At 51.8% G+C, this 58,468-nt stretch overlaps 26 protein-coding genes across 29 annotated transcripts in view; 15 read left to right on the forward strand and 11 right to left on the reverse strand.

Moving 5' to 3' along the window:
• Positions 1–575: 575 nt before the first annotated feature.
• Positions 576–2,006, forward strand: PV05_10682 (uncharacterized protein; the record flags this gene model as incomplete). Its single annotated transcript, XM_013454088.1, has 3 exons — positions 576–896; positions 954–1,340; positions 1,395–2,006. 3 exons carry the CDS (start codon positions 576–578, stop codon positions 2,004–2,006), a joined length of 1,320 nt encoding a protein of 439 aa, XP_013309542.1.
• Positions 1,456–4,265, reverse strand: PV05_10683 (uncharacterized protein). The gene is made up of 2 exons (XM_013454089.1): positions 4,128–4,265; positions 1,456–4,081 (listed from the first exon to the last, which is right to left on the reverse strand). Exons 1-2 carry the CDS (start codon positions 4,176–4,178, stop codon positions 2,642–2,644), a joined length of 1,491 nt encoding a protein of 496 aa, XP_013309543.1. The 5' UTR covers positions 4,179–4,265; the 3' UTR covers positions 1,456–2,641.
• A 155-nt stretch (positions 4,266–4,420) lies between these two features.
• On the forward strand, positions 4,421–6,189 carry PV05_10684 (uncharacterized protein). Its single transcript, XM_013454090.1, has one exon. The coding sequence runs from the start codon at positions 4,463–4,465 to the stop codon at positions 6,047–6,049; it is 1,587 nt and encodes a 528-aa protein (XP_013309544.1). The 5' UTR covers positions 4,421–4,462; the 3' UTR covers positions 6,050–6,189.
• A 375-nt stretch (positions 6,190–6,564) lies between these two features.
• On the forward strand, positions 6,565–9,231 carry PV05_10685 (uncharacterized protein; the record flags this gene model as incomplete). The annotated part of the gene is made up of 5 exons (XM_013454091.1): positions 6,565–6,574; positions 6,624–6,747; positions 6,797–6,985; positions 7,031–9,083; positions 9,136–9,231. 5 exons carry the CDS (start codon positions 6,565–6,567, stop codon positions 9,229–9,231), a joined length of 2,472 nt encoding a protein of 823 aa, XP_013309545.1.
• Positions 9,232–9,866: 635 nt separating this feature from the next.
• On the forward strand, positions 9,867–11,491 carry PV05_10686 (uncharacterized protein; the record flags this gene model as incomplete). Its single annotated transcript, XM_013454092.1, has 2 exons — positions 9,867–10,790; positions 10,862–11,491. 2 exons carry the CDS (start codon positions 9,867–9,869, stop codon positions 11,489–11,491), a joined length of 1,554 nt encoding a protein of 517 aa, XP_013309546.1.
• Positions 11,450–13,135, reverse strand: PV05_10687 (uncharacterized protein). Its single transcript, XM_013454093.1, has 2 exons — positions 12,622–13,135; positions 11,450–12,574 (listed from the first exon to the last, which is right to left on the reverse strand). The coding sequence occupies exons 1-2, from the start codon at positions 13,096–13,098 to the stop codon at positions 11,555–11,557; spliced, it is 1,497 nt and encodes a 498-aa protein (XP_013309547.1). The 5' UTR covers positions 13,099–13,135; the 3' UTR covers positions 11,450–11,554.
• On the reverse strand, positions 13,115–15,954 carry PV05_10688 (uncharacterized protein). The gene is made up of 3 exons (XM_013454094.1): positions 15,486–15,954; positions 14,409–15,438; positions 13,115–14,357 (listed from the first exon to the last, which is right to left on the reverse strand). The coding sequence occupies exons 1-3, from the start codon at positions 15,644–15,646 to the stop codon at positions 14,229–14,231; spliced, it is 1,320 nt and encodes a 439-aa protein (XP_013309548.1). The 5' UTR covers positions 15,647–15,954; the 3' UTR covers positions 13,115–14,228.
• A 59-nt stretch (positions 15,955–16,013) lies between these two features.
• On the reverse strand, positions 16,014–17,128 carry PV05_10689 (uncharacterized protein). Its single transcript, XM_013454095.1, has 2 exons — positions 16,814–17,128; positions 16,014–16,759 (listed from the first exon to the last, which is right to left on the reverse strand). The coding sequence occupies exons 1-2, from the start codon at positions 16,814–16,816 to the stop codon at positions 16,424–16,426; spliced, it is 339 nt and encodes a 112-aa protein (XP_013309549.1). The 5' UTR covers positions 16,817–17,128; the 3' UTR covers positions 16,014–16,423.
• Positions 17,129–17,322: 194 nt separating this feature from the next.
• PV05_10690 (pantothenate kinase) lies at positions 17,323–19,691 on the reverse strand. The gene is made up of 3 exons (XM_013454096.1): positions 19,205–19,691; positions 18,874–19,156; positions 17,323–18,822 (listed from the first exon to the last, which is right to left on the reverse strand). Exons 1-3 carry the CDS (start codon positions 19,457–19,459, stop codon positions 18,035–18,037), a joined length of 1,326 nt encoding a protein of 441 aa, XP_013309550.1. The 5' UTR covers positions 19,460–19,691; the 3' UTR covers positions 17,323–18,034.
• Positions 19,692–20,217: 526 nt separating this feature from the next.
• Positions 20,218–20,869, reverse strand: PV05_10691 (uncharacterized protein; the record flags this gene model as incomplete). The annotated part of the gene is made up of 3 exons (XM_013454097.1): positions 20,218–20,478; positions 20,552–20,613; positions 20,668–20,869. 3 exons carry the CDS (start codon positions 20,867–20,869, stop codon positions 20,218–20,220), a joined length of 525 nt encoding a protein of 174 aa, XP_013309551.1.
• Positions 20,870–21,698: 829 nt separating this feature from the next.
• On the forward strand, positions 21,699–22,888 carry PV05_10692 (uncharacterized protein). The gene has a single exon (XM_013454098.1). It carries the CDS (start codon positions 21,915–21,917, stop codon positions 22,710–22,712), a length of 798 nt encoding a protein of 265 aa, XP_013309552.1. The 5' UTR covers positions 21,699–21,914; the 3' UTR covers positions 22,713–22,888.
• A 73-nt stretch (positions 22,889–22,961) lies between these two features.
• Positions 22,962–23,511, forward strand: PV05_10693 (uncharacterized protein). The gene is made up of 2 exons (XM_013454099.1): positions 22,962–23,269; positions 23,329–23,511. The coding sequence occupies exon 1, from the start codon at positions 23,080–23,082 to the stop codon at positions 23,263–23,265; it is 186 nt and encodes a 61-aa protein (XP_013309553.1). The 5' UTR covers positions 22,962–23,079; the 3' UTR covers positions 23,266–23,269; positions 23,329–23,511.
• Positions 23,512–23,615: 104 nt separating this feature from the next.
• Positions 23,616–25,306, forward strand: PV05_10694 (uncharacterized protein). The gene has a single exon (XM_013454100.1). The coding sequence runs from the start codon at positions 23,702–23,704 to the stop codon at positions 24,464–24,466; it is 765 nt and encodes a 254-aa protein (XP_013309554.1). The 5' UTR covers positions 23,616–23,701; the 3' UTR covers positions 24,467–25,306.
• Positions 25,307–25,931: 625 nt separating this feature from the next.
• On the forward strand, positions 25,932–27,334 carry PV05_10695 (uncharacterized protein). Its single transcript, XM_013454101.1, has one exon. It carries the CDS (start codon positions 26,203–26,205, stop codon positions 27,154–27,156), a length of 954 nt encoding a protein of 317 aa, XP_013309555.1. The 5' UTR covers positions 25,932–26,202; the 3' UTR covers positions 27,157–27,334.
• A 123-nt stretch (positions 27,335–27,457) lies between these two features.
• PV05_10696 (uncharacterized protein) lies at positions 27,458–29,801 on the forward strand. Its single transcript, XM_013454102.1, has 2 exons — positions 27,458–27,852; positions 27,902–29,801. The coding sequence occupies exons 1-2, from the start codon at positions 27,716–27,718 to the stop codon at positions 29,388–29,390; spliced, it is 1,626 nt and encodes a 541-aa protein (XP_013309556.1). The 5' UTR covers positions 27,458–27,715; the 3' UTR covers positions 29,391–29,801.
• Positions 29,792–32,820, reverse strand: PV05_10697 (uncharacterized protein). The gene has a single exon (XM_013454103.1). It carries the CDS (start codon positions 32,374–32,376, stop codon positions 30,160–30,162), a length of 2,217 nt encoding a protein of 738 aa, XP_013309557.1. The 5' UTR covers positions 32,377–32,820; the 3' UTR covers positions 29,792–30,159.
• Positions 32,821–34,635: 1,815 nt separating this feature from the next.
• Positions 34,636–39,217, reverse strand: PV05_10698. 2 transcript variants are annotated; one of them, XM_013454104.1, is made up of 7 exons: positions 38,884–39,217; positions 38,574–38,760; positions 37,352–38,526; positions 35,585–37,297; positions 35,433–35,534; positions 35,364–35,381; positions 34,636–35,310 (listed from the first exon to the last, which is right to left on the reverse strand). In XM_013454104.1, exons 1-7 carry the CDS (start codon positions 38,909–38,911, stop codon positions 35,159–35,161), a joined length of 3,375 nt encoding a protein of 1,124 aa, XP_013309558.1. In that variant the 5' UTR covers positions 38,912–39,217; the 3' UTR covers positions 34,636–35,158. The 2 variants fall into 2 exon arrangements, with proteins under 2 accessions (XP_013309558.1, XP_013309559.1); XM_013454105.1 differs by having other exon boundaries at positions 35,585–38,526.
• Positions 39,218–39,538: 321 nt separating this feature from the next.
• PV05_10699 (uncharacterized protein) lies at positions 39,539–42,206 on the reverse strand. Its single transcript, XM_013454106.1, has 5 exons — positions 42,108–42,206; positions 41,942–42,056; positions 41,733–41,891; positions 41,178–41,677; positions 39,539–41,126 (listed from the first exon to the last, which is right to left on the reverse strand). Exons 1-5 carry the CDS (start codon positions 42,128–42,130, stop codon positions 39,902–39,904), a joined length of 2,022 nt encoding a protein of 673 aa, XP_013309560.1. The 5' UTR covers positions 42,131–42,206; the 3' UTR covers positions 39,539–39,901.
• A 344-nt stretch (positions 42,207–42,550) lies between these two features.
• Positions 42,551–45,480, reverse strand: PV05_10700 (uncharacterized protein). Its single transcript, XM_013454107.1, has 3 exons — positions 44,875–45,480; positions 44,427–44,810; positions 42,551–44,350 (listed from the first exon to the last, which is right to left on the reverse strand). Exons 1-3 carry the CDS (start codon positions 45,454–45,456, stop codon positions 42,656–42,658), a joined length of 2,661 nt encoding a protein of 886 aa, XP_013309561.1. The 5' UTR covers positions 45,457–45,480; the 3' UTR covers positions 42,551–42,655.
• Positions 45,481–45,697: 217 nt separating this feature from the next.
• Positions 45,698–46,836, forward strand: PV05_10701 (uncharacterized protein). Its single transcript, XM_013454108.1, has 2 exons — positions 45,698–45,896; positions 45,948–46,836. Exons 1-2 carry the CDS (start codon positions 45,867–45,869, stop codon positions 46,764–46,766), a joined length of 849 nt encoding a protein of 282 aa, XP_013309562.1. The 5' UTR covers positions 45,698–45,866; the 3' UTR covers positions 46,767–46,836.
• Positions 46,837–47,215: 379 nt separating this feature from the next.
• PV05_10702 (uncharacterized protein) lies at positions 47,216–48,739 on the forward strand. The gene has a single exon (XM_013454109.1). It carries the CDS (start codon positions 47,269–47,271, stop codon positions 48,634–48,636), a length of 1,368 nt encoding a protein of 455 aa, XP_013309563.1. The 5' UTR covers positions 47,216–47,268; the 3' UTR covers positions 48,637–48,739.
• A 424-nt stretch (positions 48,740–49,163) lies between these two features.
• Positions 49,164–50,386, forward strand: PV05_10703. Of its 2 annotated transcripts, XM_013454110.1 has the most exons (3): positions 49,164–49,228; positions 49,297–49,682; positions 49,744–50,386. In XM_013454110.1, exons 2-3 carry the CDS (start codon positions 49,629–49,631, stop codon positions 50,020–50,022), a joined length of 333 nt encoding a protein of 110 aa, XP_013309564.1. In that variant the 5' UTR covers positions 49,164–49,228; positions 49,297–49,628; the 3' UTR covers positions 50,023–50,386. The 2 variants fall into 2 exon arrangements, with proteins under 2 accessions (XP_013309564.1, XP_013309565.1); XM_013454111.1 differs by having other exon boundaries at positions 49,164–49,682.
• PV05_10704 lies at positions 50,116–52,116 on the reverse strand. 2 transcript variants are annotated; one of them, XM_013454112.1, is made up of 3 exons: positions 51,902–52,116; positions 50,623–51,842; positions 50,116–50,569 (listed from the first exon to the last, which is right to left on the reverse strand). In XM_013454112.1, the coding sequence occupies exons 2-3, from the start codon at positions 51,506–51,508 to the stop codon at positions 50,223–50,225; spliced, it is 1,233 nt and encodes a 410-aa protein (XP_013309566.1). In that variant the 5' UTR covers positions 51,509–51,842; positions 51,902–52,116; the 3' UTR covers positions 50,116–50,222. The 2 variants fall into 2 exon arrangements, with proteins under 2 accessions (XP_013309566.1, XP_013309567.1); XM_013454113.1 differs by having other exon boundaries at positions 50,623–52,116.
• A 150-nt stretch (positions 52,117–52,266) lies between these two features.
• PV05_10705 (uncharacterized protein) lies at positions 52,267–54,164 on the forward strand. Its single transcript, XM_013454114.1, has 4 exons — positions 52,267–52,649; positions 52,698–53,476; positions 53,527–53,578; positions 53,628–54,164. The coding sequence occupies exons 1-4, from the start codon at positions 52,513–52,515 to the stop codon at positions 53,728–53,730; spliced, it is 1,071 nt and encodes a 356-aa protein (XP_013309568.1). The 5' UTR covers positions 52,267–52,512; the 3' UTR covers positions 53,731–54,164.
• Positions 54,165–54,610: 446 nt separating this feature from the next.
• PV05_10706 (uncharacterized protein) lies at positions 54,611–56,678 on the forward strand. The gene is made up of 2 exons (XM_013454115.1): positions 54,611–55,303; positions 55,355–56,678. The coding sequence occupies exons 1-2, from the start codon at positions 54,907–54,909 to the stop codon at positions 56,053–56,055; spliced, it is 1,098 nt and encodes a 365-aa protein (XP_013309569.1). The 5' UTR covers positions 54,611–54,906; the 3' UTR covers positions 56,056–56,678.
• Positions 56,679–57,090: 412 nt separating this feature from the next.
• PV05_10707 (uncharacterized protein) overlaps positions 57,091–58,468 on the forward strand; it is a 2,705-nt gene continuing 1,327 nt past the window's right edge. The window contains exon 1 of the mRNA XM_013454116.1: positions 57,091–58,462. Within this exon, the coding sequence (XP_013309570.1) occupies positions 57,779–58,462 (684 nt within the window). The 5' untranslated portion in view covers positions 57,091–57,778. The remainder of the gene's footprint in view (positions 58,463–58,468) is intronic.

Here is a 58,468-nt window from a genome sequence, read left to right on the forward strand (position 1 = left end):
AACCCTAACCCTAACCCTAACCCTAACCCTAACCCTAACCCTAACCCTAACCCTAACCCTAACCCTAACCCTAACCCTAACCCTAAACGTTGCGTAGCAATTTTGCGTTGAAAAAGATCCTGTGCGATAGCATTCGTGAAGGTTAGCGAGTGACGACTACTTCGCAACGAGTTTGACGGACACAGTCACCGCAGAAGTTGGACGTCAGTTGAAGAAGCTCAATATTCTCATATCTATCCGAGGTCTTGCCGGACCGAAGATGTGGGCGGGCTTCTCCGCCTGGACAATTTGTAAACATCCATCCCTAACCCCCGGGTTCAATCAGGACCAAGCTGGATGTTTTATTGCTACAGCCGATTAACGGCCTAGCAATGACAAACAATCTCAATAGGCCTCAGTACAGCAAATTCGCATCCATAGGCTTTTATCATCTGAAAGGAGCCATCTGAACCCCAATATCGTCGCCTGATTGCTTCCGTGCTGAACACTCAACCTAAGAATATTTCTCCAGGACAACGAGCTTGAAGACATCCGACCCTTGAATTAAATTTGACCTCTATCGGAGCATCGCCAACATGGGTTCGATTGAGAAATACACCGACTTCAGGAGCGAGTCCGTAGGTGGCTTACCGTTCTTCACTCCCAAACAGACATTACCAGTCGGGACGGCCATTTTGAAACCTGAGAAAGGCATCACGGTGGACACCGTCAGTCCTGCTTTTAGGCCGTTAACAATCCGGGGATTGACGTTTCAAAATCGCATATGGGTGGCTCCGATGTGCATGTACAGTTGCGAAGACGGCATGTTCAGCGACTTCCATGTTGCCCATTATGGGCAGTGGGCAATGAGGGGTGCCGCTCTCATCACACTGGAGGCCACTGCTGTGACAGAGCAAGTACGGTTCCCCATGGAGACTTTGAAGCCTTCCCCGGAATTTGCTGACAGTCCACAGGGGAAGAATACACCGCAGGACGCCGGGCTGTGGAAGGATGAGCAGATTGCGCCATTGAGGAGGATTGTCAACCTCATACACTCCCAGTCCCAGAAGGCCGGGATTCAACTGCAACATGCCGGTCGGAAGTCTGGCATATGTCCTCCATGGTTAGGTCTAAAGCTTGTGCCAGCTGAATTCGGTGGTTACGCCCAGCGTGTTCAAGCCCCAACTGCTGAGCCATGGAACGAGAACTATGCAACACCTGGAGCCATGACCGAAGAGGAAATATGGGACACCATCGAGGCTTATGGCGCAGCAGCAAAAAGGGCGGTTCAGGCCGGTATTGATGTCATTGCGGTTCATGGTGCTCATGGTTATCTCATTCACTCGTTTGCTTCCCCAGCTGTAAGTCTATGGTACCCATGGACTACCCGGATCGATGTTGACGTTCCGTTCTAGAGCAACAAGAGGACGGACAAATGGGGTGGAAGCTTCGAGAACCGCACTCGTCTCGGTGTTGAGATCGTCCGCGCCATCAGAAGGAACATCCCGCCCACGATGCCGTTATTCTGGAAAATATCCGCAATTGACTGGCTCCCTCCTGGAGAGGGCTGGGAGCTGGAGGATACTTTGCGCTATGCGCCTATTCTGGCCAAAGAAGGCGTCGACCTAGTTGATACTTCCAGCGGCGGCACTGACAGGAGACAGAAAGTCCAGCTGGGTCAACAATATCAGGTTCCCTTTGCACAGGCTATCAAGTCGCTGTGCATTCCGAACTTGTTTGTGGCGGCTGTCGGTTGGATCAGGGATGGAGCCACGGTTGGGGACATCCTCGGCAACGCGAAAGCTGATGTGGTCCATGTCGCCCGCGAGTTCCTTCGGGACCCCAACTTCGTTCAGAAGGTGGCTCTAGCAACAGGTACTGAAGTATCTTGGGTCGATCAGTACCACAGAGCGCCAATGAACGGGAAATACGTGGAGTCAACGACGAGTATTACGACCGAACGAAAGGCCGACGACGACGTTACCAAGTCGCATGACAATCAAGCGGGTAACAAAACCATCAAGTAGACAGTCCTGGTGAAAACGTTTTGAACTTTTGACCATGGCTGCCTTGCTTGAACATTGGTCCACGGACAAGAAGAGTATGGTGTTGGTCGGCATAAGGCACAACAACAATGTGGACTCCGGTGCTCGTCATAGCTGAGTCACAATTCGTACAATGTAGAAAAGAGCCATGTGGGCATGCAGTGATGACCATAGGCTTCTGGCAGTGGTGACCATAGGCTTCTGGCAGTGATGACCATGGGCTTCTGGCAGTGATAACAACCGTGGCAAACTTTGCACGCCACCGTGGAGGTTTTTCATTTAGCCTGTGGATCCAGCACAACGTCTTGGGAACCGCCCGGAGCAGACACTTCGATTTGAAACTCCGGAGTGCAAGCAGTATTAGACACTAGCAAACTGGCATTGTCGAGTAATTTCAAATGCCTTGGAGCTGATGGAGTCGACAGATACACAGTACCTCCGTGACCAGTCATCGTCCTCATATTTTGCGGTGGACTGTGGTCTGTAAACATAGTTTGGACTTGGTGATCCATTCCGCCTGTGGTTGACGAACCAGAGCCGTTGTGTTTGTTTGTTGATATAGCAAAGGTCTGTATGTCTGTATTCATGGGCAGTTGCGGAAAACGTCTACTGCACCATCAAAGCCGCTTCCAATGACTGGTGTCAGACGCTGCAAGCACTCCATATCCAGACATCTTGCCAAGTCTGGCAAGCAAGGCTCTAAACCATGATGCCCGCTTGCCACTGACATTCTCGAGGCTTGAGGCGAGTGATAATGGCCAGATTGTCAACGACGCAAAGTAAGGCCTTATCGTTTCTTGCGATGTGGGGATAATGATCGGAGACGACGATCCGCTTTGTTCAACTTTTGCGAATCTTTCCAGGCTGTAGGGCAGACTACGGGCAAAGTCTTCAGCCACATCTTCAACGCAAGATAAGCAGTCCGCACGCTCGCGCTCCGCAGCCTCTTCAAACCTCAAGTGCCTAGCCCCAAGAATCCTTATTCTAGTACTGAGTGAAAGCATTCTGGTCGAGTAGTACTGGTTCCAAACTGCCGCATGTGCAAGACTTGAGTAGCTGTAGACTGTGGGCGAGAAGAAGTCGCAGGACGGAAACTCATCCAGCTCTGCAATCGTATACCGCTGGTACAACCATGTGCTCGGAAAATGCAAGACCCAATGTTCCAACGCTTTGTCGATATTTTGCGCCTCTCGCGCAAGTTGTGCCGCTGCCGAACTGCTGGAAGCGTTTTCGTCCCTGAGCAACGCAAAGATCTGATGACGCAGGTTGACCAGTCGAACGATTATGCGATCGTATTCAAGCTCCAGGCCACGCTCACCAAAAATACTACCGTCCGAGATCCATTCAGGCAAGGCCAACTTTCTCAGAAGCGCAGACTTGATCATGCCGCGTCGTGTATACTTCATGATCTCAGTGGCAGGCTGATCGAAGCTCAGGCGGTCCTTCCACATCCTGAGAATGGATAGTGCACCATCGTGGTGCCGAAAACTTCGCGCATTGTTTCCCTGCGGATCGGCCTGTGTTGGTTCGTATACTGCATCTTCGTATCGACTCATGAAGAATATTGTGAGGAGACAAATGTCCGTGTTATGCACGACCAAAGAAGGCATAGAGATTCGTGCAAGTTGCAAAAGCCGGTGATAGGTCAAGGAGGCTTGCAGAGCAGCTGGTGGGTATTTCTGAGTCCGGGCGAAGATCGCCAGCGCCATGCAAGATACGGCGAGTTCGATGATCGGGCTGTCAATTTTCGAAACCCATGCAGTGAGATAGTCTTCCGAGATGGCTTTCAGGACCTTTGGCGTGCTTTTCGGCGCTTTCAAATAATGATGCATATAGTAGAGGATGGCCTGGGTCTTCAACTCCACCAGGTTGTCCGACATAGAAAGATCAAGACCGACAGCCGCTGGTTCCTTCAAGGACGAGCGAGGCCCTCTGGGACGCTTTCGCAGTCCGCTCGCATAAGAATTTTCATCATGGACTGCGGCCAGCGCTGTCATGCCATGACATAGCCTCCTAGACTTGAGGCATCTCTGGCATGTTGGCCGCGTTTCATCACACTGTGAGGGTTAACCTCTAAAGGCCCGAAAGTAAAGGTATGCCCACCTTAATCCGGCGGAACTTGCAGGTCTGACATCCTGCACTGGGAAAAGGCATGGAATTAGCGATTAGCTTCTGGACTCGAAGGTAGCACCCGAGTGATATTTTTCAGGCAGCAATTGCGCTTCAGAGCCATCATTCACCTTTGAGAGATGAGGTGGGAAGTTGGGCTTGCTAGAGAGAGGTGTTGTCAAGGAAAACAGTGTTTCTAACGGCGTTAAGCCCATGCCACCGCTTAATTCCGGAACACGTAATTTGACGAAATTTTGGCCGGTGACATCTTGTCCTCGCGATCCTCTGCAAAACTATGTCGACAAGTTTCCGACTTGCAACTCCACGGTATGGCGCCTTCCAGGATACATGGTACCGAGAACGAATATCTTAGGTCGTCCTCTGGAGATGAGTCTTCTATCGGCGATCAGGAATTCACAAATCCCGCACCGAAGCGCAGGCGCATTTCACGCGACAGCGACAGCGATGACGACGTCCTACAGACTGCCGTTCAGCCAACACGAATATCTCGAGTCAATAATCCAACATCTAGAATCGACCAACCCTCGTTACCGCCGAGTCGTTCGATCCCTACTACTTCCTCTACCTTTCAAGGCTTAAATGTGGCACCATGGCTTGTTCATTCTCTGGCTGCGATGGCTATCCAGCATCCTACCGACATTCAAAGAGCATGCATACCGGAAATACTGAAAGGAAGAGACTGTATAGGAGGATCAAGGACCGGTACCGGAAAGACGATCGCATTCGCAGTTCCGATATTGCAAAAGTGGGCTGAAGATCCGTTCGGCATATACGCTGTGGTCCTCACCCCGACTCGAGAACTCGCGCTACAAATCTACGAACAACTCCAGGCCCTAGGAGCACCGCAGGGCCTCAAGACCGTGCTAGTCACCGGCGGCAGTGACATGAGGCCTCAGGCGGTGGCTCTTGCCAAACGTCCTCACGTCGTTGTTGCGACACCTGGTCGATTGGCCCATCACATCCTGACTTCCGGCAAAGAAACTGTCATCGGACTCAAGCGCGCCAAAGCTGTTGTGCTTGATGAAGCCGACAGACTCCTTGCTCCTGGATCTGGGTCGATGTTGCCGGATCTCAACACCTGCCTGTCCGCCCTGCCACCATCGACATCTCGACTTACCCTCCTCTTCACGGCCACAGTTACCCCAGAAGTCCGTGCCTTGAAAGAATTGCCGCGACCGAACGATCGCCCTCCTGTCTTTGTCTCGGAAATCACAGACCTCTCCGACTTCTCGGTGGCGTCAAGCCTGCTACCGTCCAGCCTCCAGCAGACTTACCTACAAATCCCCATGGCTCAGAAGGACGCGTTTCTACACGTTCTGCTCTCAGTACCTTCTTTCACAAGAGCACCAGAACCCAGTATCATCGTCTTCGTCAATCGCACAACCATCGCTGACGTCTTGCACCGCACATTGCTACAACTCGACCACCCTGTTACCGCATTGCACTCGGAGCTGCCGCAAAGTCAACGAAATCGCAATCTTTCGGATTTTCGTGCCCAGAAAGCTCGCATCCTCATTGCGACGGACGTTGCATCACGAGGTCTCGACATCCCAGACGTCAATTTTGTCATCAATTACGATGTCCCTCGAAATCCGACAGATTACGTGCATCGGGTCGGACGTACCGCGAGAGCGGGCAGAAAAGGCACTAGCATTACCTTTGTCGGCCAGCGGGATGTGGCTGTTGTCCTGGCGATCGAAGAGTATGTGGGAGGCAAAATGATCGAGTGGACAGAGGAAGATGTCAACATTGAGTCGAGAGTGATCCGAGGCAGGACATTGAAGGACGTCGCCGAGGCGAAAATGGAGGCATTGCGAGGCTTGGAGGCTGGCAAAGATGTCAATGGCTGGAGAAGGAAGATCAAGAAGGACAGGAAACGTGTGTTGCAGGTCTGATTTGTTTCTGCAGCTACAGGATGTGAGCGAGATGACTTGTCGATTGCGGGAATTCCCATATGGCTTGACTTCGTGAATTGGAATACCATAAACTGGCAGAGACCGACTACGTACCATGTTCCCGCCCTCGGAGATATGCATAGATGTTGCTCCTCGAATGCTACGATGAGTACATAGAGAAGTGGTCTATTCCTTGTGTAGAGTACGATGCCCATTGGGTTGCGGATGACAGTGTTGAATTGCTGACTTAGCATGATGCCCTCCGATTGGCCACAGGAGGGGACACCTCCTGCGCGCCGCATTCATTCAAGTGTGGTCTGGCCGCCGTGTCTTCACAATTACTGCAATCCCTGAACCTCTCAAAATCTTTCAATTGGACTCTCATTCGATGGTCGCATGCCGTTGATGGCATTGAGGAGCCTCAAAATTGATCCCATTGGCCCTTGAATTCCCTGCGATCCCTATGAGTGACTGAAATATCAACGTGGCCCGCTCTCCCGGGTCAGCGCAGCAACATGACTTCCCGTGAGCAATAACACATGAAAAGCACTTTCAGCTGCTGACCATGCATCAGTCAAACAATTCATTCGCAATGTGCGAGCCTCCAAAACTATCGCCGACGAGAGAGCGGTTGTCCAAAAGGAAAGTGCCGCCATAAGAGCCAGTTTTCGTGAAGAGAGTCATGATTCGAACACCAGGTCATTACTCCAGCTATACTCTTACAGGGCGGGATCTGACAGAGAACAGGAGGAACAATGTCGCGAAGCTCCTATACCTTTTCACACTCGGTGAACGGACACATTTTGGCCAAATCGAATGTCTCAAACTGCTCGCTTCGCCTATATTCGCCGACAAGCGGCTGGGTTATCTTGGGACTATGTTGTTGCTGGACGAAAACCAAGAAGTACTCACGTTGGTAACGAACTCACTCAAGAAGTAAGCAGCCTCGTCTTGACACCCAACATTTCTGACTGGCAATAGTGACCTGAATCATTCCAATCAATACGTTGTAGGCCTCGCTCTCTGCACCCTTGGCAACATCGCTTCCATCGAGATGTCTCGAGACCTATTTCCGGAGATCGAGACCCTTATATCGACAGCAAATCCCTACATCCGTCGGAAAGCCGCTCTTTGCGCAATGAAAATATGTCGGAAAGTGCCAGACCTACAAGAACATTTCCTAGAAAAAGCAAAACTCCTGCTGCAGGACAGGAATCACGGAGTCTTGTTGTGCGGTATCACCTTGATCACCAGCATGTGTGAGGCGGACGAGGCAGAAGGAGGCGAAGAGGGCATCGTGGACATGTTCCGGCCTGTTGTGCCACATCTCGTGAGAACACTCAAGAGCCTGACCAGCTCCGGATACACTCCGGAGCATGATGTATCTGGCATAACGGACCCTTTCCTGCAAGTGAAAATCCTGCGATTGCTGAGAGTGCTTGGACGAGGGGATGCGGCGACAAGTGAACAGATGAACGACATTTTGGCACAAGTAGCCACCAACACCGAGTCCACCAAGAACGTTGGAAATGCAATCCTCTACGAGGCCGTTCTGACGATCCTTGATATCGAGGCCGATTCAGGATTGAGAGTATTGGGAGTCAATATCTTGGGTAAATTCCTCGCCAACAAAGACAACAATATCCGCTATGTCGCGCTCAACACATTGATAAAGGTGGTTGCCATCGAGCCGAATGCCGTTCAACGACACCGGAACACTATTCTGGAATGCTTGAGAGACCCAGACATCTCCATTCGCCGACGAGCGCTGGATCTGAGCTTCACATTGATCCGAGAAGACAACGTCAGGGTTCTCGTGCGAGAATTGCTCGCATTCCTGGAAGGCGCTGATAACGAGTTCAAATCTGTCATCACCACCCAGATTGGAATCGCCGCAGATCGCTTCGCGCCCAACAAACGGTGGCATATCGACACGATACTTAGGGTTATCAAGCTGGCTGGGAATTATGTTAAGGAGCAGATTTTGTCATCCTTCATCCGACTCATTGCTACATCACCCGACCAGCAGACTTATTCAGCACAGAAGTTGTACTCCGCCTTGAAAGCTGATATCACACAAGAAGCGTTAACGCTGGCTGGCGTCTGGGTCATTGGCGAGTATGGAGACGCGCTGCTCCGAGGAGGATCATATGAAGAGGAAGAATTGGTAAAAGAAGTCAGGGAAAGCGACATCGTTGACCTGTACTACACCATCCTCAACTCGACCTACGCAAACCAGGTCGTGACCGAATTCATCATTACCTCTGCCATGAAACTGACGACAAGAATGGCCGACCAGTCGCAGATTGAAAGAATACGCCGTCTGATGCAGTCGAGAACTTCCGATCTCAGCGTGGAGATCCAACAGCGGGCGGTCGAATACGGCAATCTCTTTGGCTATGACTCAATCAGACGAGGCGTTCTAGAGAAGATGCCGCCACCAGAGATCAAGGAAGAACAGCGCGTCCTTGGTCAAGCAACCACCCCAGCAAAGGACAAGAGGAAGTCATTGAAGACGAAAGCGAATGTCAAGGTTGCCAAGACCACGGAGGCAGACATGCTTCTCGATCTTATGGGCGGATCGGACATTCAAGCTGTGGACGCTAGCGCCACGCTCAATGGCCAGAAGCCAACCGCAGACCTCCTTGCCGATATTCTCGGGGGCGGTGCGTCAGTCTCGAGCCCTCCACCTCAGGCCAAAAGTCCAGTGCCCTCTAACAACGCTGATTCCATCATGGATTTATTCAGCAACGGGACAGCCAAGAGTGCTAGCCCGGCTCCTTCTGGGCAACAAGCACATCCAGCTTACAACAAGAATGAACTGTCAGTCTCGATTCAGGTTTCAAGAAGCGGTGCCGGGGTGCAGGCTCTTGCTCGCTTCAAGAATAACTCAGCCTTTGAAAGTATGACAGGGGTCGGGCTGCAAGCGGCCGTGCCAAAGAGTCAGAAATTGACTCTGCAAGCGATCAACAAGAGCACGCTTGAGGGCGGTGACGAAGCGACTCAAGCTATGAGAATTGTTCCTGCAACTGGGGTGAGTCGTCTGTCTCTGTTGGTTTTGTTTATGTTGCTTACACGACGACTAGTCTCTGCCTCCGAAGCTCCGATTGCGTCTGAAAATATCGTATGCGAAAGGCGGAGGAGCACCAATTACTGAGCAAGTTGATTGGGCAGAACCCTGAACTGCCACCTTTTCCGCTTAGCGGCCTTGTTCAGTCTGAAAATGATCCTGGTCATCGTCATCCTCGAGGACTCTGGCTGGAAGAGGCGGCCTTGGGCGGCATCCCCAGACTATATATTCCGTGCTCGAAAATACAATAGTGGCTGAAGTGGCCGAAGTGGCTGAACGGACGCAATGCGCTGAGGAAGCAGCCGGTACCAATCAACCCCCAGAACTCTCTAGGTCTCAGATTATTCCTACCGCTAAAGGGCATGAATGCATCCTGTTGTGTCTGTCTGCAGTCATGGGTATCTTTGCGGTCGTGTGTTGACACCAACCGCGGAAGACGGAAGGTTTTCCGCCCTTATCCCTTGTCGATCGCACGAGGAGAGGCTCTTTTCGATTCTCCTCACACGACGTTCAAGTCCTAAGACTCTGACAGTGTACTCCTTCTTTGGCCTTTCTCGATGGATAGCTCCCAATATGAAAAACCGTGCCAACTACTACACTAGCCGCATATTCCATCGTTGGTCTTGAAGAGACCTGTCAAAATTTCCATTTGTTTGATAAATGGGACATATAAAAGGGACGGGAGCCACAACATAGCAGTATTGCTCGACATCTGCACCTCAATTCCGTAATCATTCTCCAGCCACGATGCTGCTTTCACTGCTGATTTACTCGATACCTGCGATCCTTGCCTTTTCTCTTTGGAAGAACTATTTCTCCTTGAGATACATTCCCGGACCATTCGCCGCTCGACTCACAGATTTATATCGTGCTCTACTGGTCTACAAGCGCGATCCGCACGAAGTCCATCTCACACTGCACAAGCGCTATGGCAACGTCGTCCGGCTGGGCCCCAATTGCGTTTCCGTCACTGGATCCTCAGCCTACATCCCGCAAATCTACGGCATCGGCAAAGGCCTAGTCAAGTCGGACTTTTACAGTGTGTTTCAGAACATTGTGAACGGCCGTAGGGCAGCCAGTCTAGTGGCGGAGACCGACGAGAGCGCACACGCGAAGTCAAAACGGCTAATTGCACATGCTTACTCGCTTAGCACGCTAGTCGAGTACGAGAGTCTAGTTGATCGGACAACGGAGGTCTTTCTGGACATACTCGAGTCGCGGTTCGCAGTTAGCAGCAAGTCGCCTGGCAAGCTACTCGATCTCGGACGTTATCTCCAGTTCTACGCATTCGATGTCATCGGCCAACTCACTTTCAGTCGGCGGCTGGGTTTCATCGAGTCCGGCACAGACGTGGATGGTATCATCGAAGCTATTGGAGCAAACTTCTCCTATTTCAGTGTGCTAGGACAAATCCCATGGCTCGACGAGGCTGTTTTGGGCAAGAATCCAATTTATGTGAAGTATTTCCGTAAGAGCGTGAGCTCGCCCATTCTGATCTTTGCGCAAGGACTGCTCAAAGAGCGATTGAAAGACCTCGCGCAAAGTGGCGGAGAAGAGAAAGAGAACGCTCTTAACAGGCCGGACTTCCTCAGCAGATTCCTTAAAGTCAGGAAGGAGTTGGCAGATGGAGATGAAGCCTTAACGGATGCACAGATTCTATCATATCTCTTTGTGAGTACACTTCCTGCCCAGCTAGCTTGTCGTCCTGTCATAAGGGCTCTACAGTGCTGAGACATCGACAGATGAACATCAACGCCGGAAGCGACACTATTGCATCTACACTCCGAGCAATCTTCTACCACCTTCTCAAAACCCCCGAATCTCTTGCTCAACTCGTAGAAGAGCTTGACTCTGTCGCGAGGCAGAGAAAAATCTCTAGACCCTGTCCTACATGGACTGAAACACAGCACAATCTCCCATACCTCTGCGCTGTCATCAAGGAGGGAATGAGGATGAACCCCGCGCTTTCGCTACCGCTCGAACGTGTCGTACCGAAGGATGGATTGGTTTTGCAGCACGAAGACGGAACCCATACGTATTTCCCGCCCGGGACTATCCTAGGTATAAATCCATGGGTCTTCCATAGATGTCCCCATGTGTTTGGACCTGATGCCGAGAGATGGAATCCGAGCCGATGGCTGGGTGAGAAAGAGAAAGAGACGAAGAGCATGGAACACAGCATCTTGTCTTTCGGGGCGGGTAAGAGATCATGTCTGGGCAAGAACATCGCTCTACTGGAGTTGCACAAGCTGGTTCCAGCCTTGCTCTTGAAATTCAAGATCGAATTGGCCAATCCCAGAAAAGAATGGACGGTGGAGAATGTTTGGGCGTTGAATCAGACAGGCATCGAAGTCAATTTGACAGTGCGATAATGATACAAGTACACAGAATCTTTCCATATAAAGTCAACATGGACATGAGGAATTGATCGACCATCACCACGGTGGAGGGCTTGCTTCGATAACTTCGACCAACACTTTCAGGGAACGCCAGATGTCGTCATCCCACAGTCCTCTCAATGCCTCTATCAGCCACTTGCCAATGACTCCTATACTTGCGTGAATTGCAGCTGCCCTCATCCTCAGAGCATATTCATCCAGGCGAATTGGCCTTGTATCCGGAAGGTCAATGCCGAGCATCACTCTAGCTTTGTCTGGGATTCGGTAGGGAGTCTCATCGCACTCCGCCGGTCGGGTCCAGTACCGCTCCATGGGCGTTGATTGTTCTTCGAGTCGTGCGAAATATGCGTCCACAAGGATCCATGCTGTTAGGGCAGACAGCAGCAGGGGCGGCGCTGTCGGGAAGATCTTCTGAAGAGCGTCGATATATGTCTTGTCAGCTACATGCGGACAACGAATATCGAGAATAGGCACCGAATCAAGCCGCAACATGCCGTCGGGGAAATTGTCGATGGCTCTGGTGACGGCTTTTAGCACTCTTTCCATCTTGCGGCATCTTGACCATGTGGCCACGTGGCTTGTCGGGGACGGAGCCAAAGGAGATTCGGGCACTCCAAATCCATGTCTTATGGTCCATTTCGGGTCAGCAGACATTGAGGCGCGAGAACTTCTTGATCTCCTCGGCGATATTCCGAACGGGTCAGTCAAGTTATGCAGTCGTCGCAAGGTGGCGCTTATCATGCTGCTATCCGACGGGTTCGACAAGGTCCGCGTCGGGAGAGTGAGCGGCTCAGGTAAAAGGCTTGGCCGCAAAGATATGAGGGTGGGTTCGGGAGGATTAGCGCAAGTTGTTTCATTCGGACAAGAATCGATCTCGGGCATATCACCTGGAGTATCATAAGGGCTGAATGCAGATACCTCGATAGGCGCATATACCGGCGTGGATGGGACAGACTGAAGTTCAAGTGGAGATGCTAGCTTTGATTGACTCGATGGAGGACGGTGGATTTGGATGATTTTTGGCTTTCCAGGTCCAACCAACACTGTGGCAACCATCTGCAGTTGTCAGCTCAGGGCAAACCGGACCTTCTGCTCAGACTCACCACCTGATCTTCTCTTTGTCCGTCTTGAAGGTCAATACAGGGATGCTCCACAACCTGATAGAACCTTGCTTTGAATCGCCTGCGTCTTTCCTGGTGGGAAGTCGTATTTGCCAGCCAGCCAGACTCATCTGCACAGAGAACATCTCGGAATTCCTGATCAATAGGGGTGGCGGGAGAAGATTCAGACGCTGTACTCTCTTCGAGATCATGGCTGTCGTCGACAGCGGGCCAATGCAAAGAGTGCTGCTCCCCTTCACTGTCAGACTTTTCATTGCTGCAGTAGTATGACAATATCTGCAAATTATCGATCGATCCGTTATTGGAAGTCCGGCTATGGCTTCGAGGATTGTGAAACTTGAAGTATGACCGTCCTTCATCTTCAAGTTCGCCCGTGATGGGACTCGGGAGTAGAGGTGTGATGGGGCTGCCACCCTGTTGTTGAGCAAGACCACGAAGGTCGTTGTAGCTGGTCGGCATTCTTCGCAAGCCAGACAAGCACCCCGGGGCAGGCGAGTCCTCTTCGCTCACAGAGGGAGAATGAGGAAGTAGCAATGGGAATGGAGCCTTCATCTCAACAACAGAGGGTCTGGTTGACATGCTGCGGTACCTGTCCGGAACACCCCCGTTCTTCAATTGCACCGAGCGTGATTGCTGGAGGAGCTTAGACAATTGCAGGCGAACACGATTTCGCGCAGGCAGGAGAGGAGGCGAGGATGGAGGTGTAATTTGTCCTTCGGTCATACAATGAGTGAGGCGGAATGGTGGCCAACCTTGGTGAGATGCCATCTCTCCTAAAGCGCCAAATTGTTCCATTGTCCTCGTGTGGCATTAGTCAAGTAAGTACAGAGCGATGAATTATCGACAGAGGGCGACTGAGACACAATCAGGAGAACTGACTCAATAAAGAGCATGGAGCGCGTGTTGCAGATCCAACTGTCGTGGCGTTTGTGCAGCGGACTCGTGCGACCGGCCGCTTGTCTGAGACCAGACGCATCTTTGCCCTTGCATGTCCGGTTGAGGATCAGACACATGTGTAGCACGGGAACGTCCCCCCACTGTGTGGAAGGCATAGCCAGCCATCTCGAGGCGTGCAAACTGTGGGAAATTCACCCCCTTGCTTCGAGATCATATTGGCACTTGCCTTGGCACTTTCCCACAGCAAGAAAGGGTCAAGACTGTAGCACTGCAGGTTGGCTCGCCGAGATTGAAAGGAGAAGTGCAGACTTTAATTGTCATGCCTTACATGACGGAAGCACAGAACTGATCTTGTGTTGCGGAACATCCTGGCTGAGTACTGCCGACATCAAATTAACCTCTGGAAAGGGGTAACCGTATCGTAGATCATGTGTCCGCCAGACTTTGCTTCAGGATTACTGGTATTGATCTTTGGTTCTCGGGAATAATTATCTAGGCCCAGGGGTTCACAGATTTGGCCGACTGAGTAGTTAGCCAGGAAGGCGCTCGGCTCAAAGGGACACGGCGTTTGGTTTCGAGAGTGGACTGCGGTCGGTCACGAGCAGCCGAAACGGCGATGCCACGCATTCAGGAGGGAATGGGAGAAAACAAGTTCCGTCTCCTGGGATCTCGGCAAGAAAATGAGATATCATCTACATGTGTTCAATCGGCTCCTCAGGGAGAAGCCCACCATGCTCTTCTGCCTCGTGCTCCCTTCGTGGCAGCAGAGCTTTGATTGGTGGTCTCACAAGATCATTGAACATGAATGTGCCGTAGACAAGCTAAGGATGATGTAAGTATCTGCAGCGAAGCGTGAGAATATGAGGACCTACCAGAGCAAAGCCGACGACTTGAAGCCATTTGAATGTCTCCCAGCCCAGCCCAAGAGAGACAATCCAGATAAACAATGTCCGACAGGTATCGATGATCGAGCGGGATGTCGCAGAGATGCTTCTTGTCACAGATAGACCAAAAAAATTGAAGCCACCGATTGAAACCATGATAGCAAGGCTTGAGATACCAATCGCCCTGTTTGTGATGATTTGACGATATCCCTCCGCAGCGTCGAAGTAGCCATATCGTCCACTTTTTGTGACCCCGACTGTGAAGTGCAGGATGATTTGCAAAACGACCGTGACGATGAAGCCGAACAGCCCTTCCCATGCCACGACTTTTAGCGGTTCGAGTGCGTAATTCTCCAGAATCCACTCTTCCAAGCAGAATTGCGTTGCTGTAAAGACCTGCGCAAAGGCAATGAGAAAGATACCAAGGATGGCCCGGAGCACTTCTGCGTCAGCAGCTTGAGCGACCAAGTCTCGGGCTGCAAGCAATACGTCGTGCAAGTCCTGAGCAACATCATTCGAGGTGGGCGAGTTCTTCTCACTCGAATGAAGTATTCCCGCAAGGCCGACCATGGCAACACCCAAGACCACAATGACCAGAGACAGCCAGTGATATAGATACAACTTTCTCTTGAGAAACAAGACGCTGAAAAGACCAACGAACAATACCAATGCGCCTCTTGTCATTTGATATATTGAGGCCGCCACGAACAACAGGCCAACATTCATGAGTGTTGTTCCGGCAATGTCGCAGCACGCCGGCAGGCCTAGCAGCACAACTTTCCAGCCTGTAAGTGGGCTCCGATCGTCTGCGTTGGGCAGGAGAGGTTTGAGGGCAGGGCTTGAAGCACTTCTGGAGGTTGGACGGACAGTATCGTCGTCGTCATCGTTTTCTTCAGTCTCTTCGGTGTTCACGGGTCGGTAGAGCAGCGGCGTTTCGCGGGAGAGGATCAAGTAGCGGTAAAGCCAGAACCCGGCGATGACGAGCCAGCTGCCCATCTCGCCGATGAACATTTGCACCCTAAGTCAACGTTAGCCATCACGAACATCAACAAGCGAGATGCTTACGTCTGAATGACCGGCTGCTCGAAGTTCTTGCGATGCCGGCTATTTTTGTCGCCACAATTCCGTATACATTGTTGATCCTGGTATTTTGTGAGAATTGTATTGGCGCATCCGGTCAACAGCATCATCCCTATCAGGAACGGGATGATTGCTTTGGGTGCCATGGTGGAAAGATCGCGTGCTCGGGTGACGGGTCACCTGGTCTGTACCGCTGTCGATAAAGTACTTATCCAGGTAAGCTGAAGGGGAAATTCTTAGATAATGGTGAAGAGGGCGTAGATGCTGCACTCTCAAACATCAGCCAGTGCTCCGTATGGCTTCTGTAGAATGCAGCCGTTCGATGCGGAATGAGCAGACCGTAGGAGATGGATGTCAGGAAAGGTCCGGGTTTGTCCAGCAAAGGCCCGCCCAAGGGTCAAGTCAGCCTCGTTGGTGGGAAGGTTGCCTATGTCGAGCCCGTGGGTGCGTGTCGGTCAAAGCCGAAGTGGCCAGTGCAATTACCCATGACGACCCATGATAATCCATGATGACCCCATCATTATCAGATATGCCTAGGTAATTCCAACCGTAAACAAAGCAATTCAAGAGACACATCCGGAGACCATAGCCGCTTGTTCCATCCCGTACAAGATGGTGGTTGACATGTATTCTCCAGGTGCTGGAATATGGCATATTCCTGCCATCGTCTCGCATTCCTGCCTCGCTACTGATACAGTTGCGGTCGCATCAATGTCACGATGCTCCCGCTCACATGTTCCCCTCCCGTCCGCTCAGAAGCCCGTCTATCTACCCACTCATATCCCTTTGCACATAGCCTGCTCAAAGCCATAATTTCATAAACAAACGCTACGCTGAGACCTGATTGAAATAGGTGGGTATCTGTACAATTGCTTCGTACTCTCGTGTCCATGGTGTGATATAATAGCCCTTTCCAGCCTACTTCAACCCGTCGAGTAGACCCTGCTCGGCCTTCGTACGCTTGACAGGCTGCCACTTCGACTCCTACGTCTTCTTCTACTGCCATTGCTGCGCACCTTTCGTTCCACAACCACTTCTTCTCGTCCCACCCTCCGGTTGTTGTTGTTCAATGAGTTGAAGAGATAAATCAGCAGAATTGTCCCGAAAAAGGTCCCAAGAATGGCGCCTGCAAGGGTCCCCCCGGAATATTGCCCTGAGCATGTGGGAGACGAGTTGGTTACGATGGTTGTTGTCGCTTGACGAGCAACGAGCACGGGCGTTGCGGGGAGAAGCGCAGAAACGACGCTCGGAAGAGGGGACTGTCAAAAAAGCATGAGCAACTAAAGACTCGAGGAAGGGGACAACGCGCCTACCATTTCAATCCTATCTTCACCGGATAGTCTTAGATCTTGGATGCGCTGCTGTGCTGAAGAGAAATTTCCTGTCGAATAGGTGGTGTTTACTTGATTGCGCTCGTTGCAATACCAAACCCATCCGTACGCGCTTATTGAGCAGGTACCTCTGGAGACAACCTCAAGACCAGTCGCAAGAGCAGAAGATACTCAACTTATTGGCGTCCAAGTAACTCGAGAATGCGCAAAGGGAGCCGGGAAAAGAACCAACAAGATGGCGCAAATGCGAGGGCGAAGGAAAGCGGAAGCAGTTTGTTGTTGGCAGCATCGGCAGTCTCATCATGTGGTGATGGTCAGTTTTAGGCTGGCTAGGTGCAGGAACGCAGGCCTCGGGGTTCATACTTTGACGTCAGATGCAGCCAACCACCAAGGAATTTTAGGCCAGCACCCACTTCTGGGGCCTTCCATTCGGCATTCGGTTGTACCTTGAACTCTCAGATCGCATAACTTTGGAACCAGGAATATCCTGACATCTAACCTGCTAGATTGCTACGTGCGGCTTGTTAATCCGGGAGAGCACTATTATAAGGTATGTTTAGATCCTCACTTCCCACAGTTCGACGTCACACCCCGATTCATGCTCGCAACGCGAATTGCTGAATACAATATCAAGACACCAGAGCAATGGCTCTTTCAGGTAGATGCACATCCACATGTTGCAAAGCTTCAGGGCATCGTACCCCAGTGAGGGCTGTTCCCTCCTAAAAGCATTGCCGGTTCGTCGCCAACCGAAGTGTAAGAAACTTCATGCCTGCGCGTACTGCAGAGTTTCTGATATCCTCTCGTCGTCCCCGATAAACTGGCAAAAGTATGACCATGCTCCACGCCACACATGGGCTGCTGACCCGGCCTTAAAACTGCCTGGGTTTGTTTCAGGCACCTCCGGGTCGGTTAATATGGCCTGAGACGCGTCGGCTTGCCGAGTATTAGCGTACACAGTCAATGCGAGCTTTGCGAGCCGTAGCCAGCAGCCTCAGCTGAAACCGCGTGGCCGGAACACTGAGTATAGATTTCGAGTCGCTCGTTGAAGGAAATCCCGGCTATACCTTGTCGGTCGGGAAGGGAGCGAGGGATACTGCTAAGGACTCACCACCTGTGTCGATGCGTGATTGAATCGGAGGAAGTCCCGACAGGCAGTGATTCCAGGCGTGACGATCCATGAACCAGAACTCAACAATTCATTTACTCCTTTGACAATACCCTGCCAAGCTTGAGATCTTCCAGACTGTTTCGTCGACCCCAGTTCTTGGGTTGCCGCTTCAGAAAAGCTCCGACTGCGCCGAGATAACCCTCATGGCGGAGGAAATATGCTTGTTTTTCGCTTTTCGACCAGAATCTGATGGCGTAAGAGAGAGTATTCATGGTCTGAGTATGGCCACGAATGAAAGACCCTCCAAAGTATATGTGCTTGAGGTTATGTTTTTCAGACTGTAAATATGCAATCTGCCCGATGTTGTTGGATATGGCATATAGCAAACTTCGCGCCATGTCTTCAATCTTGAAGCCTTGCACGCGACCGTCGCCATCGCCATGCGGGTCGCCGTTCGACAGTCCTTCCCCGTCTTCAGCATTTCTCTCCGCAAGCCGCTTCATCCGGAACACTTTGCCAAATGTACTCGCAATCGTTGTGGCTTTCAAGCCAATCTTACCGTACCCAGTGCCATATATATCGCCAACAAGCATGTCCACGCCGCTGTTGTCACCCTTTTCCGCCAAAGCAAGCATTTCATCAAAGGTTCGAGCACCCGTCAATAGAGACAGAATCCCCCAGAACGTACCTCCTCCTAGGGATGTTCCGCCTACGCGCTGAAATTCTCCAGGACCGGACACTTTCACCATAGAGACTCCGGAGCCGATATTGACGAGGAGGTACGGGTATACATCTGCGCGGGCCTCGACAAATTGGATCGGTTCGTCTTCGCTGTATGTAAAGACTTCGTGTGGTATTTCGGTAATAAAGAAGTCCAGCCCTATTCACCAAGCAATTAGCGAGACCCTCACCTGACGGCTGCAGAGCTCACCGATAATGAGACATTCCATCTCGTCCTCCTGGATGACATCCACATGCAGCACCTCTTTCATCTTGTGATAGAACTTGAACGCCCCTCCCCCAGTTGCCATCACGCATAGTTGCTGCGGGGTCGAGCCATTCAGTTTGGATTGTGTATGTTTCAATTCCTGGATAAAGTCGATGCAGAGATCGATGCGATCGGTTTCGAAGTTAACGAAATTCAGGCGACCGCCGCCATGGGTCGAACCAGGTTCGCGGGAGAAGTATACAAGTTTCGCTAATGATCCGCCAATCTAGAATATTGTTAGTAGATTGATAGCGATTTTGGGCCAGAAACGTACATCGACTGCGACATGACTGACAACATCGGTATGGTGAGGCAGTCGAATGTCCTTGTGCTCCCAATGGACAAACTCGCTCCCTGCGCCGTTCCTGCCATTGGTCTCATCGTCCACGATGAATGCGCCCTCGACATTTATTTTGACGGATGCAGGGAGAGGAGGCGCGCGAGGTGGACGACCAGGAGCATCGCCGTCGGCTATGGCAAATGTGTCTTCGACGTCCGCGTTCGCCAGTACCCTCTCCGAGGCCGACATTGTAGGCAGTCTCTGTTAAGACAGAGAGTCGTCCATAAAGCCACCAAGAAAGTCGTTGCCCGAGTCACAGGCACAGAAAGAGACTTGAATTCACCAGCTGCACGAATCCATTGAATGTGTTTGCATAATCGTCGCAGATCCGGCTGACCGAGAATCGTCCACTTCGGTCGCTTCAACCTGTTCAGAGATTCGGCGTCACAAAAAAAAATACTGCTCAACGGACCGATTAATTCGGTTGTGGGACGACACCTACTACGACCTACGGACCTCGGGACTTTCCATTATGATTTATTCGCACTATTATTCGGTCCCCTAGAATCTGTTCAGTAACTCCCCGCTTTGCTTGCCGCGGGGTTCGAGATCTCAATTTGCTCCAGCATTGCCGCTTTTCGGACAGCGATGTAGGTTCGTGCATACCTAGTTACCTTAGGTATGCAACCGTAACAACCAGAAGTGATCAACAGTATTATGGTGACGTTGCAGGTCTGCGTCCCCGATATCAGGTCTATGAGCGGAGCACTGTATGTCCAAGTGTGTCATGAGTCCAACACCGTGAAGAGAGCACCACAAGGGAGAAAGAGTATGACATGCGAATATCCAGGCGCGAGAGTTTTTTGTTTCTTTTTTCTTTTTTCCAAGTACAACTCTCAAAAAGCAGACTTTCTGCATTCATTCGCCTAACCAGTTGACCCGTCCAAGGACACGGAGCTATGCTCGACCCATGCTGTTGAGGCTTGTCCATCAGATCTTGCCATCTGCTAACCAGAAACCCATGCGTTGTCCCTTGGTTTATTACCAGCCTGTTCTGAGCTTGCTACCATCCGCCGGACACTCAATGCTTCACCCAAGGTTTCCAAGAGAAATCCATACAGGGTCCCAAGTATGAGGAGAGTAAGAGACAGTGGTACCGTGGTATCAGAACCACTGCTTGTTGGTCGTGACGTGGTGCTTGCAATCGGAGGAACTGTTGTCGCAGTGCCCACGAGCGTCGCCTGGGCGCATTGACCTGGAGTCAATCCCTGTCCTCTGTCAGCCATCGAGCTTTAGGACCACGTGCGAGTATTGATAGCGCTGGGCGGGCGGACTGCATACAATTTCACAGCATCGACTTGCAGCAACACCAGTGCCGCACTCCAGACCTCCTGAGCATATTCCTAACGGCGATGTCAGCCAATCTCTCGGGCTCGCCAAGCCAAGTGCAGAATTACCACTGCCGTCTATGCAGCAAGTGTCGCCAGCTGTGAGGTTGACGCAACCTGCTGCCGCCAGGTAGATGCAGAGATCACTACCAGACGGACAAGTGAGCATGGTCTCACGACGGGCATGATCAGCAGTACCGAGAGAAAAGACAAAGTAGCGGCGATCAAGGAGGAGGAAGAAAAGGAGTTGCAGAATGCTTTTCAGCTCCATATTGAGCCGGTTTTCGCTGGGTGAATACTGTTTGCGTCTGGAGAAGACAGATTGAAAGCTTGATGATCGGCAGGTTCTGGTTTTTATCGTCCCATTCTTTCCATTAGAAAATAACGAAGCAGAGTCAAGGAACCACTTTTTATCTGGTACCGAGACAAGAACAGAGACATTGGAAGCAACACGGCGAGCAAATGGTGGGAGTGTTCCCGAGACCGTCAAGCTGATACTTGATTTGCCTCGCCACTGGCGTCAGCCATGCCGAAAGGACAAAGCCAGATACGGAAGAAATGAAATTCTTCATGACTTTTGTGATCTTCAATCGGTGCCTGCAATCAGCACCCTACAAGTGTTGGCACAATTCATTTCTTCAGGGTGCCAGCAGCCGAACCTCGGGATAGAGAACCCGCGGCGTTGCTGCATTTGCAGAGGCCATGTTCTGCGCAGTGAATGTTTTCGTTGTTTTTTCTGATGAATCCCAAAGATCTCAATCATGTGTTCAGCGGCCCAGGCGGACCGGGGTGTTGAACTGCACTTGATTGCTGCTTGTGTGGGTAGTGTATGAACCGAGCTTGAAGCTCTGGCATTAAATACATGTTCTGACGGGCCACTTCCGTCAGACAAAGAGGAATCAGCTCTTCTTTCAAAATCTTTCACTCCATTGGAAGCCTAGAAACCTCGCTGAATTCCAGTTCTAAGCAATCCAAGCAACTCTGCCGCTTAATCAGATACTCATTCAAGGCCCAAAATCCTGCTTGCTCGTCCAATCTCTTGGGGCCCTTGCAGTCGAAAACAAAGGGGTCTGATAAGCCGCAGAGCTGCGAACCTCTGAAATCGATCTTCCATCCACGACGAGTACCATCATCTGATGCGATCAAGCTTAAAGCATCGGACCCTTGCCGGCGACGCCAGGGACCCAAAGATTCAGCTTCTCGTGTTGATGCCTAGCAAATAAGCGCTGGACCTGGAGGTATGCTAATCGTTTTGGGCATCCAGGCTCAAGAATTGGAAAGTTTATCGTCATCTGTTCCGCCGGCTATCGCGTACAATGTCTGAGTCGGCGGTAGCAGAATCTGCGTATTATCATACCCTGAACGCTCGTCCTTACCTTTACCCTGTCGACTCCCGAGACAAGAGGCTACAAAAGGTTGTGGCACGTCTGTTGGAGCTGCCGGCAGAGATTCGTCGGAAGATCTTCGAGGACGCATTTAACGCCAATCGTGTCGCCGTGACTGCTAAATCCGGCTGTTACTGCTTCTCCGATGCGACCGGCCCATATCATGCAGAGCATCAATGGCTGGTAAGAGCCGACTTGCCAGATCAGGTGCGGCAGGAAGCACAGCGTGTCTTTGTGGAGACTGCGATGTGGGAATTGCACTGTCAGCAAGCGTTCACTGCTTTTGTGAGCAGAATGACTGCGCTGCACACTCTGAACAACGTCCGCCATGTTCGAATGAATGTCTTTGAGATCGAATCGCAATGGAAGCTGAACCTGGAATATTTCCCCAAATTACTAACGGCAACCTTTTCTCCCTGGCAGAAGGGCTGGACAATTGATGTCCCCGAGCAAGCAGATTCCGAACTACTGTCGGATGTAAATGTCATGGACAGGGTATGGCGTGTCCTTGAGTCCAAAGAGGGCTACGGGCCAGTCAGGGATACTTTCAAGCAGCCACGGAGGTACAGAATTCACTTTGTCTTTCCAATTCGCTATCTCTTACCTGGAAAGACGGGCTTTGGGTCGCCGCTGTGGCAGTTGAGTGTTTGGCGGGCCAATTTAGATACAGGAATGATCGAGCGAAATTGGCGGGAGGTACATCTGGTACAGGAAGCAACGTTGGACTGAGGGGAAAGTGCAAATCCTGGGAAGGTACCACCATCCTAGAAGATCCTGCTTCTCCTTCACAACAAGTATGTCTCGGATATCAGTGGTACGCAGTAGACGACATTGCACTTCTCAGAAAGGAGGCTGCACCCCTCATGCAAAGTAGAAGATGGGCAATTTGCTTGTGAATTAACTTCCATGTTCTTTCCACCAGATCCCCATTCGTGGTTTCAAAGTACTTCCAGGATCCAGCCCATCACCTCCTCTTCCCCAAACCTCAACCTCACTCAATTCCGTATTCTGTCTGCAAAGATCGACTCTCATCCAAATACACATTTCCACTGGCTCAAGCAAGTCTGTCTAGGTTTTTGTCCAGTCTCCAAGCACCATGCCGCAATCGTCGAATCCCGGGAAAGAGGAATCCGGCAAGGAAATGGGTTTCAATGAAATGGTCAGAGCTGCAGGCTTTACCTCCTTCAATCAATTCCTGCTCTCCTACAACCTTCGAGTGTACAATGATGAAGGCGTCCAAGAAGGCAAGGCTATTCTGAAAGTTCTTTTCGACAAGAAATAAATAGGTATGTCATATGTTCACTGAGGATCTCGGTCTCGGTCTCTTCAGACTGATCACGGCCAGGTCAGATCCTGCCGCCGAAACCGCTACATCCATCGATCCCCAAAATGTTGGCTGGTACTGAAATGGAAAAGAAGAAGCCAGCCAGCTGAGGATCTGGCAAGCGCTATCTGGGAATGCCAACGCACAGGCCAGCATATCATACGTAGTACACCGACACGGGCACATATGGTCCTTCTTTCATAGACGAATTACCAGTCTTGAAACATTGACAAACTCCACCTGCAATTAAAATGCGGGGGAAATTTTCTGCCGGTTCCTGCATTAGTTGACATCTTTGCCGTGAATTGTCCTCACGTATTTGCAACTTCTTTTACCCCTTCGTATCTGCCCTCCATAATGTGAACACGACTTCACGCCCGGCCTATTCATTACCATGGCGAGAACGAAAATGGCAGCCCGTAAACATGGTGGCAACAAGCGAAAACTTGACGTGACCGCAGATGCTGAAAGTGATCGTCCTGCGAAGCGACCTACCTCGAAATCTGCGGCTCAGTCCAGGCAAACCGACCTCGACGAGACCATCGCAATGATGGATTCTGCTTTACTTGCGGATCACTTCGCAAAGTGCATTCGAAAATTTTTCCCAAATAGCAGTTCTATCGAGTTGGAGGAACAATATCTCCCAACGAAGTCCTTCCGCAATACCACGGCCTTCGACAAACCCCACGTTGGCACGAAGCTATCAGAGTTCCTCGAAAAATTTGCAGAGAATGGCAAAGCAGAGCTTTCCACGTGCGATGAGGAGGCAGCTCCTCATACACTTATAATAGCGCCTTCAGGGATCCGGACTGCCGACCTCAACAGAGAACTGCGCGTCTTCAACACCGAGGGGTCCAAGGTCGCCAAACTTATCGCAAAGCACATGAAACTGCAAGAGAATATCGATTATATGCGAAAGAACAAGGTCGGGATTGCCGTGGGCACCCCTAGAAGGGTCAAGGATTTGATCGACGCGGACGCAATGAAGATCAGCGGCATACGACGCATTGTCGTGGATGGATCGTACAGAGATGAGAAGAAGAGAAGTATTTTCGAAATGGAAGACCTTTTTCGACCGTTGTTGGCACTGCTCAACAAGGAACAGATTCGGAAGCGATATGGTGCGGAAGAAGACAAGGTCGAGATTCTGGTGTTTTGAGCTGCTGCAACAAAAGAGATTGAGTATGAGATACTCTACACCACAAATGGCACGCGGCACAGCATACGAATATGGACGAAGGCCAAGTTATACGAGGGCATCAGCTAGATTCCAAAGCAAAGGGCTCCGACTCCTCATGTCTGCTGACTCGTGTCTGATGAGTCGCTTGGGGCTTAGAACGATTGTCTTGCTGGGTCCGATCAAGATCGTTGGTGTGAACATTGCAGCAACACAGCACGATCCTCGTTCCTTGAACTCCACGGGCTCATGTAGCCAACCTATACGCGTCAGGCACCAATGAAAGTCGAAGTGTGAAAGGCCTGATCGGAGTAACTGAGATTTGGTTGACTCGGTAGAAGCAGGATATTGAAGATTCGTGGAAGCGAAGATAATATCATGGCTCCTGGAGATACCTAGGTATTCGCGCCTGAAAGCAACGCTCCTGCAATTGAAGGCAGCTCTCGACACCGCTGGACGAGTCTACTCCGAACAGCTATTTTCGAAGCGTTCTGGATGTGAGCCTTCACTCAGAATCACTCAAAGGGGCCTAGAGTTGACAGTAGACCGACCGGAACTGGGCCACATGCCGTGGTCAAACTCCTCAACCCTGTGAAGTACTACCTCCGGATTCCATTTCTGACTCACAAAGGGACTGCTAGGATCCACGCGCGTTGTGACAGACAACTTGTTGGGTTCGTGCTCAGCGTTAGTCAAAAGCACCACCGACGAGTATTTCACCGCCAGCAAGCCGCATTTCTGTGCAAGTCACGGCCTGTTACATAGTCACCCAACTCAGCAAATGCGGGGTTCTGAATGTGCCTCTACTCGTTCAGGAAGAATCTCATGGTTATGCACTCGATGTCATCACAAACTTTGGTGACATCCTCTGCACCATATCTGGTTGCCTTTACAAAGTGAATCGTTGATGATTATTGAAGTTGGCACCTGGTTGGGAGGTTGGAACACCGTACGGAGGCGTGCACCAAATGTAGTTGCCGCGCTAAGATCGAATGACGAAGGATCACAACCTGACATGAGATTTTCTTTTGCTCTAGGCAGCCTTAACTAAAGTCTTAACTGAAGGTAATCCACTTAGGTGCCTTAATGGTAAAGGATAGGCGAGAGTTAGGGGCCGAGAATCGAGGTCCGATATCTCCGGGGACAGTTGTCCGGAGCAACGGAAAAGAAAATAAATGGTCTTTTGACGTCCTCGTCATTCAACTTTAGCGCGGCAACTACATTTGGTGCACGCCTCCGTAGGGAGCCTACCAATCGGCAGCCTGTACAAGCCTTTAAGCGACTGTTTCACAGTGCCTCGTGAGCTGACATGCCAGTGCATGCCTAAATTCTCCGCATCCTTGTTCCTTATTATTAGGTGGCCGTGAGTGGCATCGCACATGGGTTGGAGTACAAGTAACTTGTCTAAGATCCACACCTGCCACCAAATGTGCAAACTATCACAGTACAAACTGCCATCCGGGCGCAGATGGATTCTACCGTCATTTCCCACCTCTTATCTTTCTGCAGCATCTGTAAACCTTCACCTTGCGTCGGTACGCTGTCATGAGTGTAACTTGATTTGATGCTCTTGTTGTCGATGGTCTACTACCACCTTGCCTTTCAGTCTCTCCATACGTAGTCCCTCGTCACATTTGAGCTGCATCACGGGCGCAATCCGAATCTCTATGCTTTCCGTCGTCCCATTGAGTTGAGCTCTAGGACTTCCGTTCACCAGGATGTCCTACCAATCGTTCCTGAGAGCGACTTCCAATTCCAATCCCGGTGTCAAGACCCCTTCACCAAATTCAGTCCACCGGAAGCCTGCCGCAACACCGAGTCCAGCACCTCCATCTATATCGTCGTCTGTACATACGACTATAACCCACAATCACTCTCCAAGCACCGCCTCCAATGGCCCATATACTCCTGTCTCTTCTGCTCCTTCACCAACCTCCACCTCCAGACCGCGGACGCAATCCGCCGCAGGCGCTCCCACAGCTCAGCCAGCTCAACCACAGCTTACACCTTTGACAAAAGCACAAGTTGATGCCGGCTTGAAAGCCTGTCTAGATCTGCAGAATACCGCCACAAGATTTCACGAAAAGCGGCCATTCGCGGCTCTGCTGCTAGCGCCTGACAATACCACGATCCTGCTAACGCACTACTCCATCTCCCACGTCCAACACGCAGAGACCGAGCTTGCGCGGCTGGCATCTATACACTTCTCGCAGAGGTACTTGGCTGCGTGCACTCTGGTCTCAACGTGGGAGCCCTGCGCAATGTGCACGGGCACGTTGTATTGGAGCAATATTGGGCGGCTTGTCTATGCGGCCAGCGAGGAGAAACTCAATGAGCTGACTGGCGGGAACAACAATGAAAACATGACCATGTCCCTGCCTTGTCGGAATGTGCTGAAAGCCGGCCAGAAAGATGTCGAAGTTATCGGGCCCGTCAGTGGTTGGGAGGAAAAGGTCGTTGAGGAGAGTGGTAAGTGGTGGAAAGAGCATCAGTCTACCGAGTCTCAACCGGGATTGCGAGAAGGCAGTGTCAACGGAAGCGAAAAGCCCAACAGTCTTTCGAGTATGCGTCAAGCGACGCCGACCACTTGGACAGGCGAAGAGAGCGTCCTGAGCAGGATCGACGACGAGGGAGAGTATAAGGCTGACCTCGACATCGACTGGATGAGGTAGGATGGTGGGGCAGGTCGTGCCAGACTCCCTGCGTGAGCTTTGCAGTGACTATATCACTCCTATGGTGGTGGCCAACCAAGTCAAGAGACCTTGATGCTGGCGGCTACCAGGTGGATTATGTAGACTCATGTACTGCTCAGTGGGTACCTTTGCCAGTGTTCGAGCATATCAACTTATCATGCCCTGTGCCCCTCTAGTAAGACCCCCGGGCTTCCGACGTATCCGTACTCCTGTTCTGGAGTATCTATCGTCATGGTGAGCTTCTAAGCGAATTTCCGCCCTCGTACCAAAGAACGCGTATTGATCTTCATCGTCAATGTCATGCCAATCAGGAGTCGCCCTTGCCAAGGCTGACGTCGACAGGAAGCCGATTCCCCAATTTTGCTTAGGATCCCAGTCTCTCGTCGCATTCGGATAGCAAAGAGCCCGAAGCGAACGAGGAAATTCCGCCGTCTACAGTCGCCGTGATTCCAGCGTGGTCCGGAGACATGGATGCTTTCTGTTCTATGCTTCTTGGTCTACGATAATATCAAATCAACCCTGGACAAAGTCGTTCAACATGGCCGCTTCTCAAACCGATGATGCGGAGGGAAATCTCCTGCGGCCGCGACCCATGAGAGCGCTGCCTGAAGCCTTGCGCGCTGCCGGTAATCATGGCATCAATGGTTTTGCTGAGGCATCCTCAAGTATTTCGAGGTAGGTGACTTCTTCCTTCCCCTGCGCACCTGCTGACCCGAACGTACAGTGGACGCTCAACCCCGGTTCCTCAGGATGCGCCCCCTTCTGTCCAGTCCATCTCCTCCGCGCGGAAACAGGCTCGAGCCCAAGCGAAACATCGACTTTACCATACCATTGTGTACAAGAACCGAGTGTCTCATTTCGATCCGCGGAGTGACTATCGAGACTTCCGAGGCTTCTTCGTCCTCTTCTGGATCAGCTTGACCATCATGGTTCTCACAACAGGTTTGAGGAACATCAAAGAAACGGGCCATCCTCTTCGAGTGCAAGTCTATGCATTGCTGTCCAGAAACGTGGTGTCTCTGGCATTGAGTGACGCCGCGATGGTAGGCAGCACGGCTTTAAGTCTGGTCATTCAAAAGTGGGTTCGAGGCCAAACCGGGATCCTGCGATGGAAAAAGGCAGGAATTTGGATCCAAAGCATATACCAGGCTCTCTGGTTGACGCTGTGGGTTGAATGGCCTTTCCTGCTGGGCTGGACCTGGACTGCGCAGGTTTTCTTCGCTCTTCACACCCTGACCTTCCTCATGAAAATGCATTCCTACGCCTTTTACAACGGACACCTGAGTGAAACGGAGCGCCGCCTGCACGAGTTGGACAAGCCAGAGACGGCCGACCGTGCAAAAGCGGTGATTTATCCCAGCTCACCATCGCGCTTGACGGAACAACACCCCGACGACGTAAGCGAAAAGAGCACCGAGTCACTCGAAGAGCTCTCCCAGTTACGACAAGATTTGGCCACCGAATTAACCTCTCCGCTTGGTCAGGTCACATATCCCCAGAACCTGACTCTGTACAACTACGCCGACTACATCCTTTGCCCCACACTCTGCTACGAGCTCGAATACCCGCGGACACCCCACATTCGGTGGCTCGAGCTGTCACAGAAGACACTGGCCGTGTTCGGGTGCATCTTCCTCATGATCACGGTGAGCGAGGAATTCATCACGCCCGTACTCGCCGATTCGGCCATCCGTCTGCGCAGCGTGAGCACCTTCTCGGACAGAGCCCTCATCCTGGCCGAGACCACCAGCATGATGCTCTTCCCCTTCATGATCACATTCCTGCTCGTCTTCCTAGTCATTTGGGAGTACATCCTCGGCGCGTTCGCCGAGATCACCTGCTTCGCCGACCGGCATTTTTACTCGGATTGGTGGAACAGCAGCGATTGGCTCGAGTTCTCGCGCGAGTGGAATATCCCTGTCTACCACTTCCTTCGGCGGCATGTGTTTTTCTCGTCAAAGGCATACCTTTCCACGCCCATCGCCATGACCATTACATTTTTGATCAGTGCGTTGGGCCATGAGTTGATCATGGGCTGCATCACAAAGAAGCTGAGAGGTTACGGGTTTATCGCTATGATGTTGCAATTGCCGATCGTCGCCATCCAGAGGAGCCCCCTGATTCGTGGCCGGTGGGTTTTCAACAATTCAGCATTCTGGTTCAGCATGATTCTGGGGTTGAGCGGCATGTGCAGCTTGTATGTTTTGGTCTGAAGCAGCAACCAAGGGTTGGCCCTGTGGCATCATGGTGTTATAAGGCCACAGAAGACCGTGACGACCGATGTATGGAATTGACATGCAACCACCGTCTTCACGAACGTGAACAAAGGCATTTCAGGGTATTTTCAGCAATGGACACGAGCTTATTACTCCTGCGTTGGTCGATACTTGGAACCAGGGAAGCTCATTTACGAATGATGGTTCTAATCAGGTTTCGAGACGCTGACGACACGATCTATCTAACACGGATATTTGGGCTGGCGAGTTGGCGGTGGAACCGAGATTGGAGAGGTTTCTCGTGTAATGTCATATAGACTATCTAGAAATGTACAATACGGAGTCCGATATAATAGCATCCAATCTTATAGAGCCAGTGCCACAGCACCCGAGATGGACGGAAATCGCAAAGCAAGAATTAGCACAGTAAATATTCAATCAGATTGAGTGAGAGGCCCTCGAAGACGTATAGACATTTCCCCTATAGACAGCAGTATACTAGATGAACCATATCGTCAAAAATCATATCATCAGTCCATCAAACCGCCGATCCGTGGCTCCCATGCGAAGACTTCTTGTACCGCCTGTGGTCCGGTAGATGCTCAAAACAGAAAACTCTACCATGTCCACTTGAACACCTCCGATATGATGATAACGCCTTCCATGATAAAAACAACTCGTGATGACATTTGTGTCCGTATCCCCCACGTCGACCGGCGCGGAATCCGCAGGCCATAAATCGTTAGTAACTGCAGGGATATGTGCATCACATCACAACGCACCCACCACTGCGAGCTCGCCGCCTTCCAGGCCGTGGTGCCTGACCAACAGCATACTCGGTGCCACTACCTTCATCACCCGTGCCTAGGTCTTGTGTGGCACCATCCTCGTCATCTCTGACTCTGTGCTCGGCTTCACGAGCTCGGCGTCGTCTCCGTCTCGAGCTCCAGCCATGACCGACCACGCCGACCTCTTCGCTGGCAACCATCCACTCCGCCCACTTGGCTTCGAGGCGGGCTGCTGCCCCCCATCGTCCAGTCACGCATCTCTTGTAATGCTCTTCCACAGTCTGTTGCCAGCCATAGAAAGCCTTGAGATGGATGATCTGGGCCGGATAAAGGAGTTCTTGAATTTCGATGACCTTTCTCGTCTTCTTCTCGTCGCCAAATTCCTCCACTGTTTGGACGACTGACTTCTTACGTCCCTGCATCACACGGCCATTGCCCTGGAGGATTTCGCGAACACCAGCCCAGGTTACGTTTGCGCAGTCGAACGCCACTAGCTCCAGACCTTTTCTTGGAATTTGGGATCTCTTGGTCGTGCTGCCACGTCTCCGGACTTGCTCAGAAGCCTCCATGAGTACCAAATCTGAGATTCTCGTATTATCAAGGCACAAAGATCTGATGGCCGAGCAGGCTTTTAGTAGAGGCAGCACTCCAATATCGCCCATCTGCTCACAGTACGAGATGCTCAGATGCTCCAATGTCTTTGCTGCTTTGGACTTTGCAAGCGTGATGAGGGTGGCGTTTGTGAGAAGCTCGACTTCTTCCACTTCAAGGTGCGTTAGCCGGTTTGTTGACTGCAGGAGATCCTCCAATGCATCATCCGTCAAGGCGGTGTTCTGACACAGACGGAGACCCTCTAGATAGGGGACATTATGGGCCAAGGACCGAACCCCTCGGTCCGTAATACTGCGGCACCTTGAGATATCCAGATGTCGTAACCTTCTGGGCGGCACGAGTGGACGGTCAGTCAGAACATCTCGTTCCGGATCAATACCATGAACCATGATTTGCAAAGCCTCGTCGGTCAAGCTCTCACAATGTTGGAGAATGAGCCTTTCTAAAGTGTTCCGTTGAAAGAGCTCAAGCATAAATTCGTTGTCATCTAGACCTCTAACTTCGGAAGCTCGCAGGTCTCTCAGATTGGGACAAGACTGGATGACCTTTTTGAGACCCTTGGTGTCAATTTGGGAACACCAGTCGATGTTGAGCAGCTCGAGTTGTGGACAGTGGCAAGCAATGATTTTCATCGTTGCATTGTTGATGTTCTGCATGCTGGGCATGTTGATGTGAAGCAGCCTCGGGTTCCTCAGTAAAAAGAAGTGTATTGACGATCGCTCGATCTTACATCCCTCGATACTGAAGTTTTCGAGGTTCCTGCATTCTTGATTCGTCATTCTTGTTCCCAAACTCAGCCACTGGTCCCGTAGCTGGACGCATCCTCTGAGATTGAGGTTCTTGACAAATGCGCCAGCGTTGAGCATGATCTTGATCAGAGCGTCGGATGTTATTTGCTGATAGTATGTTTGGCAGTCGAGACTTGTCCATAGTTGCCCATCAAAGCACATGCCATGCCACTCCTTGGACACTGCTGACAACCTGATGACCTCTTTCGGTGATAGAAAGCTGAAGACATGAATGCGGAGCTCGTGGGGTAGATCCTTCCAAAAATTGAAGTTGGGTCGTCGAGGAAATGGCTTTTCTGAGATCTCGGGTAAAGGTATGGAAATAGGTTTGGAGGCTCGAAGGTCGATCGGGAGGGACGCGGAGATACTTTCGTTTGAGTCGAGCACTCGTAGTCGACAATTCGCTTCGAAGTAGGATTGCTGGCTACCAGGCGTGCCGGGGGTGGTAGGGGCGGTGGAGAAGCCGTGGGATAGCTGGGAGTTGTAGGAGTTCGGAGGAGATAGAGAGTATGATGAAGCGGGAGAACCCAAAGTGACGCAGGAAATTGATGCTTTTTGGCCGGACTTGTAGACCTTCTCGCTCGATCTTGTTCGGCTCAACTTGGCTAGCGATGGAGAGGAAGACATGCGCTGCAAACTTTGAAGGAGCCTATGACGGCCCTTCAGTTTGACGGGCTGATCGAAGGCAGTGGTAGCCTCGATCAATGGGCTTGCAGGAGTCATTGGCCTGGGAGACTCGGCCTGGTGCTGATGAGGAACAGCAGAAATCATTGTGGTGATGGGGATCGGTTCCATGATGTAAAGATACCGCAGGAGTTGCACGTCCCTCGGCACCAATAGCAAGACTGCAAACGCGACGGCTGGAAGAACCCCTTACTCCTCCGAAGGGAGTCTCTCGAACGACGTCGAGGTGGGAAGGTAGTAGAGAATGTCGTATCGAGTGGGAAGAGACAAGACCAAAGTACGAACGTCAGCTGGGCGACAGCAAAGACATCGAGGCCGAGGGTCAGACGACGAGGGGAAGCCGGTGTCGAGGGAGAGTTGGTGATATGCGGCGGGCAGCAGCACGACTGCACTGGTACTATAGAGATCGACAAAAGCCCTAGAAGAGAAAACCTGGCAGGACACGCAACGATGCACCAAAGGAGCTACCGACAAACGGGAAGCCGTTTGACGGAGTGGAAAAGCAAGCTGAAGGGTGACAGGGGTGATTGTACAGTAGAATGGTGGTGCTGGTTGCGTGTGGTTGTGCTTAAGAGTGATTGATGGTGGTGGTGGTGGGTGTAGGAAGAGGGGCCACGAGGGGCTCAGTAGGCTTCAGTAGGCCTCACTAGTTAGCCGCTCGCCGCAAAACGGGGTCCAGCAGCCATCTGGGCTTATCGGTGTTATCGATTGCTTTCCGCAGCAGCTACGGAGCCATGATGGAGCTAAGGTACCAGCTTGGTGTCCGTGGCCCCGTGTCCGTCGAGCGAACCCACCCAAGGCTCGCCTCTCTCAGGCCCTGCAACCTGTTCTCGATCCTACCTTGTGGGTGCTTTGAGGTATCGTATCTGGCCGAGCGTCAGCAGACGCAGGATTTGGATCGTCTGACATCCTGACACCCAAAGTCACGTCTAATGTTGTATCACAGTACACTTCTGCCTTCACACGAACATGATGAAAATGATCAAGAAAGACAGCTTGACTCCTCCACTTTTGATCCTCTCAGGTGCCATCGCGTGCCTGGGGCTGATGAGGCCAAGATGTGTGTCTTGGAGGTTTCCGCCATCCGTGGACCCTTTCCCCAATGGCGTCGCACTGGCGTCGCATTGCGGCCTTTACCCGAGGTACGCTTTTTCCCTGTCACCGAATCGAATCTTTTCGATATGCTACCGCTCCCCATAAAGGTGACGGAACACGCTCGAGTAGAGAGGGGGCTGTGTTCGCTTCATGCCCGTTGTCCAAAGGCTAGGATTCCAGAGCCAATCTTGTCCTTTATCGGATGTCGAAGTGCAGAACCCCTCGTGGCCGCTCACCTCGCCTATGTACTCGTAGCCTGCAGACGCCCAAGACCCATCAGGTGTGGACTCCGACTCGGAGATCCTACGCTGAAAGAACAAGGCCCAGGTGTCCTCACAGGCCAAGGTCTGTTGCTATCTGCAAGATGCCATATACTTCTCAGATTAGTGGCCAGTATGCCGTCATCTGCCACCCACAGGGTGCTCGTAGCAGGCGAGACGGCATCACTCATACACTCTCCTTATTGAACCAGCGAATGTATCATCAGTTGCCGCGATAAGGCTCTCTGGCGAGAGCATCTTCGATCTTCAAGCAGCACGGATCCGTGGGCGATCGGCCATGATCGGCCTCTGATTCGGTCCGACACCCTGGAGTGATAAGAGTATCAAGGCTTGTGCGGCAATGCTCTAGAACGGAGCATCGGAGTACATCTGCCAGGGGTTGACACTACTAGTAGTAGTAATTGTCCAAAGCATCGTGCCACGTACGGGCAGAGGCCAATCGAGATTCCTCCTTCAGGACATTGCGGTGGTTCTTAAGAACACGACGGAGTACGGAGTGATCCAAACCTCTACGCCAAGTGTACACGGCTCGCTGCCATGTCAGATTGTCGACACCCACACGCCAGAATATCGGGAGATTCCTAATTTCGCTGCTCCTTACTTGTGTGCACCGTTTGCCCTCTTGGTAACATTCAGCCACTATTTCGTGAAGCCTGGGCCAGTGCAGTATCACCTGGGCCAGTCAAGTCCAAAGTTGATACCGCGCGTTGGAATTTGCAGGGTCTGGCAGGGCGCGAAACTGCCCCGGTTCTGCATCTCGGGTGCAGCTTCAACTCTGGTCCATGCGGAACACCCAGACCAGGCCTAAGCAACGACGTTAAAGGCTAAATACATATTTTACCCCACAGATCCCGCATTTCTTTTCGCCTGATCAATTACCAGGTGCGCCAGGTCTGAAAGAGGGAGTCTTCCTAGCAGTATAAGTGCAGCCAAAACAGCGAGACGATCCTGTAAGATCGCAAGTATCACGGCCTTTTGGTCAAATCAATGCTGGCGGGAAAGCTATCGAGTACGCAACAAGAACGGCTGGAATTGTCATTTGCTTCTGCCCGTCTGGTTACTGAGAGAGTGCCGGAAGCACCCTTTCCTCCGCACGTGGGTCTGCGAGATCTTTCAGGGGTGCAGAACAGGCGCCCTGTCAGCGCCTGTCGTATGGAATACCCCAGGGCACGCCAGGGACCGTGGCCAGCCACCTCTTTCCACGTCCATGTCCAATGCGTGGCCAAACCCGCGATATTACCCCAAGGTCAGCTGCAACCAACCCCACTGAGCTCTGCAGTTGATTCCGGCTGCGTCGAGTGCCGGTTGTCGTCCTTTTGGGGCCATTTTCTATCTTCTCCTGCTGACATCCAACACGATACAGACAGCTGCTGGGAAATGCTTCCTTCTAGAAAGAGTCGATCCAGTACCCGGAGATGGAAATGTATTTTGGCGTCCGCTGTCGTAATTATCGTTGCCTCCAAACCATGGTCGCTAAAAACAAGTGCCGCCGGAACAGAAGGCGGTACAGCCAACTTCTAACAGTCCTCTTCAAGCCATACGTCGTCCCGTACTTCTTCGATGGTGATCCTCTTCTCTACATCTCGGTCCAACATCTTGCGGATAAGGTCCAGGCACTCTTGGGAGAACGGAAGATATGGGGCTCGTAAGGGGTGATCGAGGATTTCGTCTGCCGAAAGGTCAGTTTCCACAGATTTCAACATGTCTCACATGGCAAAATACCTAGGTTATAAAAAGGATCTAGGTAAAACTGTCAGTCATTTTAGGCACTTACAGTAGGCCATTACTCACTCTCTTTGTACGCAATTGTGTACAGCAGAATGCCCAAAGCCCAGACGTCCTGTTCCTTTCCGCCGTAGCTTTTCCCCTGTAGAACCTCTGGTGCAGCATAGTCTATTGTCCTTGTCAGCTTCGCGAGCACACTTCGTGCTGCAATCACTCACCTATAGTGCCAACAAAAACATCAAACGGCCCGTTCTTGATATAAGCAGCGCTGCCAAAGTCAATCAATTTGATGCGGCCCTCGCCATCCAGGACCACGTTTTCATCCTTGATGTCCCGATGGACCACCAACGCCTTGGTATGAAGGTGGTGAATAGCGTCAACGACCTGACGGAAGATGTTTTGGCTCTCTGCTTCAGTCATGTTCGTTCGCAGTTCAATATAATCGAACAAATCCATGCCCGGAATGCCATGGGGCAACATCTCGATATAGTAGTTCACGTCGTCTTCAAAGAAATCAATCATCTCCACGATATTCGGATGGCGCAGCCCGTCGCGTCGGAGGTAATCGAGGACGTGGATTTCCAAAGGCACGGTACCCAGTCGACGATCTCTAGTCCAAGTATCGACGAGGATCCGTTTCTTTGTCACGTATTTCAGCACCATCTTCCTGGCCTCTCCTCGTTTGTATCGAACGAGCTTGACTTGGCCATATGCACCGGACCCCATTTCCTCCAGAATGGTGAAGTCATTGATGGTCTTTTTATCATGAGGTATATATGGAGTATGAGGTGGCGGGTGCTCAAGCGGCTCATCCATGGTAATCGATCCTGTTTCGTCTGAGTCCTCAGGTGGGAGAGACAATTGCGAGCCGTCACCAGATGCTGTAGGCGGCGGAGACGGCAATGAGGGCGGCGGTTCAGGCTGAGAAGGTGGTGATAGAGGACGTGAATGAGGCTCAGGGTTGGCACTCGATCCCACCATTCCAGTCGAATGAATATTGCGCGAGTAAATGATCCAGACGGCGTAAACGAGCTCGGCCACCGCAGCACTCGACTCGGTTCGAACCTCATCTTCTTTCTCCTCAATGATAGCATCGTCAGACATTGGAAAGACAGACTCGCTGCGTACCACCCGCATCTGCACATCCACCATGATGTCCGACCCGTCATGATGCTTCGCTGGTAAACCACAAGGCCGGAGGAAAATGTTGGTAGGGTTTTCTTTCCCTTCGCGAAGTGCAAGGAGAGCTCGTGCTCGACGAAAACTGTGCTCCGGAATAACTATCCCATCGGCAAGTTGGAGACCGTCCTCGCTGGCCAAAATATTCAGCATGTCACCAAAGCCAGGTATTAGCACGGTGAAATCCAAGCCTTGCGGCTTCTCGTATCCAAACAATGCAGCAGCGAAAATGTTGTTGGAACTACTGATCTTGAGGTTACCCGGATTCAGGACCATAACCCCGGCGATGTGTGGCAAACTTGAGACCCGAAGCTGCCTTTCGGTAGGTGACTTCTCAATCGTCGTCGGCACATTGACGTAATCGACGGTTCGAGCAGTATAATAACCTGCATGGAGCTTGTCAAATGGATCAAGGGCCTCCAAAGGGAACTTGGGAAGGAGATCTTGAAGCGGAAGACCATCGAGCACAGATTGACCCCAGATGGCTTGCACACTCCCATGGGCATCTTTGACCTTGCCGAGGTGATCGATGTCCAAGTATGCAACGTCCTCAGCAATTTCTTCAACAACCCAGATGAGACCGCCACGCTTCTCCATCACCCAGAAACTTGCCGCGCCTTTGGTGCCGTCTCGTCTCTGAATGGGCACGATATCACCGCAGAGAAGTACGCCTCTCGATTTGGTAGGCGGGTGATTCATCGGCTTCGAGCGGCTATAGCCATCGGAGCTGTCCCCAGTCTTTGATCTTTTGTCTGAAGGTTTGTTAGCTCTAGAGGGAGCTTTACTAAGCAGTCTAGCTGTAATACCACTTCTGGACCCAACTAGCGACATGCTTGTACTTCCAGTCCCTTTCTTGGATGGAGTGGAGCGGATCTCTTCCACATGTTCTTCGTGTCGAGATAGCCTTGTTTCCAGCCAGTGTCTCCTTTCCTCCTGGATGATCCCGAGAATGCTCAGTGACCGGACTTCAGCTCGCTGAATTCCGAAAATAAGGCAAGCCAAATCGTTGGCAGCCAGAATGGTCCAAGGGGCATCTCCTTCAGTGCGGAAGACTGCTTGATGGGTTGGCGAAAATTTGCTGCTATGAGTATGCACATTCGATGGGTGCACGACTGCAGGTGTAGCAGGCATGGTGTTCCTGGAGACGGTGGCAGCATTTTGCGCGTGAGAACTTTCGTCGGTCGAATAAGGCTGTGCAAGTGCTTCGATGAGCTTCTGCTGCAGCGACACAGAATGCACGTCTGTATAGGTCCGCCTGAGGGCTGTTCGCCGTGGAGCACTCATGGAGTCAGCACGGGTCGGCGGTCTCCTCATCTCAAGGTCTGGCTCGCGGAGCAAGTCATCGTCGTCATCGCCCAACGAATACTTGCGCCGCGGACTGTGGTCCTGCGTATACGTGCTTTCGGCCTCCTTTTGTGCTTGTTCCAACTCTTGGCTAAAACTCTTCTCAAAAATGTTGCGTCCGTCATGGTGAGCTGGGCCTGTGATAGGCCCTGCGCCGATAGCTCGTACGTTGCTGTTGGTGGTATCGATCGGTATGATGTTGGCTTTTTTGAGCAAATCCATCATTCCCTGGACTTCAACATTGCCACTGACCCGCGCCTGAGCATCTGCAAGAGCTGGATTGGCAGCCCACTGAGACCGATCTCGCACGAAATCAACCGACTTTTGCAAGATGTTTTGTCTGCTGTGCAAAAACTCTTCCGATTGTCTGGCAAACGAGAACGAGTGCAGAGATTCTGAAGGAAACCGGTGCAGGTCTTCGATGACGGGAGAGGTTGGGCCGCTCTGCAAGTATCCGGTCGAAACAGACCGAGAGGATGAGCCCGAAATGGGCATCGTCTTGGAGTGGTGAAGGGGGGAGGGAAGGAAATCGCCATCTTCCAGTAGTAAGGTGGGAGTGCGTAGTGAAGGTCCTGGTCGTCTGATCCTTCGAAGGCCCGACTTTCCAAGTCCAAGGTCGTGGTCAATACGTGCAGCCCTGTCTCGGTCAGAGATCAACTGTGTATATCAGCATGTGAAACGCACCTCTTCAGATGGTTCATTTCCTGCGTCGTGCCCGCATCAAAAGAGAACCGCATCCGCGGGTTATAGGACGACGCATCGTTGCCGGCCGGCGGCAGATTTGAAGTACTCTTGTTCTTCGGGATTCGTAAAGGCTGGACGTCCAGTGTGCGTGACCTGAGGAGGGGTGATAAGGGCGGGGTGTTGTTTCCTATCCAGATGGTTAGACAACGCAATCGACGAGTGTAGAGCCAAAAAATTAATGCAAGCGCAAGGCCATGAAGCTAAGGCTTTGCTCTTGCCGACATGCCCAGCACAGAATGATCCTACATACCTTGGCTATTCTGTCCATCGCGGGTCATACTGGACGCACTCTTGAATGTGGGTGCGGCCGACTCGCCGGCCGGTACAGTGTAGTCGTCACGATGCTACCAGACAGAAATGCATCGTTCGGTAAACGCGGAGAATATCAGTTCGAAACGAGGGTTTCGCAAGGGAGGTGGAGATAGCTGCCACTGTGGACAAGAAGCACTGAGGTCGGTGACGGACAAACGGCTTCGGGCTGGAAGGCAAAGCGGTTGTGGCGAGCAAAAGTCAGTTAAGAAGCATGTCGATCGATGCATTCCGAGTGCGAGTTGGTGGGCTGTGACTCGCTTGACTCGTGTTCCCTGTCGGTGATTGAGTTTAGCCACAGTTAGCCAATCTGGTGGGAAGTTCGCGAGGCCCAAAATCCAATCAGGCTGCTAGGAGGCTTTGCACTTGGATTCACGATGCGGAGAGCTTCCAATCCTTGAGGCACGCTTGGGTACCTAGGTAGCCGTGGTAGCGAGGGTAGGTAAGGTAGGTATCTTTGAGCGCCATGCCTAGGTACCACGGCACACACGGGCATCACGGGCTTCTAAGATGGAGGACGACAGCATTTCCCGCCTAAGAATAACATTCTCAACATTAGGTACTACCTGAGGTAAATATGGCCCGCCAGCTCGCACGCCAGGATAAAAATCTCATTTAGGGACTCATCTCTCATCTGCCAAACACGATTTCTACATTCCCGTAAACAGCATTCCATAGAAGCCATCGAGATTCCCAACTACAACAGGGCTCTCAACGTACGTTGCCACCTTGGTACGGATTTTATCGTCCAACTCGCAATGTCTGTGGAAGCCATTTCATTGCGGCATTGGCGGGGGCCCTCTAGTGTACCGAATAAAAGCACTATCATGGAGTTTCTTTGAACCTGTGACAGAAGGTCAGTCGACGGACAGATCTTCTTCATGGGTTTCCGGGTCCTCGGTTGGCAGGGATAGACAGCCTTCATCAGTTAAAGGAGCTGGCCCTGACATCCTCGTCCGTCAGCCTGTTCGCCCGCTTTCAAGTTTGGTCAGCGTGAACCCATCATCCTCAGTCTCGGCTCCTTTGCGATCTTGCTGAGTATTCGCGTCTGTCGATGCCTGTGCCGGTCCGCCCTTTGACTCGCTGCCCCTCTTCTGCTCCGGTAACGCAGCGACAGAGCTCACAAAGCTTGAGCGATGCCTGTTCTCCCCGAGCATGAACGAGAACGAAGAGTCCATGAGCGACGGCCGCGACGGGACTTTGTTCGTCCGGTTATTGACCTTTTTCCTCGTCACTGGGACGGCGTCTTTCTTCGAGCTTTCTTCATCTCCTCCGATTGTCGGGATCTGTGCTGCGAGTGTTTCTGTTTGTTCTGGAGGAGACTTTGTCTCTGACATAGGGGTCTGTGCGTCCCGCGAATTCTCCTCCTTGGGGATGGGAATATCTGGATCGGATAGATAAACAGAAACGAACTGTATCTTGGCTAGCGAGATGTTGAGGTTTTGTTCAGCCTCCTCTGCACTCTCTTTGCTGGTCAATTTAACGGACCGTAAGGACTGAACGGCGTCTTCGAGCATCTTGGACAGGAGAGCATTCCGGTCTTGCAGCTCCTGGAGTCTGCTTTGAAGAATTACAGTTGCATCTTCGGGTTTGTCAAGATGACGGATATCACCACCGGCCTGGCGAGTGTTCGAAGTCTGATAATTGTTCATGTTGCGATGGATCTCGCCCACTGCGCTTCGCACGGTCTTCGAAACATTCCATCCCTCGGTGCGTCTTTGTAGACCACCCGCTACCTCTTGGAACAAGCCTTCCAGTTGTTTCTGAGAGGAGGCAAATCTCCCTGGTGAGCCACTAGGAGAATGTCGATGGCGCGGAGTCTGAGCTGCTCGGACTGCTGAAGAGCTATGGCTGCGGAACCCTTCGGGCTGCTTTGGTCGCCGGGCTGTGTAATGCTGAATGACAGTCGCCCCTGCCTCTGTGTTTCGGTTCCTGTCAAGAAATATTGCATCCTTCACCAGAGACCGAGGTTCTCCGGACGAATCAGGCAGTGCGTAATGAGTCAATGCAGTGATAGCAGTAGTGTAATCAGCGTCGATCAAAGACCAGCGAGATCTTAGCAGCATTGCGACGCAAGTCAAGTCGACAATATCCGGCCTCAAGTTCTCGGCGAAGAGGAGATCCCAGACACGAAGGACGTTCTGAAATTCGAATTCACGTCCGAACAAAAGTCTGATCCAGCGACTGCCATCCGTCAGTATGGCAGATGACCACCATTCTCTCCAGTTAACTCACATGGAATAAATTTGGGGTAGAATCCCGACGACGTGCAAATGAAGGGCCAATTCTGGATCGACAGCCGCAAGTATTTCGTCGTGGATCTTTCTGCTTCTTGCAATGATAGGTGACGAATCCTTGCCGTCGCCAGTCTCATAAAATACCTTCGCAGTCTGCATCACGGCGCAAAAGAGACTAAACGCGTCATGCTCGACATGCTTGTGGTCCAGCACTTCTTGCATAAAGTCGATACCCTCAACGTGCTGACTCGTGTCGGGAACGCAGGTGGGATCGACTGCATCTTGATGAACAACCCACAACATTGGAGCCAACAATTCGTGCATGCCTTGTCGATAGCCGACATCTGGGTTCAACTTTGCGTAGATGAACAAAATGTCCAACAGCCTCTTCTGCGTCGCAGGTTCTCGGAAGAAGTAGTTATCCTGCATGCATCGTGTTACGTCCTGGAAGATTTCTTCTCTGGATATCTCATCCTGCCGTAGCGTCGACCATGGAGACTTCACTTCGTCAGACGTCAGATTCGGGAACAGGTTGGTGAGTGGTAGAACATACGTTGTCGTCATCCGCAAGAGGATCTGCTGAAGAATGTAGGTCGTTTGGATGCTCGATAAAGCGTAGAAAATGGTTGCGCAGAGAGTTATATGCTGACCGAGACTCTGACAACTTCTTTGGCCAGGACCCTTGGCTTAGCGGGCCGTAGAGGAGGAATGCCTGGCACAATTGGTCAAAGGCAACGGCCGATCGCCCGAGAAGAAACCAACCTTCCAGCAGACTGATCGCAGTCCATCTTCGCAGGGGTCAAATCCTTCGTCGTCTCTCAATGCTTGCCGCAAGTCGACCCCAATCGAGGTTCCAAATAAAGAAGACCAGCGTCGCCTATCTTGGTAAGTCCATAGGAACAGTCTAGTGCATGGATATAAATCTTACTGGTTTTCCTCGAAGGTCCGCATGACCACAAAGGTTGCGACATCCGTGTGTCTAACTTCCTACGTCGAAGGTGATAGTAGGCCTCGTCTCAAGTTAGGGAAGTCGAGCCTTGCAGTTGTTGTTCGGATGCTTGGCATTATCAACGTCACGTGGTGTTCAACGTGGCCACTCGTGGCTTGAGCATTCGTCGGGCACACCTCAAGGAGAAGCTGCCACACAGACACTAGACAGCTCGGAAGGGTTGGCCTAATTTTGGTATATGCCCTTCGAGACCTCGGCGACCAGCATTACTCCTGAACGCCAAGGTTGGGAGTCTGAGACGATTGCGCCCCGGCATTCTTTTTACGGATCCTCATACCCCTGTCTTGAGTAGTCTTCTCACTTGTTGGGCAGGGGTCAGAGAGGTGTTCCCAGGTACTGGACAGGAATATTTCCTTCAGAACTTTTGCGATTATGGTCGACTGGGAGTATCACGCCTAGCCGTGTGCTACAAAGTTGAATAGCCTGTTGTTGGTTGCCCTTGTCAGCTGCCAGATCTCCAGATGGCTTTACAACCGGCCATTCCCATCATGGCTCGCATCGAACTCCATACTTTTGGCTGTTTCAACCCAATTATACCAGTTCATCTCGCCGTCCCACTCCATATTGGTATCCATAGATTCCATATCCAAATTTTCGAACACATCAGCTGAAAGATCGGCGTCAGGCCGCAGCCAGGGGAAGAGACCAGCTCCCATGGCGGCGGGATCGGACAGATCGGTGGTGGCCGTAGGTAAGAAATCGTATAACTGCTCATTATATCGCCCGAGTGCCAAGTCTCTGGGTGCTTCCGCCGTCATGGCTGAAGGAGCGCCTCTGAAATCGCTGCTTTCTAGGACTTGGCTGGGACGAGATCCACTGATCCCAATTTGCGTCTGCTCGAAGGACATACTGAAGCTCGAATCGCCAGGCACATTTGCAGGGTTGGACGCCGCCGTCTGCTGGTATTTGTAAGTTGTATGCGTCGACGGGTCGATATACTCTTCGTTAGAGGTTTGAGACAACTGTGTGCCGACTCCTAGCTCCCCTGGTACTGCCAAAGCCTGACGCCATCGGGCACAGAAGCCGTCGATGCTGGCTCCGCATGGAAATGACCCAGAGCTTGATGGTAGTTGTATTTTGCGGTCCTCCATCTCCAGCTTAGCGGCGGCCTGGGGATCTGAGCGTAGTCGTCTGAGTTCGGCATCGCGATGCTTACGAGCTTTGTCCATCAATCTTCGGAGCGGAACCCATATGCGCAAGTTCTTGTCTGTGGTCGTCTGGGCTGGGATCAACCAGGGGCTATGAAGCACGGCCCAAGCCCTCTCAACAGTAGGCGACCAAGAACGTCGAGAGACTTCGATCATGAGGTAAACAACAGCATGCCAATGGGTGTGGGTTTGGTAGACCCAGCGCCATTGCCGACATGCTTCTTCGGCATTGAGCGCATGATTGTACTCTGCGAGCTCGATTGCCGATAAAAGCAGCTTAGTCCTTATCTCATCCGAAATGTCTTCGCTCGGGGAGGTGAAGAGTACTGGGAAGAAAACGATGAGACTCAACTTTGCCATTACGAGCCGGGCAACGGTGACCGCCACCCAATAGGCAATGTTGCCCGACTCTGTTGTAAATTGCAAGTACTCCTGCTCAAGTTTCTGGTATATCTCGTTAACGAGGCGGCTTTGATCTTCCAAAGCTGCTATCCCACCCCTTGCAGTAAGGGCCATCATCTGCCTAGTAACATGGCTTATTGTCGCAGTGATGCGTCCAAAGGTCATATCCGTCACGCCGTAGCGCTCTTTGGGACTCTGTTTCGACTCGGGATCGATGTCCACATCGTTGATATTTGAGGGAATTTTTGTGTCAAAGCAGCCGTGTGTGATAACCAGGTCTGTCCCTTGATCCTCTGATGCTCTGGTGTCCAATAAGCACACACTCCACCAGACCCTTCGTCGCATCTCGACGTCAAAAGGTTTCATGTCTTCAAAATGTGTGCCATCGCGCTGCAGCCCAAGATACTGTGCCATTCTAATAACGAGGCCAGTCATCATCCATACGAATCTGGGGCTGTCGTGGCGGCGAGCGAGGAGGAGAAAAATGGTGAAGGCCTGAACTAGAATTAGGTTAGGGGCATTGAGGAAATCGGCTTTTGCAAGCGCGTGCTCCAGGCCAAGGCGGTATTTGAGACTGAGATCGGTTTTGGAGGAGCCAAAGTTGATCAGAACCTGCGCGAGAACATATCAGTACAGTTCTCAATCTTGTCTGGTGAAAAAATCGGCGTTAGGACCAAACGAAACTCACATCGTCTTCTTCCATGGAGATTATAGCGGCGTAATAGATCGAGAACATCAAGGCTTCATGCGATGGTGAGAGACGTGTCATGCCGCTGCCACGCGACTCGCGGGCTATCTTGGTAACGGAGGGAATATGGACGAGCCGAATAAAGAAATTCACATTCTCCAAGAACACATCGAAGAGGAAGGGGACCTGCGACGGCAGTGGCCGGAATTCGAGGATGCTGGGAGCCGAAGGGCTCAAGTTGTGTCGAAACAGGAACGCATGCCGTTTAGAGGGTGTCCGCTCAAGTTCCTGGTTGGACGACGTTTTTCCGGGAGATGCCTCATCTTCTGAAGTGTCTGACCTTTCTCCTGCTAGGTTTCGAGTATCCATCTCCAGTCCATCAAGCTGCAGCGAAAGTCAGCGAGCCGCCCAGTCAGGATGATGGCGTGACCACAATAGGCCGACTTACCTCGTCAGCGACCCGTGACCAGAAACCACTACTCACATATCGGCTGTGGCTGGCGTCCTGAATGACCATCCGGCCAAATTGCTTGTGCGCACTGCTCACGTCTACGGCGGATGGAGAGTGCCTTCGGTATCCGGCGTCACGGTCCTGGGAGGAGCTCCCAGGAGAGTTGCCTCCAGATGACGCATCACCGGCCGAGCTAGACGCTGCACGTGCCCGTTCCAGCTGGTCTTTCAAATCCTTGACCAGATTCTCGAGACTCCGCAGTCTGTCCATGACCTTTTCAACGCCCTGATCGGCGTCCTGTAGTGCTGGAACGTTTGATGCTGTGGAATTGTTTGCGAGGCGCTCGAAACGACGAGCCCATCTCGGTGCGCGGTCGGTCGATGGGAAGACACAGGCGATATTGGCGCGACGGCAGTTCGAACATGGTGCTTGCTTGTCACAGCGAACTTTGCGACTGCGGCATAGAACGCAGCTCCGCAACTTTGGCATCAGCGTAGGTGCTAACAATGGAGACTTCGCATTCTTCTCGGGCATCGAGGACGTGTCCATTGATTCTGACTCTGCAGCCACCTGCGACATTCTGTAATCAGTGTCTCCGTAAAGCGGTACCATTACTCTAGCCAGGTTGTGATGAAGCGGACGCTCGTCTCGTATTCGGCTTTCTGCGCCAAGCTAGCTTACTTCAGCGACACTAAGAAGCTTAGTAACAATATTCCGGCCCCGAGTCGAACGCGAGAACATGGCGAGACGAGCGACGGGAGGCCCTACAGACGAGGTGACTGTCGTATACAAAAATGCATATGGTGCAGCGCCCACGGCCGCCAGATTTGGGACATTCCATGCCTCTTGCTCCAATTCGATCCTTTCCAGGGGTTTGGCCTTCGTCAAGCAGAATTTCGGTATATTGAACTGCCCTACTCCCTACCCTGCCTTTTTTGAGCGGACACCTCGCAAAGCGGAGTCTGGTTTGTATAGCTCCCAACTCCACGATGGATAAGTCATGCGAGGAGTGCATCAAGGTGCGACGTGATCCAAATCGATTCACAGACCATACTGAATGCATCTGGTAGGGCACCATCCACAAAGGCCAACCCCAGGGCAAGGAAGAGGTGATTCACGGCCTGAACACCTACGTGATCGGCAACCGAACCAACCCTCGGGGTATCATAGTAATTTATTCGGACATCTTCGGTCTCCCACTGCCCAACAACAAACTGATCGCGGACGCGTATGCCAAAAGCGGTGAATGGCTGGTTTACCTACCAGACTTCCTCAAGGGAGATCCCGTGCCGCTCAAGAAAATTGATCTCCTGATTCCTGTTGATGCCACAAAGCAGTCGACACTTGCGAAATATACAGGCCTTCTTGCTATGATGCCATCATTTGTGTTGTGGATGGGAAGACATAAGCAGGGGCCTACCAACCAGGTCTGTATGGACTTCTTGCGGGCATTAAGACGCAAGACCCCCAGAAGCCAGAAAATCGGGATGGTTGGATTCTGTTGGGGCGGAAAATATGCAATTCGAGCCGGACTTGAGGGCAACATGATTGAGATCGATGGGGAGAAGGTGCCCCTTGTAGATGCGGTAGTGGCCATGCATCCAAGTCATGTGGCCTTGCCGGACGATGTTGAAGGCCTGGTCGTTCCTGTTAGCTTTGGATGGGGATTGAAGGATGAGGGTGTCAATATCGAGCAAAAGGGTAAGGTGGAGGAGATCCACGCGAGAATCAAGAAAGCGGGAAGGAAGCTGCCGGTGATGGAGCACAGAATCTATAAGCCTGGACGACATGGCTTCGCAGTGAGAGGCAATCCAGATGATCCGCAGGAGAGGGCGTGCCTGGAGGAGTCAATGAAGCAGGGTATGGACTGGTTTGCGCGGTGGCTCTGAGCGATCTTTTTCGGGGCCCAGAGCGAGTTTGCGGATTGTGGTGTAATAATTGACGTGATCTTAGCAATTCATGGTTTCACCACTGGCGCTGAGACGTATCCTCCGCTAAACATACTCTGTATGCGGTAATATGGAATGTTGTGTCCGCAAAGCCGACGGACCGACTCGAAACAGCTTGAGAAGACTGTGGTCGACGCGCCTCGTACGATTCGGGTCTTCGTAGCAACCTACAAGAGGAGCATACTTCTGGGTTCCAATAACGTGGCATGGATAAGATAAGAAGATCGAGAAACACAGTCCTTTTCAGTAAGCTTTGTCACGTTTGCCGGAAATGTAGATTTTTGGAGTGTACTCCGTACGAGATACAAAATCTCTCTCCTTGGCAAAAATAGTATTCCGCTGTGCCACGTCAATCTCCGTTGACCGTCCACCGTCTCAAGGTCCTTTCTGTTGAATCTCTTTCCTCATACTATAGACTATGCTATCATGACCTTCTCCGAACATGTCCGCCGACCTGTATGCTGCCTTCATGGCAGCAGATGATGATCAGTACAAGTCAGGGGGTGTGACCAAATCAATCGCCGGGAATGCCAGTGAAGCCTCTTCTAGCCGCGACCCGAAAGGTCCACAAGGGTCTTCACAGACATGGGACCCTCCGTCCAGAGTCAGTCCTCAAGCAGAAGCAACGTCTCTTTGGAGAAGAGATGCCAATGGAAGTGACGTCCTATTCGATGCCGAAGAATTAGTCAATGACGACGAGTTTGGCGATTTTGAGACGGTGAGCACCCCAAGGGCGAACGTGTCCGTGAATCATGGCGTTAGCGAGGGCAGCAGCAGCAGCAACACCGACATTACCAGTTCAAGAGAGCTCGTCCATGATCTTCTGGACCCCGACAACGTTGACGTGCCGCCCTCGACTGGGTCCTTAGCCCTCTTCCCTCATATCGAAGAATTGAGGGTTTTCGACGAGAGACGACAACCGGAATCTACGGCACAAGCCAAAGCAAATAAACTCGAATCAGCATGGGAAGAAGACTGGGAAGACTTGGAACGTATGCAATGCCACGAAAGTCTACAACGAGGCCCAAATGACTCCAGGGAACGTGATACACAACCGGTTCGGCCTCAAACCACACCCACCGACGAAGACGAATGGGAAGCCTTCGAGGATGGTAAGCTCGACCGTCCAGCGCAACAGATTTCTCCAAAGCCTCCACCTACCACCCTGACCAGGCCTCAACACAAGTCACAGCCAGCGAACGCCGCACCTGCATTTGAGCGACCGACAAACGTCCCTCCGCCATCCTCACTGCTTCAATTGCTTTCTGCGGTCTTCGAGGAAATCCAACAGCACAATGCCGCCGACAAGCCATCAAAGCCAGACTTGGCAGCGAAGGTTCTTGTTGTGTTCCGGACAGCCAGTCGACTTGTAGCTGGACGATCTCTTCGGTGGAAGCGTGACACTCTCCTGTCTCAGAGCATGAGAATAGGCCAAGCGGGAAAGAGCGGAGGCATGAAATTGACATCAATCAACAAAAGTGAAAATGCAAAGGAGGAGCGAGACGCTGAAGAAATGATTCGCGACTGGATGACCCACGTTCATGAGTATAACAGCATCATAGCACAAGCTGGTTTACAGCCTCACCGGATGAAGATCTCTTCATCTCCAAGCTTGAAGACCTTCAAATATTCGGGCACGTCTGAATCGTCGAGACAGTGCGCTTTGTGCGGGCTGAAAAGAACCGAAAGGTTAGTTGATGTCGATGTAGACATGGACGATATCTTCGGAGAATTCTGGACTGAACACTGGGGTCACAAGGATTGCTATGACTTTTGGTATTCGTACAAAGGCTTACTCGGTCAGCGATGAAGAATACAGACCGTCTATACCTACGTATCCTGGTTCTTTGCAAAATCATCAGGTCCTGTGTCAGGTACCCTACCGGTACCTTTCTGCAATTGAGCCATCTCCTTGCCTTATGCTCCTGTTGCCCCTCACTTTGCGATAACAGTCCATCCACCCAGCTCCCCAGCCATCAGGATGCGCCGGAGTTCATCCGCTATCGATAGCCTGCTGACATTTGGAATGATGGCAATGGCATCGCCCCCCAGACGACCTCAGTTGTTCTGCTATGGATTCATGGTCGAAGCAGCCCGGGACTCTGCTAACGCTAACTTTGAATTTGTAAGTCAGTGGAATAGCATTATGAATGGAACATCACGTTACAGCGAAACTGGCCCATCTTGTTCCGCAACTATTCCACAGGGTCAATTCAGGGTGTAGGTGTGGGACTCGGGGAATGATGGCACCAAGAAGGCAGCTCGGCAGCCACCCACCCACCCTACATTTAAGGTAGCTTGGTAGTGACCCCCAGCGCTCCAGCCCTTTGAAGCCGACGATCATTCTGCCTGACGAACTGGCTAACTCCGTTCCTCTTCCACGCCCAACGACCACTTTATAGGTATTCACGGTGACCGTGCTACATCTTGTGCCTTAGTTCGAAGTTTAATCATTTGTCTACTGCACCAGGCTTCATTCAACTTGGTCTTACGACCACCCTTCTCGGCCGAGCGATCGAACGTCAGTTGACCACCACACCAAGCCAACCATCTTCCGACCACAGCGGTTGCTGCCTCCTACCTCTGCTGAACGACATCCTCTGCCTTCGGAACCAGGGTGCACAACGAATTGAGACCTGGATTTGATAGAAAACATAGAGTCAAGAGCAGCGTCAAGAGCAGGTTCCCTACCAGATCTCTTGATCTTTCCTACCGAGAGACGACTGCGCCTTCAGGCTTAGGCGGGGAACTTCCAGTCTCCCGCTATCGACAGCCTGAGAGCCAGAACGTCGACACGGCAGGATGGGTCTTGCATACAATGTCTACCTGAACTCCGCTAAAATCTTTGGTTGTAAGGTACGACTTCTCAATGTGCTATCGTCCGAGAGGACAGTGGCTGACGAACATCGCTCTGCAGCATTGTAAAACGCACTTGGCCGATTTTGACGACATCATCTCGCGTAACTTTCGAGGTCAACATGGCAAAGCATTTCTCTTTTCAACCGTCGTCAACATTAAACAGGCAGAAGCGATGGAGAGAAATATGACCACGGGCAGGCACATTGTGAGGGACATCAAGTGCAAGCAGTGCGATGAGACGGTTGGCTGGAAGTATGACAAAGCATATGAGGCCAGCGAGAAGTACAAGGAAGGCAAGTTCATCTTGGAATCGGAGTTGCTGTGTACGGTGACATAGCAAAGTTCTGCTGCAAGACACTTTCAAGCATTCCTTGTCGCGAGCGGGTTTTGGTATGGTTTCGAGGATATGGGAACTGGGAATTGGACGAATGGGCATTGTTTTGGAGATATCGTGAATGACATCTCATAGATATTCATGGCAGTCTTATTGAAGCCGGGGGCCCGCCTTGCGTCCCACCACCAAATCGTCCTTCGAGCTCATGGTACAGTTTCTACTGAGATCTCGGGTAGATCAAGAACTGGAGCAGCCTCGATAATGGCATAGCCACCGACATCTGCCTTCCAGATATAGACTACCTCCAAACCTGCAGCTGTCAGAATGTCTTGCCATTGCCTCTCGTCTCTCTCCATGCCACAAAACGACATCATCAGAATATCGAAGAGCGCTTCGCGTTGACCGCAGCCAGTAGCTGGGAGCACGAATTCATGGATCAGGATCCTCGAGTAAGTCGGTGTACATGCATCTCGTAGATGTTTCAGTATGGACACGCACTGTTCGTCCGTCCAGTCATGCAGGCAATGTCGGATATAATAGAACTTGGCTCCTACCGCAGTTTCAGCAATAGCCTTCAAAGGGGCAATCTAGGAGTCTTCCTACCTTTGACCGGTTGTGGCTCAAAGAAATCATGCGTCATAGCCTCAAAGCTCTTTACCTCTGGGCTGACAAGTGCTACGACGGGTGCAACGTCCTGCACCACGAATCGACCCGGTAGGCCCGGATTCTGCTGGAGGATTGCTTTGAGCACATGGCCGACACCCCCGCCAACGTCGACCATGGTCACAGCAGTGTCGTCATTGGACAGGTTGACAACATACTCTCCAAACGGAAACTCAGGATACATCTCTGGGGGGAGGTCTTCTTGGGCTGACATGGCCGAAGCGAACTGTGTCCTCATCTCTTCGTTCTCAGTCATCATCTCGAACATGTCCTTGCCCCAGAGCCGGACAGCTGCATTCTCTGAGCGGTCCACTGGACTTCGAAACCCGTTTGACTCCAGTATGGACGGAACCATCCTATTCTCGGCATGCATGATGTTGAAGCTGGCTTTGATGAAATCTCTGGCTTGGGGTTCCCGGAGCTTTTCTGACTGTGTTGTACTTGCGAAAGTGTCTCGGCTCAACTGCTCGAATATGTGAAAAGCGCCGAGGCAACGCAGAATCCGAAGCAGCAAGATGGCATCTGCTCCAGTCTTTTGGGCAAGAGCGCTAAGATCGGTCTCCTCATGGATCAGGTTGAACAGATCTAGCTGAATCGCCACGTAAAGCGCAGTGTTTAGGATTGGTGCCAGACTCAGTCTCAGTACGCGGTCGCCGGGTGCGAGCATGAGTTCGGCGATTTTCGATGAGATGTTGAATATCTCTTGTCCCAGTTTCGCCCGCCCGTGTCTGTCTTTGTGTCGGTCGACAATTGCCGCTTCGTACTCGTCAATGTGTTGATTCAGGAAGCTGCGTAGAGATTTAAGAGTCTCCAGATTGTCTGCCATGATGCCCGATCTTCACCCGGAGCTCTGTCGAACAGTTCGAGATAGGGTTGGATACTTGTAAAGTCGTGAGCCGTCAAAACTCGAGGTAACCAGACTCGCGGCAAGTATTTGTACTCGCTTCTCGCCATCGATGGTCAGCCTGAGAAGCGAATCTCCCAGGGTTGCCATAATCTCGCTGACGGTCAGATGCTGTGACGACACATCAAGCCTACGCTGAAGTGTGGAACAGGCATTTTTAGGCCCCCGGCCTGCTTTACGACGACTTTGGTCGCAAGGCTGTCATCACGGACCATGGGAGGTGAGGCGTGCTTACTTCAGAAGCAGCTCAAAGACGCTAATAGTCCCGTGACTACTCAGCAAAAGAACAATGGAATGAGATAGGCGAGGAGGTACCATGTGTCGACCCTACACAATACCCTTCAGATCCCGCCTCTCGCTGGCTCTCGAATGAATACACTCATCGAGCCAGGCTGCTGACATGATCTTGGTGGCTTACTCATGCCCCGCTACCTTCCTGTTGCGCATCAAAAACGACAGCGACGGATGTCCGTATTCGTGCTGAATGCATTGTTTGTGATGAAGGTCGGCCGTAGCAACATTGACGCCATGGGGACTGGCACTGGTCATTGAATACCTTTATGCACCTTATTCGATGCCGTCCGATCGATCCCGAAGAGTGGAGAAGGACGGAGACGAAAGTGTTTTTCGGAGCAACCCATTGCATTTTCGATGACGAGTGACAGCCTTTCCACCACAGAGGAGCTTCACAGACGTAACCCCCGCAAAGGCAGATCGCGATTCAGATTGACGTGCGGTCATCTAGAAGGATATATCTTCCATAGCTAGGTAGTACCAGAGATACTTCTCGCACCACCACCACCACCAGCAATCGCTCGAATTCAAGGCCGTTTTGTGCAGATAGGTGCAGGGTTCGGGACCAGATCATCCTCAATCAAGCTCGGTCTGTGCACTCGTATTGTCTACCGGCCAAGGTCAACATCATCATGGCAACGAAAGACACCATGCGTGCAGTTGTGTTCAAAGGCAAACTGCATATCGAAGTGGAGGAGAGACCTGTACCTAAGATCCAAGATCCAAAAGACATCATTGTTAAGGTCAGATATACGGCGCTCTGTGGAAGGTAGGCAATCAAATCATGCACACATTCTCAAATGCTAACCTTCACAAGCGAGCTCCATGTGTACCGCGGACATCAACCGTCGGACACGGGGTTCATTATGGGTCATGAATTCACAGGCGAAGTGATCGAGACTGGATCCGACGTCAAATCAATCAAGAAAGGAGACAAGATAGTCGCCCCGTTCACTCTCAGCTGTGGTGAATGCTTTTACTGTAAAGGAGGGTTCTCTTCTCGCTGTGAAAAGTGCAAATTGTTCGGATCCCCCGCCCTTGATGGAGGCCAGGCTGAATATTGCCGGATTCCTCTCGCCGACAGCACGGTTGTCAAAGCGCCCCCAAACATTGCCGAGGACAAACTCGTCTTGATGGCGGACATCTTCCCAACGGGATATTTTGCGGCAGCCAATGCCTTTCGCGGGTTCGATGAAGCAACGATACGTCAAAGTGTCGTGCTTTTGATCGGATGTGGACCCGTGGGGCTGTGTGCTTTGGTGAACGCCCTCGAATACAAGCCACGAGCATTGTTAGCCGTCGACGGCGTGGAATCTCGATTAGAACTAGCAAAGAAGCTTGGTGCCGAGCCGTGGAATTACCAGACAAATATGGAAGGGTTGAAGAAGAGAGTCCTTGAGCTCACAGATGGCCGTGGAGCGGACACGGCCATCGAAATTGTCGGTCACAGTGATGCACTGAAGATGGGATTCGAGCTTTTGAGGCCCTGGGGTAACATATCGAGCGTGGGCGTTCACAACGCTGAGATCCCTTGGACTGGAAATCAAGCATACGGTAAAAACTTGAGAATCCAGATGGGAAGATGCCCTGTCCGAAGTAAGGGAGATCCTTTGCTTGCTGAAACTTCAAGTTGACACGAATTGTAGGCCTTTTCGAGCCGGCGTTGGACATGCTGGCCAAGGAGCAGGACAAGCTTGAGTAAGCACCTTTGGGATCCTTTGTTTCCATCTTGCTAACCAGGTGACAGTTTCATGACAGATTGCATTAAACCATTGTCGGAGGCAGTCAAGTGGTACGATGAGTTCAACAATATGCGCGTGCAAAAGGTGGTCTTTGAGGCGGACAAATAGAAGGGCGAAAGTGTTCAGCTCGAAGTTTCGCTGAACCGAATTGGCGACGGCCTGCTGTATCAGTGAGCTTCCCAATGATATGCCCTCGAATGAGCCTATTCTCGGTCTGCTCAAAGATTCCTTATCAGAGGTCATAGTTGACGTTACCGACGTGTTTCAAGTTGGCCTCGTCAAGTTTTCAGGTGTCCTTTGCCCCGGAACATATGCAGCCTTAATGGAAACGTCGAGGATGGCATAATGACCTGCCTCGGAGATACGTGGCGGGAGTCAAGATCCGGGCTGCATGGTCCCGATCGATATTTGGTCACATCCGAGAAAAGAAGCAGCGGAGTTCTCAGTGTCATTAGTGGCTTCTCATTCTGGATTCGAGTTCTTCATACGGCTCTCGGCGCCTTTCTAAGGAACAATGGGGTATGTACAGCCTCATTCTTTGCGACTTTAAGACGTATTCCCTCGAGGCATGTCTCATGATCAGTACATCTTCGTTCGTCCACGGAATCCTCGCGTTGGTTCTTCCGTGAGATAGGAGGAAGTCTGCGCCGAGCAGACCTAGTTTTGCGGAGTATACGTCGACGATCAAGAGTTTGGAGTTTGCTTCAAATCGATGCCCAAGGCAACAGCTTCCGCCATAGCGTGCGCGGTTCCGGTGTTTCTGAGTCGAGGCTTGAGGACCAGACCTCGAGGTGAAGGCCGCCAAGAGGTGTTGCAAGACGCAAGCACGGGCACCCTTGAAGCCAGAAAGGACTGGCGTGGGTGCTGGTCGCTTTGCGCGCCTGCCACTGGCCACTACTAAAGGAGTGGAGCCAAGAACCTGCAAGTCAAGTGTGAATAAAACTCCCTGCCTCCAAACAAACCCAGCATTTTCGTTTGTTTCCAACGACGTCGAAGATCCTGCACTCTCCTCCTCTCGTCTCAACACAACCTCATTCCTTCCCACTCTCCCGCCTTTCTCATCCCTCTTCTTCTCGACCTCTACGCTACCTTCATCCTCTACTCACGGGGACACTCCAAGTCTTGTCCGCTCCTCCCTCACTGCACCTGCAATACACCTCCGTCCTGCAACCATCTTCGCTACCGCACATTTGATCGAGATCGCCCGCCTTGCTCGCCATCCAAGCTTCTCTCGAAATCAGCAAGATCGTCTCCTTCCTTTAGCTTCATCTCACCTTCCTCAAAATGGCTTCCGCCGATTCCCCCGTTGCGAACCATGTCGATGACGCCGCTGCTCTGAACGATTCCTTGAATCAGCTCAATCTCGGCGACAGAGAGAATGAGCCTCCAAAGACCGAAGAAGAATATGCGCAGTCACAACTGACCCTTCGAGCCATTGTCTCAACCAAGGAAGCTGGCGTTATCATTGGCAAACAAGGAAAGAATGTGGCTGATCTACGAGAAGAAACCGGTGTCAAAGCTGGTGTCAGCAAGGTCGTGCAGGGCGTTCACGATCGTGTCCTGACTGTTACTGGCCCTCTTTCTGGCATCGCAAAGGCATACTCTCTTGTCGCAAAAGGTCTCCTGGAGGGTGCGCCCCAAATGGGCATGGGAGGGGTGATCCAGAACAATGGTACTCATCGTACGTATTTGCAAGATCCTCCATTTTCGAATCTCGCTAACAGCATTTCAGCCATCCGCCTCTTGATCTCCCACAACCAGATGGGTACCATCATCGGACGGCAAGGTCTGAAGATCAAGCACATCCAAGACGTTTCCGGAGTCCGCATGGTTGCTCAAAAAGAAATGTTGCCCCAGTCCACCGAGCGCATCGTCGAAGTGCAAGGTACCCCTGAGGGCATTGACAAAGCCGTTTGGGAAATCGGAAAATGTCTCGTCGACGACTGGCAACGTGGCACCGGGACTGTGCTGTACAACCCTGCTGTTCGCGTGCAAGTTGGTTCGGGTCCTCTTCCTCCAGCTGTTGGTGGTGGAGGAATGCCGGGTGCTGCCTTCAGCAGCGGTCGCTCCTACAATCGCACCGGCAACGGCGCCGACTTTAGCGAAGCACGGACCTACAACCGTAGCAATGATGCACCACGAGGTGGCGGTATTCCCATGGTCACCGAAGATGGTGAAGAAGTCCAAACCCAGAACATCAGCATTCCCGCCGATATGGTCGGCTGCATCATTGGGCGAGGCGGATCCAAAATCAGCGAAATCCGGAAGACCTCAGGAGCCAGAATCTCAATTGCAAAGGCACCTCATGACGAGACTGGTGAACGTATGTTCACCATCATGGGAAGTGCTACCGCGAACGAGAGAGCTCTATATCTCCTCTACGAGAACTTGGAAGCCGAGAAGGGACGCCGACAACAAGTGTCTTCGGAATGAAGCACGGAACCATCCATCCTTCAAGTCAGGCTGCTCTTCTCTGGTTCAACATCACGCCTCTAACCCCCGAGACACCACATTCCTTCGAATCCCATTGTTTCCTCAATCAACCGACCCGATGATCACAACCCCGCGAAAAAGCATAAGGCATTGTTTGCTCTTTGGCGTCCGACCGATAGACGGTATGTTGCGCAAAGCGACCTGACGAAGCTATGATACCTTTTTCTTTACGTCTCGCTCGGAACGCGAGTTGATGAATGATGACATGAGCTTGTATGCAACGACCTTGATCCTTCCTTAATGCAGACCCGACAACCCAACCAGGACCTGACCGATCTCTCAATCCCATCCTCGTCCCGAACCGCAAGACACAAACTTCCTCTCTTTCCATCCGCCAGGAGCCTCAAAATCCCTGTCGAGGTGAACTCCGCCTTTCCAGGAATGTGCTAAGCCAGACGGCGGTGGCAAACAAGAAACGTAGATTCGCCATGGCTTGTCTGTGGGCACGACGGTGGCATACCTAGATAGTACACAGTCGACCGCTACTGGCTGAGAAGTAGGCCACCATACCAGAGGACAAGCGGACCTCTCCTAGTCAAAATGAAATACTCATTCAAAGTCGGTCCTCAGAACGTACAATATGCAGAGCTTGCATGAACCCTGGACCCATGTACCACGTTCGTGTCCTCCGTAAGCCATTCCGGAAGCCAAGGGCTCCATTCGGCTGCAGGTCACTTAGCCCCGGCATTAGACAAGTGTCCCCTCCCCTGCCCACTTGTCAAGGGCTTGTCACCGCATGTTTGCTGGATGTGACAGGTGGAGGACGGTCAGGTCAGTATGTGAGTGGCAGCAAACGGGCGGTATGTGAAGCTCCAAAAGTCAGACCCTGTCACACTGGGTTTCACCGTCATAGGCTCCTCGTGCTGATGCCCAAGCTGTTGATGGCCTGCCGCCTCCGCTTCAGGCCTGCCTGGCCCGATCAATTGCCCTGCTTGATCAGCCACTGCTTGAGCCTGGGACAGTACCGTACCCATCATTAGCCAATCGAACGAGGGTGCCTTTCGTTTGGAGGGCTGGAAGGGCAATGTAATCCGCCCTCGGACGTCGCTCACAGGGACGCCTTGCAATTGTGCGGACTGCTGAGTGACGACGACGGGCCCCAGTGTGAGATGCCGAAAGAGGACAGCTGAAATCATTCAACAACAGCCGCTTCTCGCACTGTAATCTCGTCTGCATCCCCGGTTATTCAGCGACATCTATCTTCTGTGAGGTGTACCTCGCTGAAAATCATTATTTCCTTTGGCGGTTTGTCGTAAGAGAGTACCGAAGGATTGCTGCGTTTCAGGTAGCCGCCCGTTGCAGATCAAGACAGCCCCATATGCGGGAAACGCCTTGACTTGACGTCGGCCCCTATGGACAGCAAACTATGTCAAAATTCCTCTGACGCGTCTTCTCAAGTTGATCATTTGCAGCCTTACTGGAGAGGTTGTTGAGCACATCATTATCCAAGAAAATACTGCCAGAAAGGCACAATCGCCCATCGACATATATCACACACCTGTGCAACAGCATTTTCCCTGCGATCCTGCACCAAGCCGCACAGGGTTCGACGGCCCTGCGATCGGCGTCAATCATCTGAACTGATCAATCTCAACTTAACTGCCTTCAACACCTGGATCCCTACCTTTCCCTCAGCCACCGGACATTGCCCCTTCCTACAGAAATGTCGTCCCCGGTGCCGCTTCTTCGGCCACCTGTGCCTGGTGGTCGAAGTCAGAGCGGTAGCCGGACCCCTCGTTTAACGCTCGGAATCCCTCCATCACCGAACCAGAAACCCGTCAGCGGAGAAGCCGAGCCAGTGACTGAAGTCCCACGATTCAGTTTGGCTGCAAAGGGTCCGCCAAAGCTGTCCCTAGCCACGCCCATGGGAGGTCAAGGTTCGGTTCAAGAAGGAGGAACAAATTTGAGACCGCAAATACAACCATTGAATATAAGTGCTGTCAACAACAACGATGCTGGCACCAGACCAAGAGGAGACAGCTTTCATAATGCCAGTGTCCCGGGCTCTGCATCCTCGTCCACATACTCTGCTTTGTCCTTCACAATGCAAGGCAGGACAGGAAGTACTCCAGATCCGTCCTCAGCCATTAGCTCAATATACTCGGAAGCCAGTATAGGAGGAGCATCAATGGAGAGGGAGTCGAGTATGGGCGGGCTGTCTATCGACTTTGAGAAGCTCACGATAGAAAAGGGCAGACCGCTTGATGTTGATGACCTGGATGATGAAGGGTGGGGAGCAGCGAGTGATCAGAAAAAGATCATTGAGCTTGGCTCGTTGGGGGAGGGTGCTGGTGGTGCCGTCACGCGGTGTATGCTCGAAGGTGGAAAGACCATCTTTGCGCTGAAGGTATGT

The sequence above is a fragment of the Exophiala xenobiotica genome (genome assembly GCF_000835505.1).
Source record: "Exophiala xenobiotica strain CBS 118157 unplaced genomic scaffold supercont1.7, whole genome shotgun sequence".
Taxonomy (NCBI): domain Eukaryota; kingdom Fungi; phylum Ascomycota; class Eurotiomycetes; order Chaetothyriales; family Herpotrichiellaceae; genus Exophiala; species Exophiala xenobiotica.

What these genes read in the sequence shown, in the direction of transcription:
- PV05_10683 (XM_013454089.1), bottom strand. Translation starts at nt 4,178, where the DNA reads ATGCCTTTTCCCAGTGCAGGATGTCAGACCTGCAAGTTCCGCCGGATT. An exon ending in GCAAGTTCCGCCGGATTAAG is followed by an intron (nt 4,082 to 4,127) that starts GTGGGCATACCT and finishes TAACCCTCACAG; the next exon opens with TGTGATGAAACGCGGCCAAC.
- PV05_10684 (XM_013454090.1), top strand. Translation starts at nt 4,463, where the DNA reads ATGGCGCCTTCCAGGATACATGGTACCGAGAACGAATATCTTAGGTCG.
- PV05_10687 (XM_013454093.1), bottom strand. Translation starts at nt 13,098, where the DNA reads ATGCCGACCAGCTACAACGACCTTCGTGGTCTTGCTCAACAACAGGGT. An exon ending in GACAAAGAGAAGATCAGGTG is followed by an intron (nt 12,575 to 12,621) that starts GTGAGTCTGAGC and finishes TGACAACTGCAG; the next exon opens with ATGGTTGCCACAGTGTTGGT.
- PV05_10688 (XM_013454094.1), bottom strand. Translation starts at nt 15,646, where the DNA reads ATGGCACCCAAAGCAATCATCCCGTTCCTGATAGGGATGATGCTGTTG. An exon ending in GAGCAGCCGGTCATTCAGAC is followed by an intron (nt 15,439 to 15,485) that starts GTAAGCATCTCG and finishes ACGTTGACTTAG; the next exon opens with GGTGCAAATGTTCATCGGCG. An exon ending in AAGTCGTCGGCTTTGCTCTG is followed by an intron (nt 14,358 to 14,408) that starts GTAGGTCCTCAT and finishes CATCATCCTTAG; the next exon opens with CTTGTCTACGGCACATTCAT.
- PV05_10690 (XM_013454096.1), bottom strand. Translation starts at nt 19,459, where the DNA reads ATGTCGGCCTCGGAGAGGGTACTGGCGAACGCGGACGTCGAAGACACA. An exon ending in TCAGTCATGTCGCAGTCGAT is followed by an intron (nt 19,157 to 19,204) that starts GTACGTTTCTGG and finishes ACAATATTCTAG; the next exon opens with ATTGGCGGATCATTAGCGAA. An exon ending in GATGGAATGTCTCATTATCG is followed by an intron (nt 18,823 to 18,873) that starts GTGAGCTCTGCA and finishes CTTGGTGAATAG; the next exon opens with GGCTGGACTTCTTTATTACC.
- PV05_10692 (XM_013454098.1), top strand. Translation starts at nt 21,915, where the DNA reads ATGTCTGAGTCGGCGGTAGCAGAATCTGCGTATTATCATACCCTGAAC.
- PV05_10693 (XM_013454099.1), top strand. Translation starts at nt 23,080, where the DNA reads ATGCCGCAATCGTCGAATCCCGGGAAAGAGGAATCCGGCAAGGAAATG.
- PV05_10694 (XM_013454100.1), top strand. Translation starts at nt 23,702, where the DNA reads ATGGCGAGAACGAAAATGGCAGCCCGTAAACATGGTGGCAACAAGCGA.
- PV05_10695 (XM_013454101.1), top strand. Translation starts at nt 26,203, where the DNA reads ATGTCCTACCAATCGTTCCTGAGAGCGACTTCCAATTCCAATCCCGGT.
- PV05_10696 (XM_013454102.1), top strand. Translation starts at nt 27,716, where the DNA reads ATGGCCGCTTCTCAAACCGATGATGCGGAGGGAAATCTCCTGCGGCCG. An exon ending in GCATCCTCAAGTATTTCGAG is followed by an intron (nt 27,853 to 27,901) that starts GTAGGTGACTTC and finishes CCGAACGTACAG; the next exon opens with TGGACGCTCAACCCCGGTTC.
- PV05_10697 (XM_013454103.1), bottom strand. Translation starts at nt 32,376, where the DNA reads ATGGAACCGATCCCCATCACCACAATGATTTCTGCTGTTCCTCATCAG.
- PV05_10698 (XM_013454105.1), bottom strand. Translation starts at nt 38,911, where the DNA reads ATGACCCGCGATGGACAGAATAGCCAAG. An exon ending in CGATGGACAGAATAGCCAAG is followed by an intron (nt 38,761 to 38,883) that starts GTATGTAGGATC and finishes CCATCTGGATAG; the next exon opens with GAAACAACACCCCGCCCTTA. An exon ending in GAAATGAACCATCTGAAGAG is followed by an intron (nt 38,527 to 38,573) that starts GTGCGTTTCACA and finishes TGACCGAGACAG; the next exon opens with GGCTGCACGTATTGACCACG.
- PV05_10699 (XM_013454106.1), bottom strand. Translation starts at nt 42,130, where the DNA reads ATGCGGACCTTCGAGGAAAACCA. An exon ending in CGGACCTTCGAGGAAAACCA is followed by an intron (nt 42,057 to 42,107) that starts GTAAGATTTATA and finishes TTACCAAGATAG; the next exon opens with GCGACGCTGGTCTTCTTTAT. An exon ending in CTACCCCAAATTTATTCCAT is followed by an intron (nt 41,127 to 41,177) that starts GTGAGTTAACTG and finishes GACGGATGGCAG; the next exon opens with TCGCTGGATCAGACTTTTGT.
- PV05_10700 (XM_013454107.1), bottom strand. Translation starts at nt 45,456, where the DNA reads ATGTCGCAGGTGGCTGCAGAGTCAGAATCAATGGACACGTCCTCGATG. An exon ending in GGTCACGGGTCGCTGACGAG is followed by an intron (nt 44,811 to 44,874) that starts GTAAGTCGGCCT and finishes CTTTCGCTGCAG; the next exon opens with CTTGATGGACTGGAGATGGA. An exon ending in TCTCCATGGAAGAAGACGAT is followed by an intron (nt 44,351 to 44,426) that starts GTGAGTTTCGTT and finishes GTTCTCGCGCAG; the next exon opens with GTTCTGATCAACTTTGGCTC.
- PV05_10701 (XM_013454108.1), top strand. Translation starts at nt 45,867, where the DNA reads ATGGATAAGTCATGCGAGGAGTGCATCAAG. An exon ending in CATGCGAGGAGTGCATCAAG is followed by an intron (nt 45,897 to 45,947) that starts GTGCGACGTGAT and finishes TGCATCTGGTAG; the next exon opens with GGCACCATCCACAAAGGCCA.
- PV05_10702 (XM_013454109.1), top strand. Translation starts at nt 47,269, where the DNA reads ATGTCCGCCGACCTGTATGCTGCCTTCATGGCAGCAGATGATGATCAG.
- PV05_10703 (XM_013454111.1), top strand. Translation starts at nt 49,629, where the DNA reads ATGGGTCTTGCATACAATGTCTACCTGAACTCCGCTAAAATCTTTGGT. An exon ending in CTAAAATCTTTGGTTGTAAG is followed by an intron (nt 49,683 to 49,743) that starts GTACGACTTCTC and finishes ATCGCTCTGCAG; the next exon opens with CATTGTAAAACGCACTTGGC.
- PV05_10704 (XM_013454112.1), bottom strand. Translation starts at nt 51,508, where the DNA reads ATGGCAGACAATCTGGAGACTCTTAAATCTCTACGCAGCTTCCTGAAT. An exon ending in TGAGCCACAACCGGTCAAAG is followed by an intron (nt 50,570 to 50,622) that starts GTAGGAAGACTC and finishes AAACTGCGGTAG; the next exon opens with GAGCCAAGTTCTATTATATC.
- PV05_10705 (XM_013454114.1), top strand. Translation starts at nt 52,513, where the DNA reads ATGGCAACGAAAGACACCATGCGTGCAGTTGTGTTCAAAGGCAAACTG. An exon ending in GGGAAGATGCCCTGTCCGAA is followed by an intron (nt 53,477 to 53,526) that starts GTAAGGGAGATC and finishes CACGAATTGTAG; the next exon opens with GCCTTTTCGAGCCGGCGTTG. An exon ending in AAGGAGCAGGACAAGCTTGA is followed by an intron (nt 53,579 to 53,627) that starts GTAAGCACCTTT and finishes ACCAGGTGACAG; the next exon opens with TTTCATGACAGATTGCATTA.
- PV05_10706 (XM_013454115.1), top strand. Translation starts at nt 54,907, where the DNA reads ATGGCTTCCGCCGATTCCCCCGTTGCGAACCATGTCGATGACGCCGCT. An exon ending in CCAGAACAATGGTACTCATC is followed by an intron (nt 55,304 to 55,354) that starts GTACGTATTTGC and finishes ACAGCATTTCAG; the next exon opens with CCATCCGCCTCTTGATCTCC.